Below are 61176 nucleotides of genomic sequence, written 5' to 3' on the forward strand. Positions count from 1 at the left end.
GTCAGACTAAGCAATTGTTGAACACGAAGTCATTTAAAAATTTACACATACATAAAAATACACCCATATACATAAACATTTATATTTTAAATACAATACAAGGTTAGAAATACCAATAAAAATAATGCGCAAATAAATAAAAAATTAAATAATTTTTTGTAAATGTAATAAAATATGACAATCAAATGATCAAAAAATGCACACAACTCCACTCACTCGAGATAGAGAAAGAAGAAATATTAAAAATGAAGATTTTTAATTTTGGGGCTACAAATTGTATGGAAAGCTGCACAAAGATAACTGCCAACTACACACATGTCCTGGGCACATGATTACATTACTACTCAGTTATCACTAATTATAAGAAAATGAGCAAATGACACCACCTAGGAGCATGATAAAACAGTCATCATTTTGTTTTAACAATGAATTACCATTGTTTCTTTCTTAAAATCGGCAATCTGACAAAGAGTTAGCTCTTGGGAATGTTGTTCAACAATCTGATGATAAAATTTTGATGAAATAAACTGACATCAACACAAATAACATAGCAACTATCATTTTTGACAGCACAAAAAGTTAATTTTACAACTACATCGAATTTAAGAAATAATTTGGCTAAAGGACACGAAACAAGTGAACAAAAAAGAAACAAAATGGGCGATAATCACGAGCAACCGCCACAATTTGAAAATTAGTGATTCAGGCTCTATGAAATTAGTGATTAATTAGGCGCGTGACGTACTTATGGATGCAGCTTATTGAGATTTATTCCGATTATTTCTCTCAACTAATCCTCAACTTATCAATATAAAAATGGCGTCATAACATTTCTAAATGAATTTTATTCGTGAAAAACAGCAAATTGTAAAAATGAAGTTTAACACACACAAACAACTAAATAAAAAACATGGCTTCCTCGACATACAGTGCTGTGCTATAACTATTTGATAATCCATGAAGCGCAACCTATTGATGAAAAATTACTGGTAGCTTATACTCCAAAAGAATTCTTTGCAATTCAAATTATACAAATATACGCGTGTTTTGCAGTTCAATTTAACAATGAATTTCAGTTTTTGAGTCTTATAATTGATAAATAGTGCCTGAATATACACATAAAATTGCCGTACAAACTTTTCATTTAATGATAATGTTGCACGTAATCAATTTCAAACAATAATAATTATTTGACAAATGTAAACTACTTTACATTCAATAGCTAATTAATTTTTTAAGGCCTAGTTCAATGAACACTTAAACTAAGGTTTGAAGACAAAATTATTTGATCGAATAAAATCACTAAAATTCGAAGAAAAATTATTTCATCTATCTTTTCAATTTTTAATTCATTTAATTATTGATGATTTATTTTTTCATTAAAATATCAAAATATAACTTTACCAAGAGATTAGGAGACAATCGAGTCAGCGAAGTCAATATCAAACAAGCTGATATAACTCTAAAACACGTGACTAAGTCTTCTACCAGTTTAATATATGATATAATTGTAAAACACGTGGTTAAATTTACTATCAGTTTGCCGGGCTATAAATTAAGCATATGAACGCCTTAATAGGTCAAACAAGCCTAGGCCAGCCATGTGGTGATCGTAAAATTGCCCAGAAGATACACGCGCATGCACGGCTTAGCTAATAATTATTCATAACCGATAATTATTCATAACTAATGACAATTAATAAATAATTATTTATAACTAATAATAAATTAGTTAAAATTATTAACTCATCGGTATTCCAAGCAACAGTTGAAAGTCGCATGCAAGCATCATAATGGGCCGGGAAAGATAAATCTAATTTATTTTTCTGTTGTTAAAATGCTCAAAGTGTATGTCTTAGTGTAAAAAAAATACCTTTTTAATAATTTTCAAAAGTAAAAATGCATTTTAGGATATACGATATGATAGAGTAGATAACTACTTAAATTAGCAAACAGGTAAGTGACATCGTAGCATCACACACGTGGTATCAACACGTGCTTCCAATGTGTTAGCCTGTATGTAGTTAACCACGTGTATCTACTATCCATCTACTGAAAGTATCAATCCTCTCTGGCGGCCCGCAATGCATTTTTTCAAAAAATCTCTACATTTTAACCAAAATGCGTATTTTATTGATGAATTTGCAAATGAATAAAGATGAACTAGATATAATAGTTTTGATTTTTTCAGAAAAACGATTATTAATTAGAAGGAATATTGCGTTTGTCATTATTACCTCCGTACACTATGCTTCCCACATGTTAATACATATCAATATTGTTTATTCGATCAATCCAGTCTTAGATTGCAAGTTTGGACAATTTCGCTTTTTAAAAAAATTTACAAATTGACAAATTCAATACTACAATCATTACGTAAAAATTTAACACAGTCGAATCTAGTTCTCAGATCAATTAGGTACCTCACATAAAATTAACGATCAGCGAAATTATTAATTCATTCAATCGTTCAGTCATCTATTTGTTCAGTCGAATGAAATTAAAAAAAAAAAACAAAATTTGAAATTACCTTTTTAAGTTTTCTCCCATTAGATTTATCCGGAACTCCCTTTCGGGCTCGAAAGCAGGACGTGAGATAGGCAGGCAATGGATCGAAGAGAATTTCGGGCTTCGGATTTGACATGGTTTCAGACAAAATCGACGAAATATGACGTACGACCGTATAAAACGGTATGCGAAACGCAAATCTACCGCTAAAAACAATATCTCCAAAACACAGAAGGCAAATCTACCTTAGGTAAGGTACAATTCCCTGAAGATGTTAGCCTAATATAGGTTGGCCATAAGCTGTTGCATAGTTTGAAGATTGTAAAAATTAATTTATTCATTTTTTACAACCAGCTATTTAGCTTGAGCTGCTATCGTTATGGACAGCCAGCATCGTTATCAAAATGGTCATCTTCATCATTATCATCATCACGATCATCATTATCATCATCAACAACAACAACAAAATCATCGCCATCCTCACGATAGTCATCATCACCACAATCAGCAATTAGCAACTGCATTAACACCAGCATCAACAGCTTCACTGCAGACACTACACTACACAGAATTAGAATCAACAACTACACGAGTACAACCACATCGACAAGTATATCAACTACAACAACTACAACAACATTTATTAACTACAACAGCAATAATACAACAACAACACAATACAGCAACAACACAACAATACAAAAACAACACCACAATACAGCAACAACAAAACATCAACAACTACACCACCAACCAACACAACAACAGACTCTGGCAGAACTGGAAGAAGAAATGCTACAAGGACAGAAGCTGCAAGGACCGATTACAGCTGGCAACATCTATTCCATACTTGAGAGGGAGAGTGAAGTGGAGAAGTGTGTTAAGGGTGATTGTGTGATAGTGGAGACTGTTGATGATGATGATAAGGATGATGATGATAAGGATGATGATGATAAGGATGATGATGATAAGGATGATGATGATAAGGATGATGATGATGATGATGATAAGGATGATGATGATGACGGTAATGGAGGCAAACATGTTGTTGATAATGATTATAATATTGTTGATAATGTACGGATGATGGGATGATATCAAGGCAGGGCCATCTTACTATTCCTCAATGTTAGTTCTTATCTTCCGTTATCCTGATTTAATTTTGTCTGCACACAAATCATATAAACTAGAGCCTGGATAACACTAAAGTTGCAATTCTTTTCTTGGATGTTATGAGTAATTTTGAGAAATTTTTAGGTCTATTGACGGTTGTCTCTCAAAAATGTCAATTTGTTGTTATATTTAAATTATTTTTTTTTTCACAGGAACATCATGGAGAAGTTTGTTTCATATTATCTTCTTTTTAAATTCTTAGTTCCAATATTTTTCTATTCATCTTGAAAAAACCCATTAAAATATTTATTACCCCATTGTTAAAGTCTTCAGGGCCAAAATTCATTAGTTTTTGTTTAGTCTAACAATGCAGAAATGTGTTGTAAGCTGGTCATTCAGACATTTCAAATAATTTTTCAAAAAGTCTATTCGATTGATTGTTTATATTATAAATAGTAAATAGAAATTAATATGGAGAAATTGCTCCACTTGAACAGAAATTTGCCCACACACACACACGCGCACGCACGTACGCACACACATGCACGGACGCACACGCACACACACACACACACACAGATTTCCGATCTTTCGTGCGGTTCACCTGACCATGATCAAGAAGATTCCGGTCAGTGAGTTCATGTTGTGCGTCCAGAACCACCCACAACATTCCATTCTGTAGGTGCCTCTGTGGGTGGTAGTGGTGGCGGGTGGATGGCTAGGTGGGTGGGTGAGGCTGGGACGGAAGGGGTGGAGAAATGTGGAGTTGAAGGGATCCATTTGAAATATCTCTCCATGAATTTGTTGATATTTTTTTGTAAATGATACAGTTAAAATGTTTAATTGAAATAAAGTTGAATGTAATGATTGTTTCGTTCATTAGGCTTCTTTCCAATGTTGAATCACTATAATTATTTAGATAATTAAAATTTTTAAACCCTCTTGGGTTGTTAAAAAACAGAAACTAATGATATTTCTTACACACATACACAACTATAAGCATGTATAATAAAGACATTGACTACAGCCGTGAGTTATTCAAACACAACTGTTGCTATTACTAATTTTATTAACGGTAAACTTTGGCTCTGAGTGTGTCAGATGTTACTGTGGCTGTTACTGTCGTGAATGTGGATGACTTTGAAGCTCATTAATTTTAATCACCTGCATGCTTCACGTTCATACTTTTTTCTAATCCATTTTATTCACAAAAAAAGTGGAAGAGTCAGCCTAGCAATCAATCAATCAATCAATCAATCAATCAATCAATCAATCAATCAATCAATCAATCAATCAATCAATCAATCAATCAATCAATCAATCAATCAATCAATCAATCAATCAATCAATCAATCAATCAATCAATCAATCAATCAATCAATCAATCAATCAATCAATCAATCAATCAATCAATCAATCAATCAATCAATCAATCAATCAATCAATCAATCAATCAATCAATCAATCAATCAATCAATCAATCAATCAATCAATCAATCAATCAATCAATCAATCAATCAATCAATCAATCAATCAATCAATCAATCAATCAATCAATCAATCAATCAATCAATCAATCAATCTTCGTTTAGCGTCCAGAGACCCAGTTTCCTGAGGTAGGACAATAAGGAAATGTTTAAATCTTTGGAACATCAATTTAAAAGTAGAAATATTAAAAAAACTTCTAAGCACTTAAGCGGACCTGAAGGTTGCTGCGGAAGCTGGCAGATGGAGGTGGATGGATGTCAATAAAGTCATGGAGGGTCGGACTGGACCGTGGTGGTGATGATTAATTTTAACCGACTAACGTTGTGGCTCATTTCTTTTATAAACTACAATTATTTTTTAATTGATTGTGTAACGTATATCCGTGATAGAAATTTTAACGCGCATTTTTCCTATCAAAAACAAAAAAGGAAAAAAAACTACGACCTACCAGCATAGAAAAACAAATTTCGTAGCTGTGAGTTGCAATGTGAATTACTGGAGAAATGAAGTGAGTAGTAATATGGTAGAAGTATAATAGTTTTCAAACTATTGACATTTAGATATAACCAATACTAAGCGTACGGAAGAGTTCAGTGTTGGCCTTCGACAATTTTAAGATGATAATTTTGTGCATCGTTTTGTGTTTGGCCTATGTGAATGTTGAAGAGTGGGTGATGGGAACAGGCGCCTGTCACGTAAACGAACGAGTTCGGCTGATAAAATTTTTATATTTCGAAATGTTCAGCTCATCATTCGGTGACTAATACAAAACTCGTGTTATTATTAAATGATTTTTTTTTATTGAATTCAACTTGAGAAGAGTACAAATAATAGATATTATATATGCCGAAGAAATTTATTGATCATTTATTAAAAATAACAAAATAAATGTTAAAATTTAAAACGTAGAAGCAAATTCTCGGAATAGAAAACTTGACAGGACAAACTACAACAGCAAACAGGGAACAAATTTACAAACTGAAAATTTGTAGGTATACATTGAGCAATTTCTCCAGATTTTACGGCAAAGTTGTAGTAACGTTTTGATACCTGCAGTACCAGATGCTTTGATAATGTCATTTGTGAATCCAGAGGGCCCTGCTGCCTTTCCATCCTTCATAGCTTTCAGAGCTTCTGTAAGCTCCTCTATAGTAATGTCTGGAATCGGACCTTCGATAGGTGGAGCGTCAAAGTTAACATTGATGGGATTTGTTTCGTTTAACAGACGGTTGAAGTATTCTCTCCACTGTAGCTTGATCTCATCTTGTTCAAAAACCATCTCATTTTTGTCATTTTTGATACATGAGGCACCAACTATGTCTTTTTTCGTACGCTTTGCTTGTTTTGCTATACGATACAGAGATTTCATTTGTTCACCTTTGCTTTTAGTGAGCCACTCTCTGCACTGATCTGTCCGAGCCAGTGCAACTTGACGTCTTGCATAGTTGTTCTTCTCACGGAAAATTTTATGGTCATCAACAGACTTTGATTTTTGCCATTGCTTGTATGCAACTTTCTTTTCAGCTATTGCATTTTGTACACTGTCATTCCACCAACAAGTGTCACGTTCATGCTGACGTTTTGTACCAGTTTTCCCAGAAACTGTAGTTGCAGCGTTTATCAAAACTGTTTTGTATGTACTCCAATCTGTACTGGCTTGCGATTGGTGGTCTAACTGTGTGGCGACAATCTGTTGAAATTTTTCTCGATGAATATTGCTTTTCAGCTTTCACGTTTTGATTCTCTGAGGCATTTGTTTAGACTTATGTTTTGACTGTTCAACAACCAGGTCTGCCACAAGAAGTCTATGTTGGGCGACACATGATTCGCCAGGTATAACTTTGACGTTTTTGAACAGCCTTCGGTGTGGTTGCTTGACAGCGAAGAAATCAATTTGCGTGGCTGATGGTCCACTTTTGTATGTTATGAGATGTTCCAACCTCTTTCTAAAATAAGTGTTCAGTAAACAAAACCCGTGACTTTCAGCAAACTCAAGGATGCGGTTGCCATCTTCATTCCGTTTTCCAAAGCCAAAACCGCCATGTACGTTGTCAAAACCATCTGTTTTCTCTCCAACGTGGCCATTGAGATCGCCTTCAATCAGGATTGTTTCAGATTTTGGTATTGTTGAGATGGTGTCAGAGAATGCAGCCCAGAAGTCAATTTTCATCTCTTCTGATTCGCCTGTCTGTGGTGCGTATGCAGAAAAAATAATCATTGTTTGCTTTTCTATGCGAAGCTTGATCCACATGAGACGTGAATTAATCCTTTTAATATCCAGTACTTCTTGGGCTAGCGGTTCTCTGACAAAAATTTCAACATCATTTTTGGCCGTCTTTTGACCATTCCAGAATAGTTTATATTTTTCTTTGTCTTAGTTGACAAGACAGACACCATTCGATTTCCATCGGGCTTCCTGAAGGCAGCAGATGTCAATCCTTCTACGCTCGAGCATTTCTGCGATTTTCATGCTGCGGCCAGTCAGTGATCCAACATTGAAACGTTTATCTGCTAAGCAATTTGTTAAAAATTGTCAATCTTACTTGTTTTTCAACATTTATTCTAGTTATATGTATCATACAGTATCTTATTGAACAAAGTAGTATCATAAAATGAACAAAGATACCTTTTTCAACTTTTCAAAAATTTAAAAAATTCTCAATTTGGTTTAATTGCGATATCGATGACAATGATTGTGACCTGACTAACAAAAAACCATCAAATAAAATTTATTAAATAGGATGGGTAATTCGTTGCGAAATCGTTGGAGGAAATGACGTCATGTTAACAGTAGTTATTTTACTGCACGGTAGTTAAGTTAATCAGCCGGTATAAAGCTTATATTCAATTCCTATTAAATAAATATGGCCAAATATCATACGCAGGCAGAACTAAATAAAGAAATAGATAGATAGATATATACACGTAGTTATAAAACATTTATAATGTTGTATTTACACATTCAAATTGTACAATTGAGTTATGGTGTAGTCTCAAATTAGTTTGAATTCTCTCAGAAAAATTTAAACTTTTACTATATACTAGTTACTTTTATCAACAATTTAAAAAAAAATTCAATTTGATTTCATCGCGATATCGATAATGATTTTTGTGACCTGACTGATAAAAAGCATCAAAGAAAATTTTTTAAATAGGATGGAGAATTTGTTATATTTGGATATTCGAATATAAAGCGAGCAAAATTTCAATATAAAAGCGCTTATACATCTACGCATATTGGCTCAGCATGGCTTGGCTCGGCATGGAATTGGATGTTAAGCAAGGTGTGGTCTCAAACTAATTTGAATTCTCCCAGAAAATTTGAAATGCGTGCGTACATATATAGCACTGATTACTGTTACTTTTATAATGAATTTATATATATATATATATATATATATGTATACAAATAATTCATAAGATTATATGTTTATGTAAAAAGCAATATAGCAGATTCAACCAGCCAATCAGAAAGCTTCGAAGGCGTTCGTTCGATGACGTCAATTTAGTACGGTTAGCATTGTGGTTAAGACTGTATAATAGTGTAGTACATACATTAAATAAGTTTTTTACTGATGTGAATGATTGAAATGATGAAAATGTATGGTTGAAACGAGTATAAATAGGAGCTGAAAAAACGTTGCAATCAGATCAGGCATTTCTTCCTCGCTCGAGTCGGAGTGCCTGATCTCATTTTTTTATATTTATTTTTTTAAAATTTATTTACTTTTATTTTATTTTATTTTATATAGAGTTATATAGAGTTATATAGAGTTATATAGAGTTATATAGAGTTATATAGAGTTATATAGAGTTATATAGAGTTATATAGAGTTTGCATGTCTGTGGTTGGTGTGTTTGTATGTTGTATTTTTTTATATTTTAGGTGGGTTCTTTAGCGGTTGCTCATACATACATACATACATACATCATGTTTGTTTGTGTGGTAGTATTTTATGTTCTGTTTTACTCCTTTTTCTCTTTCTTCATGAGACTTAAGTTAAGCTAATGAAACGTAGGTAGGTGAGATTGAGATTAATTTATTATATAGGTAGGCTAGGGCATAAGGTAATTTAGTTACATAGGTAGGTTAGGGACTTCTATTCATTTACTCTACTTGGTGGTGTGTTTTTTGTTGTGTTTTTTTTGTTTTGTTTCACACCATACATATAACAGGTACGCGGTGGTTCCTGGTTTTAGTGGGATTTTTTTGATTGAATGTGGTAGTATGCTTGGTTATATAGAGTTATATAGAGTTATATAGAGTTATATAGAGTTATATAGAGTTATATAGAGTTATATAGAGTTATATAGAGTTATATAGAGTTATATAGAGTTATATAGAGTTATATAGAGTTATATAGAGTTATATAGAGTTATATAGAGTTATATAGAGTTATATAGAGTTATATAGAGTTATATAGAGTTATATAGAGTTATATAGAGTTATATAGAGTTATATAGAGTTATATAGAGTTATATAGAGTTATATAGAGTTATATAGAGTTATATAGAGTTATATAGAGTTATATAGAGTTATATAGAGTTATATAGAGTTATATAGAGTTATATAGAGTTATATAGAGTTATATAGAGTTATATAGAGTTATATAGAGTTATATAGAGTTATATAGAGTTATATAGAGTTATATAGAGTTATATAGAGTTATATAGAGTTATATAGAGTTATATAGAGTTATATAGAGTTATATAGAGTTATATAGAGTTATATAGAGTTATATAGAGTTATATAGAGTTATATAGAGTTATATAGAGTTATATAGAGTTATATAGAGTTATATAGAGTTATATAGAGTTATATAGAGTTATATAGAGTTATATAGAGTTATATAGAGTTATATAGAGTTATATAGAGTTATATAGAGTTATATAGAGTTATATAGAGTTATATAGAGTTATATAGAGTTATATAGAGTTTCTTTTCTTTGCCGACCGGTCGGTTTCTTTGCGCTTCTTTTCATTCAAATTAATTGAATAAATAAGATTGTTCCATTCATTTAGGTTCATACAGGTTCCTTCATTCAGGTTGAAGCTTCCAGAAGAGTTTATCGTGGAAGATCAGAATGATTGTGGTGTCACGCTACGTTCATTCATTCAGTGACAAAGAATGCACGCCTGGCTGGGGTACGTTTTACGGTTTCTTAGCGGTTCATTTTTTGCCAGTTGGTTGGCTTTTTCGGCTGGCGGATTTCACTGCGGCTCGTTTCTCTATTTTTATTTAAATAAAATAAATAAATAAGATTTTTTCATTTTATTCATTTCATTCAGGTTGAAGCTTCCAGAGGAGTTCATCATGGAAGATGTCAGGCTACGTTCGTTCATTCAGTGGCAAAGAATACACGCCTGGCTGGGATACGTTTTATTCTTTTTTCTCTGTAATTTAACATTAAGTAAGAATGCTCTCTCATGCACACACACGCACACACAATTACATTAAGTAGCTATATAGGTAGGTTAGATAGGCATAATTTTAATTATAGGTAGGATAGATAGGAAGCATCCAACACTAATTTAGTTGAATAGGTAGGCAGCGTAAGTTTATCGCTTCTATTTTTTCTTGCACCCACATTACACGCATCAGCGTATTACAAACACACACACAAGTACATACATAAACACATGTGTTAGTATTTGAGCGTAATTTTATATTCATTACAGAATCTAATTTATTATCACTAAGGTTGAGAGTAATTTAATTTCATAGGTAGTTAAGGGCAATAATGTAATTTTAGGAACAATCTTGTAATGTAAAATAAAACGCTGTAAGTGTATCGATAGGTAGGTTAATTATTAAGTTTTATATTATTATTATGTTGGAGCCCAAGGCATTACGTAGGTGGTGGGGTGGGTGCCGAAAGGCCAATGAATTGGGCTCTTGAGTTTTGTAATTTTAGGTAAGCTAGGGCCATAATGTAATGAATAGGTAAGTTAAGGCTACGTTGTAACACATACTCATTAATAGATTTAGGGTTTAAGTTTTATATTATTATTACTAAGTTGGAGCCCAAGGCATTACGTAGGTGGTGGGGTGGGTGCCGAAAGGCCAATGAATTGGGCTCTTGAGTTTTGTAATTTTAGGTAAGCTAGGGCTTAATAGTAATGAATAGGTAAGTTAAGGGTACGATAGCCGATAGACTCTGAATTTCGAAGTCCCTTGTCAGAGGTAAGCCTTGGTGGCCAGTGGTGAACCGGCAATGGTTTACTATCCGGACGGCAATGGTTTACTATCTGCACGGTAATGATTTACTATGCGGTATGGCCATAGTCTACTACCCGCACGGCTTCCGGACGGCAAATGGTTTACTATCCGCACGGCAATAGTCTACTATCCGCACGGCAATGGTTTACTATCCGGTGCCCTGGCTGTCGGTGAGCCTCTGTGCAAGGAGGGAGAATGAAGGAGAACTTTCGACTATCGTGCCATTAACAATTTAATATAAATTAGCTAAGGTAATTGAATAGGTAGTTAGGATTATTTTTATTAAGCAATTTGAGATGCAGGCACCGCTAAGCTTTCTGATGAGAATCTACTCTTTCTCTATTTTTCTCCATCAACACGGGCTGTGTTTCAACAACAATCTCGAGGAGGACTGGCAACAGTTTTGGAGGACAACGTAGGAACCGATCCGCATTCAACATTCTGCCTTTGTCGAATGGACGACGGTAAGTTTTTTATACATTTTAATCACTTTATTATTTTAAAAAATTATTTATTTGCCATTGTTTCCTTTTTATAATTTTTTGCTTCTAAGATTCTAACATTCATTTAGTACTACGCTGGTAAAATTTTTGTCTACAGAATGATAGAGGTGGGCAGTGGTGGGAGTCAGCACGTTTCAGATGATTCATGTATGACGATGATGGTGTAGGAAGAATCAGCTCGTTGGCTGTTCGACTGACACTCTGAAGTTCGAATGACATCTTGTGTGCCGACCAGATGATGGTGGTCGGTGCAATGGAGTACAGTAACGACGATTTTCGAAGTAAAGTTTAATTTCGTTTTTTCATTTTTCTCATTCATTCATTCGTTCATTTTATTACTCGATCATTCAAAGTATTCTTACATTAATTGATTTGTTAATTCATTTTATTTATTCATTGAATCATTGATTGATTAATTCATTCATTCAACAAATCATTCAATTAATCATTTATTCGTTTGTTCCTTGATTTACTACTAAGCTAATAAAAATAACTTTTCTAGAGAATGATGAGAGGTGGGCTGTGGCGGGCGTCAGCACGTTTCAGATGGTGGTCTCATGATGATTTACGTATGATGATGATGGTGTAGAAAGAATCAGCGCGTTGGCTGTTCGACTGACAATCAGAAGTTCGGATGACATCTTGTGTGCCGGCCAGAAGGTGGTGGTCGGTGCAATGGATTACAGTAACGACGATTTTTGAAGTAAGGTTTAGTTTCGTTTTTTATTTTTTTCATTCGTTCATTCGTTTATTTTATCACTCAATTTTTAAAATTATTCTTCCATTAATTGATTCGTTAATTCATTCTATTCATTAATTGAATCATTGATTGATTTATCCATTCATTCATTCTCTCATTCATTCAACCAATTATTCAATCATTCAGTTGATCATTTATTCGTTTGTTCGTTCGTTCCTGTGTTCTTTGATTTACTACTATGCTAATAAAAAATGTGTCTACAGAATGATGAGAGGTGGGCTGTTGTGGGATGTTTCAGATGGTGTTCTCATGATGATCGTTCCGATGACTATTCTAAAATAATTTTAAAGGTAAATTTGTTTTTGTCCCATTGTACCTTTTAAAGTACTCAAATTTGAACAAAGGATTGAGTGCTATTTCAAAAAGATAAGTTGCATATTTTTTCCAATGGCTTGTTTTTTATTTTAATCAATTATTATTTTTTCTTCAATTTAGTGTTTTTGATATCCGATAAAATTCATTCCATCGATGCGTGTCAGCAGATGATGGTCGGCGCAATGGAGGTTCATCCGTAGTGAGTGAAGAAGTTTCTGGAGAGTACACGCCCGCACATTTACACACACACATAAATACAACACACGCATACACAACATCCATTCATTCGGTGTCGTTATGTTTCTCTTCAACTTTCTACTTTCTTTACCGGACTTAATTTAATTTAATTCATAGGTAAGTTAGGGATTGAGATGAGTTGAACAATCGTAGGTAGGCTAGGGCTTAACATTAGTTACAAAGTTTCAAGTAAAATAAAAACGCTAAAATATGTTAAATAAAATATCTGAAACATGTAAAATCCCTAAAACGTAGAAATACAAATTTGTAGGTAAGTGAGCTGAGTTAATGATTATAAGTAAGCTAGGGCCATGAGAGTAATTTAATTGTAGGTAGGTGACTGACTGCTATTCTTGTGACTTCTTACTAGTTTTTGTGATGTGTTTGTTTGTTTTCGCTTCACAACACCACACCAACAAAACAAACTACATTTTATTCTCGTCGTCGCCTTAAATTTTACCTTTTTGAACAATCTTTTTAATAATGTCAATATATTTATTTATTAAAAGTTGACTGGTTTCTGGTTTTTTTTTATTTGGCTATATAATTTTTGTTATTTCTTGATTTACTTTGTATATATGCATGTATAAAAAATTTCTGTTTGGTATGTTGATTTAGCCATTATGATAAGTTGTGAAATGTTTTTACAATCTTACCGAACGATTGTATGAATGAATGAACGAATAAAGGAAGAAAAAAATGAATGAATAAATTGATGAATAAATAACTGAATGAACAAACGAATGAAAAAATAAATGAACTTTCGAATCTATTGGTTGTGTGTTTGGTTGATCGATTGATTGTCTAGTTAATTGATAGTACAGTATTATTAAACAGTCTCTCACAGTACTGTATATATGCAAAAAAAAGAGTGATCATAGTCCAACCTATGGCTTCAGTAAGCCACTGTATTTCACCGAACAAAAACAAAAAAACCCATACAATTTCGTACGAAAGCCAATAAGCCAACCATCCAAGGAAGTCGAATAGCCCGACCCTATGTTGAACGCTTAACAAATTATACATACCTTCTCCTGTTTAAAAGTGCATTTAAGTTTAAATACGTTTTCGTTCGGATTTTTCTCATAAAAGTGTCGCTTTAATGAGTTTGAATGTTAATTTTTGATGAAATTTGTTTGATAAATTACTTTAATGTCGGCGGTTGCGAAGGAACGGTGGAAAATTTTAAAACAAGTAAGGGTCGTTTTTGAAATTAAATTATTTATTATTATTTGAAATTAAATATAATTAATTAAATTATTTTATTTTGAATTATTATTTTTTAATTTTCCATAAAAGGCACTAATCCATAAAAATATAAAAGTGAACACGCGCATATCTGTGAGGAGGTTTTTATCTTTTAATCTCTTTTTCTCGGAGCCAGTGCTGCTACTGGATGATAATGAAGGTGTTCATACTGTAGATTTATTTATAAATTTTATTAGAATTAGACTTAGAGAATAGAAATTATTTTTTTCAGTTTGCTCTCATTATTCAATATTTTTATTTATTTTTTGTCTATTTTTCAAAAAAATTGATTCCTTTTATATTTTAATCTTATTTTTTGTTTTGTTAATTTAAAATTAAATTAATAATATTAATACTATTATTTTATTGTTTTTGTCATTATTCAGACCCAAACAGCAAATGGTTCAATTATACTAGCTCTTACTTCAATGAACTTAGTTTATATTTGAGGTACATATGTCTGATCTAGTTTTATTATACCAATAAATAAATAACATAAAATAAATGAAGTTAGACATAACTAGCATTTAATTTATCTTTATTCATATAAAATAAATTAAGTTTAACTTAAATGATGTTCATTGTCCTAACTTAACACTAACAACTAACTCAAACTATTTTAGATTCAATTGAATGAGTCATGTTTGTATATGTGTGGTGTTAGTAAAGAATTATAACAGCATAATTTAAACAGAAAATAATGAGGAAAGAACTGCCATTCTTATGCCTCCAAAAAATTATACCCCTCAAATTAAAAGAATTATAGTAATGTCAAAAGATAATAATAATAATTAATAAATTAACTACATAAAAATAAACTACATTAAAATAACAGCAAATAAATAAAATTACATCTGTATAACTATAGAAGTAAGTGCATGAAGTCACGCTATACACAAATTATGCCGTTTAATTTATTTCCTGTTTAAATGTGAATTTACATTAATTATTAATTTAATAATTAATAATATTTATTAATTTAATTTAATCAGTTTTTTAGATTCTGATGTCATTATACAAAATATTTCTGGATTCAACAATACCGGGAATCTATGTGAGTTCTGCTGTATTTGTATTTTGGAAGTGTATGTCAATCAAATTTGTTTAAATGGTTTTTTTGTAGTTGATTTAAGTAGGTTTCTAATATTTGTTTGTTTATTTGGTTATTTATTTATTTATTTATTCATTCACTCATACATTCCTTTCATTCATTTGTTCTTTCATTCAATCTTTCTTTCATTTATTATTTAAAATATTTTTTAAATAAATAAAATATATTTTAAATAAAAATTATTTATTTATTCATTCACTCATTCATTCCTTTCATTCATTTGTTCGTTCATTCAATCTTTCTTTCATTTATTATTTAAAATATTTTTCTCATGGTTAGGTGTGTGGCCTTCTGAAGAAACTTTGTGCTATTACTGCCTCAAAAACAAAGACATTTTCAAGTAACAAACAAACAAACAAATAAATAAATGATAATAGATATAAATATTTAAATAGTTTTTAATAATTTTTTTGAATGTATATTTTTTCCTAAATTATGTAGAGACAAAAATGTATGTGAAATTGGAGGAGGAATGACTTGCTTTGCTGGATTAGGGGTTATTATACTTATTACTTTTCATCTTTTTTTTATTCAATTATACCGAATAATTATAATAATATTTATAATTATTGTGATAATAATTACGATTTTAATTATCTATAGTCATTGTAATTAATACTGAAATTTTAAAACATTTTTTTTTCAAGGTTGCTCAGATATGTCTAGCCAATGAAGTTTTACTGACAGATGGTAATGAGCTTTCCATAAAAAGTAATTCAAACAAATTTTCCTCTCATTTTTATTCTAATGTAATGATATTATCTATGAAAAAATTATTTTTTCACGAAATCAAAAATTACTTTAAAGTTCAATTTAAATAGTTTCAACCGCAAATAACTTCACATATGTGGAAGCCTTTTCTTATTGATAAATTGAACTGGCTATCATAGTAGCCTGTTGACAAATCTTAGCTAATTGTTCAACTGTTTTTAGCAAACTTTTTTTCTGGTTAAAATCGGTTTTATTGTTAAGTGTTATATTTATTGTTAGATGTAGAGAGAATATTGAAGATGAATGTGGACAATCTCGGTTGTAAATCAGTCTGCTCCAAGTTCTTACTTTTCATATAAATTTTCATGATTGTTTTTATTAATAGCTTAATTATTTTGTTTAATTTTTTATTTCTAACTATTGTAGATTTATAGTAAGAAATTATAAATAAATTCACTCGATCTTTCATTCATTCACGTATTCATTCATTAATTCGTTGCAAATTTTACATCAATTAATTATTTTATCATTTATGTTAATTATGAATTGTAATATATTTCCGTTTTTGACAAAGGTTGCTAAGATGGGACGAGATTGAAGATAGCCTAGATCTCTGCGAACGATTTCATTTTATTTTATCTGCTGATTGGTTGGCTGGCTGATCTAAAATTATTATTTAAACAATAAATTAATAAAAACAATAATTCAATTCAATATAATCATGTTATTTTAATTATATTAAACAAATAGATAAATATAAATATCGAAATTTTTAGTCACTAAGTTAAAAAATGAACAATTTAATAAATTCCACTGATCAATTTCTGATATTTTAATAGGTTTGATTCTAATTAATAATAATAATTATATCTAATTATTATTTATAAGAGAATTAATCATAATTTATAAATTGCTTTGTATATATTTTTTTTCTTACAGTTTATTTTTTGAAGAGAGCCACAATGATCTTCTCAATGCCTTACTGTATATGTTGCAACCTTCTGTTAGCCTTTTTTCTGCTATATTTCATATCGTTTTTTGAGGAGAGAGTGAGGAAGAGAGAGAGAAAAAGAGAGATACAAAAAGAAAGCCAAAAGCAACAGAAGGAGAATAATTTTATTGAATTAGCTCGTATATTAAGAGATAGAATTTTATTTTACTGGATTGGATATTAATTTGACTTAATATTTGAAATATTTTATTGCTTCAGATAAAGTTTTTCATAAAAAGTTGAATTTTATTACTAAAATTTTGAAGGGTAAGGCCATTGTATTCGCACCAAGGAGGAATAATTCGTTCGATAATTTCGCCAAGTTAGCTAGTAGTGTGATGAAAGTGAGTAGGGCTGATAACTACGACGAAACTGTCTGGAACACACACGTGCAGGTACCAGTTCCAGTTTCCTTTTCAGTCTGTTTGTTTTTGTTGTGTTTGTCTGTCTGTTTGGTTGTTTTTTTTATGTTTTTTCTCAACAATTGTTTTGAATTTGTTGTCAACTCCTCCGTTTTATCTGTTTCTGCTGTTCGATTTATGGTTAATTTGAGATTTTTTATTGAATCTACGTCTTTTCTTTAGATGTTTGCTAAGAGTTGTAGAACTTCATCATTTGAAGGCATCTATATTTTTTAAAGTTTTAATTTAATGAAAATTTTGTTGAAATTACTATTTAAATTTGCATTTCAGAACTTATCTTCTGATGATTCATACAATGAAGACATCCACTATCCTCTCCTAATGATACTAGAAAAAAAATGATACTCAATAAAAATGATACAAGCCTAAATAACTAATTAATTGATTGATTGAATTAATCAATCGATTAATTAATTAATTTCTTCTACACTTTGTTGCGTTGTGTTCATTCATTTAAGATGGCCTCCAAATTTTTTATACATATTTTTATTTCTCATTTTCACATTTATTTTAAATTTCTCATTTTCACATTTTTGTCAATTGTTTCTAAAGCAAACTATTGATTTATTGTTTTTATACGCGTTCCATTTGACATCATCACCATGTCGTTGCTACAGAAAGAGAAAACTTTACAACGTTCCATTATAGAGAATATTAGGTTTTTAGGAATTGGACTGATAGGATTTGTCTGATGACAATGTTTTTTCATTTACTAGCTTTAACTTTTAGGATCTTCAAAATGTAATAAGAAATTTTTTAATAAGGCAGATGTTGTTTTTTATATATATATGCACTATACGTACTGTGTGCGTACGTGTGTGTAAATTAGCCTCTAACATTTTTAAAACCCTCTATACTTTGCTATACTGTACTGTGTGAGGGTTTTAAAAATGTACTATTTTTACACTTTTCAAATTTTAAAAGTTTACAGATACATTCTTCTTTGATTTTTCTACCTATCACCTCAAATGAAGAAGAATAAACAATTTTTTTTGGTCTCATCATTGCCTGAGTATGGAAGATTTTCTTGCTGTTGATGATAATAAAATGATCATCGTTATTATTGTCTTATAATTATCATATAAATAATATAATTAATAATAATAATTATGATGATAAAAGTGATATTTATTGTTTCGTAGTGGTGATTATTCATTCATTTGCTTGCCTCACAAGATCATTGCTTATTATTTTAGCAATGGATGAAAAATAAATGATATATAGTATATTTGAAAATAATATGATGTAAGTATAAAATAATTAACTCTTATACCCAAACGAAAAAAACCCTTAAACATAATTATCATAGTATATGGAGTACTATTTTTCAAACAGTACAGAAAACTTATGGTGGTATTATACACACATGTAGCTGCATATATGCACACACAAAAAACACACGCACATATATATTTATATATATGTATGCAAATATATGTACTTGTGTATATGTGCATATTTTTTTGTTATAAACACTAGGTTGAAAATTCAATTAGTAGCAATGACAGATGAAGCAATTTTCTTAGCTGCCTCAGCTGTTTGCTTCAGTTTCTGTTTTTTAGTCAAGTAGGCTTCAGGCATGCCAGGATATAACTTATTCAAGACAAAGTTAAATCCTTTGACAGATTTCGTGACATTTTTTTTGAACCGTTCGATGCCGAATGTTTGTAGACAGTAGGAGAAGCCTTTCACTTTGCTGTTGACTGTCGCGTGTCTCTGGCAGACTGTCCAGCCCTCATTCTCCTCTGATGGCTTGTATGTGCATTCTTCTTCAACTGTCTGAGTGTTGGTTGGTAGGTACGTTGTGTTAAGTTGGTGGTGTTAGTGAAATCACAAATTCTCTTAATTTTAATTTAATTTTTTTACTTCTGTTACATGCTGCAAGTAGTACTAACATTAAGATATTAAATGAGAGAAAAGTGAAATCATTGAGACTTATATGACAATACATAATTTTTAAACATTTTAGAAATAAAAAACAAATAGAAATCTGCCAAATACAAAACATTATTACTACAATTACTGTGGAGGCAGCACAAACACACACATGTGCAGTGCATGCGCACACACACAACTCTACTAATGTAAAATAGACATACCATTATAGAGGTGTACCCTAAATTTCTAGTATATGTCTTCATGGTTTTTGTCTGGGGATCAACAATTGACTCCTCAAGTACACAGACATGTTTGGGCCCTGGAATAAACTTTTCACCCCACTTTGGTATGCTGTTCGTTTTAGTGATTAGGCGTTTAGTGAGCAGTGAACCACAGGATAGCACCCGCTGGTCTATTACATCTTCTGTCAGAACATGCATGCTGTTCATTGGGGATAAACATTTTGAGTTAAACACTAGATAATTAAACATTGGTCAATAATACTCATTTGTTTCGTTTTATTTTTTCATTAATTTTTTGAAAATTTCTCAAAATTGACACAAAATACAAATCTATTTGATAGAATTTAGAAAATATTATTACCAACCTGTAAGGATTTGGGTACCTAGACCAGAAACCCACGGCCACTTGATCCCATGAATATTTAAATATGGACAGAGTTGAATAAAATTTCATTTTATTCTAACCTTTGTAAAAAAAATAAGGTTAGCAAGTGAAACATATTTAATAATTATTTTTTATAAAAAAACTATACATATGAGAAGAGATTAAGAAAAATAAAAATAAATAAGTCATCTTTACTTCCTTATCTAATAATAATGAATGACAAATCACTAATTCATACTATACCATATAATGAACAATACACGCACAAACATGACTGAAAACATTTTAAATTCAAATTAATTTATTAATTAATTGATTTAAAATTTTAAAAATAGCAATAACAAATCAACATCTATAGTATATGAATATGTATATCACAACATATTAATGATGATGTCTTACACACAACATGTTTCTTCAATCAATCAATTAGCTTATAAAGCGCTATTTCCACAATGTTCAACAGCGCTCCTCAATGAATTTTGAAAACAGATGGGTCTTGAGATCCGCTCTGAACTTCGCAAGTGATGGAGAAGTAGTCAGAGAAGTAGGTAGAGAGTTCCAGAGAAAAGGACCAGAAAAAGCAAAAGCAGATTTGGCAAAAGAGTGTTTAGGTTCAATTAATATATCTGATAAATACTTAGAAAATAATTTAGATTGAGACTTATACATGAATGTGCAAATTTTAAAAATTATTCTATATTTTATAGGTAGCCAGTGCAAGAGAACAAGATATGGAGATATATGAAAAAAGAAAGGGGCATGAGCAACTAGACAAGCAGCAGAGTTAAAAGCTTTACTTAAAGGATAGAGTATAGAGTCAGGAAGACCATAGTAGAGCGAGTTACAATAATCAATCCTAGATAAGACTAACGAAGTAACAAGAAGAAGAGTAGGATCATCAAGAAAAGGCAAAAGTTTTTTTATTGTACGTAGATGAAAGTAAGAGCTTTTAGCAACACTATTAATCTGAGAAGAGAGAGACATAGTAGAATCAAAGATAAAACCTAGACTACGAAACTTATGAGAGACACCAAGAGTTTTAGAATCAGGTAAGATAATAGGAGGAATAGTAATAGAGTGTTTAGATTTATTAAAACAAATTAATTCAAACTTAGAAGGATTAAGTTTAAGACACATAGAGTCAGACCAAGCGATAATTGAAGAAAGACATAGAGATAAATTATGAAGAACACTATTGGGATTAGATGGAGGAAAAGAAGTATAAATGTAAGAATCATCAGCATATAGTTGACTAGAGAAAGAAAAGTTATTAATAATACGAGGTAGTTCAGAAGTATAGAGTATATATAGAAGAGGGCCAAGGATAGAACCCTGAGGTACCCCGAAAGTAAGAGTAGAGGAGTTAGAAGTAGAATTATTGAGAACAACAGAAGAAAAACGATTACAGAGATAAGAAGAAAACCAAGATAGACAAGAATCAGTAATATTAAAAGAAAGATGCAGCAGTGTCAAGAGAATAGTATGGTCAACAGTATCAAAAGCTGAGGAAAAGTCAAGAGCAAGAAGAAGAGTAAGATTACTATTGTCACTAGAGAGAAGGATATCATTGTGTATTTTAAGTAAAGAAGTTTCAGTACTGTGAGCAGATCTGAAACCAGATTGAGATACAGGTAGCAAAGAGCTAAAGTCTAAATAGGATGACAGTTGAGTAAAAACTACTTTTTCTATTATTTTAGAGATGAAAGTAATATTAGTTACAGGTCTATAATTAGATAAAGAGGTAGGATCTAGGGATGAGTTTTTAAGAATAGGAATAACAATAGAATTCTTATAAGAAGTAGGAAATTTAGAGGTGGAAAGAGATAAATTAACTAATTTGAGAATGATTGGATAAAATATTGAAGAAAATTCTTTAAGTAAATTAGAAGGAAGTAGATCTAGAGAACAGGTTGTAGACGACATAGAATTAATAATTTTAGTTTATTCTAAAAGATTTATTGGAGTAAATACAGAAAAAGATTCAGTAGTAAGTTTAGTAAAGTTATGAGAAGAAAAATTAGAATTAAATGTTCTAAAAGATGTAATTTTATTTACAAAAAAGTCATGAAACTGTTGAGCAGAAAATGATGAGTGAAAAGATTTTTTATGTAGAAGTTTAGATAGAACAGACCACCTATTTTTAGATGTTGAAGCAGATGTTATAGAATTTCTAAGAAAAGTAGAGTGTTTAGAGAATAGTAGATATTTATAATTAATCAATTCAAATTCATAGATAGAATAAAGAGAGTTAGATGGATTTAACCTATAGGCTTTCTCCAGTCTTCTAAGACTTTTCTTGGCTACTACACAAGCATAATCAAACCAAGGAGCCTTACGAGAATAGAGCCAATAAGTAAAAGATTTAAGAAGAATAAGCTTATCAAGAATAGAAGTAATGTAGATATTAAAAGCACAGACAAAATCATCAACATCAGAAAATAAGGTAGTATCAAAAATAGTTTCAGTAAGAGATTGAAGAAAAATATCTTTATTACGAGAAGACCAGCATCTTTTAGAAATAGACATAGATGAATTTGAAGGAAGAAAATCTAATGAAAAAACAGATCCAATAAGAAGGTGATCAGAAAAAGGAACAGAGCTAACAGAGATATTAATTGGCTTAGAAAAAGATAAAGTTATAATAAAATCAATAGTGTTATCAGAAGTATGGGTAGGAAAAGAACAATATTGAGTTAAGTTAAAAAGAGACAAAATATCATTAAATCTACGAGTGTAAGAACATGATAAATTATTGAAGTGCAAGTTGAAATCACCAGAGATGTAGAAAGGAATAGAAAAAGAGTAGAGAGATTCAGCGAGTGAGTAGAATTCATCCAAAAATAAAGTGATTAAAGAAGGAGGGCGATAGATTACAGCAATATAAAAAGATAGAGAAGAAGACTTAAGAGATACAGCAAGACATTCAAAAGAAGAAAAATTAAAGGAAGTATTAATGGAAGCAGTAAATAGAGATTTATAGAACAGACAGATACCCCCATAAGAAGAATGAGAAGATGATAGAAGATTTTTTGGAGGTCTAGAGAGTTCAAGGAAGCTGTAACCATCAGGAGTAGCAAGAATAAGAGAGGGAGTCCTCGTGCCAAGTTTCAGTAAGAGTAAAAAAATCAGGTAAGGAGGAAGAGATTATTTGATGGATATAGATAGACTATAGAGCGATTTTTTATTAATTGATCTTATGTTAATATTAAACAGTGAAAATGATACAAACTTTACAAAAACAACTTTTAAACATCGAAATCGCTCGAAAAGGTTATTTAAATTAATAAAAATGGTCGACGTGATAAATTATCACGAATTATGACGAAAAAAAGCGAAAATAAAACCTGAAATTAGCAAGCTGAGCTCAATCACTTAAGCTGCATAATTCGAGAAGGTTTTAAAACACTAAAAATATGGAAAGTTAAAATTTTCTTTGAATAAACTTTTGAAAAATAACAACTAATTTTATACTTCAAAATATAAGTTTTAATATAATTTTTATAAAATCTAATTATAATTAAAAAATTGTAATTTTGTGCACACAAGCAACGTTAAAATAGTTCAATCTTAATTAAATACAGCAACCATATGTGAATTTTTCACACTGAATTACACGCTAAAGTGATAATTTACATTAAATTCATGTTTTTAACAATAAAAAATGATAAAATTTTATAAAAATCTTATTTTAAAAACTTATAAATGCTTTTCGTTGTCTGTTAGTTCATTTAAATGGCTCTGGATATTAATCGAACCAGGTAGTATAAACAAAGGAGAATTGTTTCCTTGTTTATTTCTTGTGTTTTTTGAAAAGATGGTTTTAATTTAGTTTAAAATTTGTTTTTGCGAAATTAATTTTTATAATTCGTAAATATAAAATGGATGAAAGAGGTAATTAATTATTAATATTTTTTTGTTTAAAAATTAATTGTCATGATGTTTGTTGTTGATATGAAATGAATGAAAAAAATTTTAAAATTTGATTCACTAACCTAACCCAACAAATACTAACATTTTTTCTAGTTAGTGAGTGTAATTAAATGGGGTGGCAATGGTTGAAAATATTATTCTTTTTTCTTTCATTTTTTCATTCATTTGTCTCATTCATTCTTTCCATTCAATTAATTCTTTTGTTTGTTATATTTTTTTCAGATTGATTATTATAATGATTATCTCTTCTCTTTCTTATTATTTACAATTTGAAATTTGGGGACTCAAAGTTAACTATAAATAACAATAAATTAATTTGAATAATTGATAATTTATTAATAATGTCTACTTTATTTGAATTTGTAATTGCTTCAAAATGTTCATGAAACAAAACAACATCTGGTCACATGTTTATCTTTGTGTGTTTCTTTGTTTAAGTAGATTAGATATTTAATTAAATTCATATAGTTTACCATACTTGCATTCATGCATTATATAGTATACATGCAACATGCATTTGTATATATACATATTATATGAACATTCATATATACATATATACATCCATATATATATATATATATATATATATATATATATATATATATATATATATATATATACTATGACTTTATAATATATCCTATTTCATATACATTTCCTTTTATATAAATGAATAAAGTTTAATGTTTGTTGATGAGAAAAATAATTTTTTTTGGTATGTTATCTATATATGCTATTTAATTTGTAATATCTGAGATAAGTTATTTTATTTAAATAATAATATAAATTTCTTGATTTGTATCTTTTAAATTTTTCTATATTCATTCAATAAAGACTATTTATATAGATTGTAGTTATCACCAAATTAATATTCATTTTATTAAAACTACAGGTTGACAAGATTTATTAGCGAAAAAGGATCCCCAGTTCACCGACACGACGACATTAAAATCTTTTATCGCGATGTCATAGCCCTTGATATATACCTTAATACCCTATTGTTGTGATTAAAGTTAGTAAATAAATACGTAATACATCAACAAAAGCCACAACGCATCAACGACAGACACAACACATCAGCAACAATAAATACTCCACCACTTAACAATACCAAGATGTTTCTACTTTTAATATTCTGTGTACTGTTTGGCGTAGTACTCTGCTTATTTGTACAGTTCCTCATACTACGCTATTGGTTTGGTACTCTTCCTAGGGTTAGCCCAGACTGGAGATCTCAATCCGATCCGTTTGTTCTGCCAAAAGTAAAATTTTTTAGATTATTTTTTTTTTTTTGATAAGTTTAAAAGTTAAATACAACAAGATTGAAAGTGAAATTTCCTGATAAATTATTTTAAAAGGAACTTCAGGACTATTTGGACGAAAGTACCTGGCAAAATGTCAGAGAATCCTATAAGGGCCTCAATTTTATTTTTCAGTTTTTATTTCAAGAAATCAAAGATGCTGATTATGTCAGAAAGTTAGGGGATAATCGTTCGTTCGTTCGTTCATTCATTCATTCATTCATTCATTCATTCATTCATTCATTCATTCATTCATTCATTCATTCATTCATTCATTCATTCATTCATTCATTCACTTATTCATTCATTCATTTTTTTCTTTACCTACCTTCCTTTCTTTCTTTCTTTCTTTTCTTCTTTCTTTCTTTCTTCGTTTCTTTCTTTCTTTTTTCTTATAATTATTATTTGCTCAAACTTGAAATTTTTTATAATCAAAACATCAAATTGAGGTATGTAATTTTTATGTTAGGATTATGTATGCCTGGTTTTTTATTAATTTTTACAAGTTGTTTTTATTCTTATATTTTTTAATATTTTTTTATAATAATAATAATAATAATAATTATTATTATTATTGTCTTTAGAGTTTTAATTATAATTGTATTGTTAATAATGTTTTTATGAAGCTCTTCATGGTTTGGGTTAACAAGTACAAACTGTTTTGTTTGGTTTTGTTTGTTTGTTTGTTTGTGTGTGTGTATGTGGTTTGTATGTGTGTCTGTCTGTGTGTGTGTGTTTATACATGGGTGTGTATTGTTTGTCGTGTACGTGTGTATGTGATTGGTGATTGTTTGCTTACAGTTGCTCACATGTTATCACTTTTCTGTTTTTTATGTTTTCATATGTGCTGCTTTGGATATATGTTTTGATATTTGTTGCTTGTTTGTATGTGTGCATGGATGTGTGTATGTATGTTTGCATTATGTGTGTGCGTATGTATGATGTTGGCCTGTAGGTTTGTATGTTTTGCACATGTTGTCTAGGTTGATGTTTGTATGTACTGACTGACAAATATTGATTCTCCGATTGTTGTAAGTTTTTGAATGAATGCTTCTGTCTATCTCTGCATTGCTTTTCTCTCTCTCTCTCTCTCTCTCTCTTTACTTTCATTTTTTTATTCACCATTCATCGCTAGATTATGTTTCAATTTTTTAGTGCATACACACGCACACGCATTCATGCAAAATACACGCGCACGCACATAAGCATATTAAAAAATTCACACACACACACACGCACAGATGGGCAATGAAAAAACTAAAAGTAGAATTCACGGAACTTCTGCACTCGACGACGGGCAAACTCCTGGACGACATCCGCATCCGTGGCTTCAATCTCGGCCACACATTTCCGGTAATTTCGAACGTCAGCATCTCAAACATCACTTTGAACGAGGATAAACAGCTGGATGATGTAGCGCTTCAGTTTGATCTGTCCTACAACGGCCGGTTCCAGTTGGCCGTCGATGTTGATATGGTCTTTGGCAAAACTGCTTATCTCTCCGTCACTGTTACCAAACTGAAAGGGTGTGCTAGGCTGCGGCTGACCAATGTTCCCTATAGACATTGGTCTTTTGCCTTTGTTGAGGTCCGTCTGTCTAGTTGGCTGTCTGTTTTTTGAAAGAATATATGAATTGATGTATGAATTATGCATAGATCTATGTCGTGAGAATGAGTGATTGAGTAAACGAATGAATGAATGAATGAATGAATGAACAACCCACTCAACTACACAAACATTTTCAGGATCCGACACTGGAGTTTGATGTTGACTCCCATTTTGAAGGCAGGCCATTGAACCGGATTACATCCATTATCACTAACCAGGTAACTTAATCACCTGTACTATCATATTCATTATCGTCATTTTCGTCCTCATCGTCATTGACGTCATAACCTTCATCGTCACAACTCATCAATTCCAACCGTCCAATCAAATCACAACCCATCCCAACCGACCAATCAAATCGCATCACAACCCACTCATCCCAACCGACCAATCAGATCCGTCGATCCATTCGGAAGAAGCACACGCTACCCAATTACAAGATGCGGTACAAGCCGTTTTTCGTAATGCCAGTTGACAAAGCAACGACGCATGATGTATATTATAGTGGAATCAAATTAAGTGTCGGTCAATTGAGTGTTGTTGTCGTTGGCTGCACCAGGCTATTGGCCACTCCTGGCGATTCGTACATCATCTGTTCGCTAGCTCTAGGTTGTTGTTGTTGTTTTGGTCAGGTGACTGTTGTTGTTTACGTTGTTGGTTGGTTGATTCTTAGCACGTCATTTGCTCATAGGCTTTAGGTTTGTTATTGTTTACATTGTTTGTGTTTTGATGGTCACATGACTGTTGTTGTTTGTGTTGTTGTTTTGTTCTCACGCGACTGATCATTATCACCACCCCAACATCATCATCATCATCGCAAGACTCAATGCCATGCACTGTTGCTGTTGTTTATGTCGTCGTTTTCGTCATGTGACTGATCATCATCATCATCATCATCATCATCATTACCAACATCATCAGTATCACCATTACCAGCATCACTACTTTCATCATCATCCTTACCAACATCATCATTACCAACATCATCATCATCATCATCACCAACATCATCATCATCATCATCGATGGCAGACTCAATGCCCTGGACTGACCTTTTGAACTTTCGAAAGAAGCTGTGGGCTGCTTATGACGTTGAGATCACCAAGACCTCCCCCAACCTAGGAATCACTTTTGAAGACGTTAGCCATGATGATGATGATGATGATGATGAAGAAGAAGAGGATGATGATGATGACGAAGAAGAAGAAGAGGATGGCGATGATGATGACGAAGAAGAAGAAGAGGATGACGATGATGATTATCATCATCATCGTCATCATCACCACCATCATTATTATCAAGTATTACCATTGTTTTATTCTTTTTTCTTTTAAAAACAGGAGTTTCTGTTGGACAAGTATGAAGAGGCCGTCATCGTCAGCAGCGTTACTTCAGGGTTACCGGCATCCAGGCTCAACGTCCAAAAGGTTTGTTATTATTATTTGTTGTTGTTGTTGTTGTCGTTGTTGTTGTTGTCGTTGTTGTTGTTGTTGTCGTTGTTGTTGTTGTTGTCGTTGTTGTTGTTGTTGTTGTCGTTGTTGTTGTTGTTGTTGTCGTTGTTGTTGTTGTCGTTGTTGTTGTTGTTGTCGTTGTTGTTGTCGTTGTTGTTGTTGTCGTTGTTGTTGTCGTTTTTGTCGTTGTTGTCGTCGTCGTCGTTGTTATTATTGTTGTTGTCGTTGTTGGTATTATGATATTTGTGACGCTTAAGTTGATGATGGTATCGATGATGATGATGATGATAATAATAATTACAAAAAAGCTGATGATGGTGATTGTTGTGATGCTACTACGACTGCTGCTGCTGATGATGAGTAATTTTTCATGAGGAAAGAGTGAGAGAGAGAGAGAGAGAGAGAGAGAGAGAGAGAGAGAGAGAGAAAGAGAGGAAGATAATAATAATTAGATTTAATAACATGTACAGCTAACAATCAATTGAATCATTATTATAAAGGTAGGGTGAGTCGTTATTTATTTATTTATGATTACGGTTAATTTAGTGGTAGTAATAATAATAATTATAATTATTATTTTTAACAGTTTACCACGAATCTAACCTTTCTAAATTTAAGGAATATAAAACATCAAAATACTTTCAAAATCTTAATAACAATTTGATAGACGAATTGAAAAGCACAAATGTTATAATAAATTCATAATAAATTCATTTGAAATTTCCCCTCTAGGTTTTTTTATTAAATATTTAAAACTATCATTAACTAATTTTATGTGGCCTGACCCTTTTCATAGAAGTTTAATTAACTCCGTAGTATCGTCATCTTACGCAGTTTACTGTGATAGGAACACGATTTGAACGTAATTTAATGCTGACTCTATTTCTCTTTGTGTCCATTTAAATAGTACGGCGAGCGTTGTAGAATGTCTATACAATTTACATTATTTCTAACTTTATAATTACAATGTAGACTTTAAGATGAAAATAAAAGGATGTTGTTATCAATTATAGAAAGACATCATAATATCTATAAATGGGGCGAAGGTAACATCCTCCAAGCAGGCAGCCAGACTGATTAGGCAGTCCGGTGATAAGTTAGTGATGATGGTGACGATCTATTCTTTTACTCACTCATTCATCTATTCATTCATTTATCTTTTCATTCAACTTTTCATTCATTCATTCATTCATTCATTCATTCATTCATTCATTCATTCATTCATTCATCCATAGAATTCAGATGAGGATAGAGAGATCAGTTCAATCTGGCGAGAATAAGGTAATTGTATCATCATCATCATCATTCTCGTCATCATAACTATAACTGTTGTCGTCATTAAGTGTATATGTACATGTGTGTGTGTGATTGTGTGTGTGTGTGTGTGTGTGTGTGTGTGTGGTGTGTTTATGTGAGGTTTCGTGAATGTGTCATTTCATTATTATGTCGTAATTAAGGATGATGATGTTGTAAACATCGTAAACATTTTTAGAAACCTTTGTCATATACATGCTATTGCTATCGCAGAATATCGGGATTTTCTAAAGCAGATGGTTTCTCTTAATGTATTTTTAGATAGATAGATTGATCGATAGATATTTAATCGTCTATCTATCCATCTATATCTATCTCTTCATTTATAGATAAAGATAAACTAATTTATCTATATCTATGTATATTCATTCATTTATTTAACTTCTGTCCGTCTCTCTATCTATCTATCTGTGTGTCTGTCTATTTATCTCTCTGTCTGTCTGTTTATCTATCTAACTATCTATCTAGGTTATCTGCCTATCTTTCTATTCATCTATCCATCCATGCATCCATACATCCATGCATTCATCTATCTACCTATCTATTTATTATTAATGCGTTGTTGTATTAACGCAACTCATTAATAATAATGTTTCGTCAGAATAAAACGACAAGCACAAAAACCGCCTCGACCACATTAGCTACATCGACGACTACGGTCGCAACTGTTGAAGCTGCTAGCAGTGGTAAGCAAACTAAGCAGATCGGCAGCAACGTCACTGTTACGTCATCATCATCTACGTCGTCATCAGCAGCAGCAGCAGCAACAACAGCAGCAGCTAACGTCAACAGCAAACATCGCGACTACTCACCAACTGGTGACCAGTTCTTAGACCCATTCAACCCATTGTTAAGTAAATTAAGCCTCGACAAACAACAACTGCAACAGTGTTGCTGCAACGATGTTGACGCAACAACATCATCATTATCATCACCCACAACGACAGCATTATCATCATCATCATCAATACCCGACGCTATTCTTCATTCATCCTTTCCGTTAAAACTTTCCTTCAATCCGTCAGCGGATCTCAGTAGTGATCTCAAGACTGGACATAGTAAAGATAGTAGTAATTGGGCTCCAGTTGATGGCAACTCTAGATTTTCTAATAATGACTCTGTCAGCCAATCAGCCAATGTGAGGATATTGACATTTATTTCTCTCTCTCTCTCTCTCTTTCTCTCTCTCTCTCTCTTCTCCCTCTCTCTTTTTCTTCAAATAATGATGCTGATGGTAATGAGGATGGCGATGAAGGTGATGACGACGAAGATGACGATGACGAAGATGATAATGATGACGAAGATGATGATGACGAAGATGATGATGATGAGGATGATTAACACAATTAGATCAACCATCACACATCAGCGTTCACTAGTACCTCACATACGGGCAATTATATAAATTACCTAAATCTTCTTACACACCTGTGGTTGATCCCTTTACAATTCACAAATGATACCAGTAGCATTATGATATCATAATAACACAAGGCATGTAACACATTACATTGTTATTTCAGTAGCTCAGATGGTAGAAATGCTCGCTATATCTATTTATTTATTTATAAAGTTATTAAGAGATGGGGTTTGACTGCGACTACATTTTTTTCTCATCTGAATGCATTTTATGTTACTTGATTGGAAAGTGTCTTTGTTCATGGGTTACTGTTTATTTAAGAATGTTTTAAAAGGATGGATGGATGGATGGATGGATGGATGGATGGATGGATGGATGGATGGACGAGTACTCGAATTAATGAACGAATAATTGAATGATTGATTGAAGTAAATGGATGAATGAATCAATTAATGATTGAATGAATGAATGAATTATAATTTATTAAATTGAAAGAAATAATTAAATAAATAAATATTTATATATGATCCTAGATAACATTAGATAATGACAACAAAGAAACAAAATTTTCCTCATCATCGCCACCATCATCATTACCGACATCATCATCGTCGTCGTCTTCTTGCATGCAACAGACTAGAATGTCTAAATCTTCTCAAGTTAGTTTTTTGGGTTTGTTTGGGTCGATCGGCTGATCGATTTATTGATTGATTGAATGAATGAATAAATGAATGAATAAATAAATAAATATATGAATGAATGAATGAACAAATGAGTGAATGAATGATTGATTGGTTCGTTCGTTACTTGATTGACTGGCTGGTTTGTTAAAGAGTTAAACACTCAAATAAAATCAATCGATCTACCAATTACCCAGCAAATCATTCAATTAACATTCATTCATTCACTTATTCATTCATTTATTCAATCAATAAATTAGAATCCAGTCTTCAATCAAAAGTTCAACTTCGAGGTCAAGCCAGGTCACAATTATCTTAACGTCTGCGTCTGGTGCCGTGAAGTTGAGAAGGTTGACAAGCAACCAAAAGTTATAAAAAGTGAAAAAGACGTCTTGCTAGGACACGTTAGTTTGTTCTTTCTTTCATTCTTTCATTTATTCGCTCATTCATTCATTCATTCAGGTCAGTATATCCTTAATGGACATAGCATTAGAATGCAGTACGACACTTCAAGGAGATTTCACAAGTTCATTCAATCTCACACCGTCTAAGGCTAAACTGGGCAATGGGTTGGTTGATTAATTGGTTTGTTGGTGGATTGATTGGCTGATTGACTGATTAATTGGTTGGTTGATTGATTTATTGACGGACTGACTAATTGAATTAGTTTTTCAATCACAATATCACCCAACCACTTACCTACCAACCAACCGACTGGCTCACCGTGCAGTCGAATCCAGTACAGCGAGCACGCCAGCCATTCAGGTTTCGAGGAAAAACTCTGCCATGGCGATGTCTTACTGCGATTCCAATACCACAGAAATAGCGGTAACAGCAGCAGTTGTAGCGACTACAACAACTACATCGACGAAAGCAAGCTACAGCATCAGCAAAATTTCATCAACAATGACGTCATCGTCAACAACGACGATGATGGTGGATTGCTGTTGGCTGGTGTTAGCGTTAAAGCTAACCAGCTGAATGAGTTAGTGTAGGATGTTTGTTTATTATTATTTATTATTGTAATTATTGTTATTGTTATTATTATTCCCCCAAAACAGAAAACCCAGCCAGACAACACATAGCTTCCAGCCGATGCAGTTCCAATCAGCTGTCTATTGTAAATTTTGCTCAAAGAAAGTTCGATGATGATTCAATGATATGTTTATTCAGCAAAGCTATGACGATGACGATGACGTGATGATGACGATGATGATGACGACTGTGATAGCATTAATGATGACGATAACGATGACGATGACGACGAGGTGATGATGATGAAATTTAAAATAGATTTGGTTCAAGTCGGCGTTCATGTGTAAACTCTGCAAGATGGTCTGCCACAAGAAGTGCATTGAGAAGTGCCAGCAGCAGACGCTCTGCATCAAACCCGCCAAGCGCGATGAGAGTGCCGACGGTCGGTTTATTATTATTATTCTTATTGTTTATTATTATTATTATTTGTTATTATTATTATTTATTATCGGTTTAATTTATTAATTAACTGAATGATTGTTAGGCGAGAGGAAGAGACACAAGTCGGCGCCAGACGATAATAAAGATGTCAAGGACGTTTCCGCCATTTCCAATGATGTCGATGTGGCTGGCGTGGCTAGGAAGTCGTCTATTACGTCACTCACCGATCTAACTACTGCTGCTGCTGCCGCTGCTGAAGTTTGTGTTGTTGTTGTCGTTGATGGTGCCTAATATTTTTTCATTTAAATTCTACTCAACTATTCCTTATAAAAAAGAAACAGTCCAAAGCAGCATCAACAACGAAATCAAATCGACGGCCGTTGAAAGAGAAGAGCATGGAAGATAATGCAGATGAGAGGATTGTTACGGCCGCCAAGCTGGTTGGCAAGCAGTTGTACGTAGATCTGGAGGCCGAAGCTAGGAAGGAGAAGTTTGATGAAGTGGTAAGTTGGTTGGTTGGGTGGTTTGTTGGTTGGCTGAATATATGGTTGATTGGCTTGTAGACTGGCTGGCTGGCTGGCTGGCTGGTTGACTGACCCCTTAGTTTAGCTTACGTAACTGCATACATTCTTTCATCATTATTAACATTTTCATTATTTTATCGATCACACACACGTTCAAAATGGTAAGAATCTTCAATCGAACATTATAAACACAGCAACATTACAAAAAAACTCACCCAACAAAAAACAAACAAACATACAAAGAAACAAAGAAACAAACATCTAAACAAACAAACAGATCCTGAACACCCAACGAGAAATCGAGCGCGAGAACAGAAACCAAGCAGAACTGATGTGTCTGGACAAAAAGTCGACCGACAAACGAGCAAAAAAACTCCTACAAGACAAACTACAGAACAGCGAAGAGAAGTTGAAATCTCTACGAGTCCTCATGCTCCAGTACTGTGCCGGCCTGCAGAGTTGCCTAGACGAAGAGGAAGCTCTCAAACAAAAAATGCTGAAAGAAAATATCGCTAAAAATAACGAAATCAATAACGAGAAAAAGATTGCAGTCGACTCAGCTACTGCTATGGCTACAGCGGTTTCCAGTGGCGATAGAGAAAAGATTGAAAACGAAAATGGAAGAATGATAATGGCGGAAAATCACGACCTCACGATTAGAAGAAGTGGTGACTTGGTTATTATCGGTGCCGACGACGACGAGGAAGTCGATCTGGCAGACGACGCGCTACTGCTTAGTGAGATGAATGGCGGGAGATTGAGAGATAGTGAGGAGGTGTTCAGTGAGAGGAACAGAGAGAGCATGACGGATGTTGAGGGGAAAAAAATTAATAATGACGTCATCGTACCATCAACAAACTCTCGCCAGATTAATGACGCCGGTGATGACGATGATGACAACGGTGGCTGCAACGACACTGACGACAACATGTACAAAACGCCGGAGCTCCTAATGGTACGCTCGTTCACGCATGATAATTTCTATTCGTCACAGCTCGAGGACGATGATGACGGTCTTGGTGGTGATAATAGCAAGTTACCGATATCATCGTCGTTGTTGAACATGCCACGATCATCATCGACGTCTAGCGGCCTGTTCAGTTGCGACTCTGGCCACCAGAACGCCGGCACGAACAACAACGGCGATTCGAAAAATGGTGATAACATGAATAATGGCTATAATAATAATAATGATGATGACGACGACGACGAGTGTAAGATCATTGAATCACTCAAGCAGGTCGTAGCCGTAGTCAGCGCTAGTCAAGATTCCATCAATCGAGACGGCAATGATGATGACGACATTAATGATGGTGACAATGATGGTGGTGATGATGGTTCTAGTGACGATGATGATGTCAGTGGTGCTGATGATGATGTAGCAAAGGCTCAAGTCATCCACCAGTCTTTATCACTGCCAGAGCATTTGAGTACGATGAGTGATAATAATGATAAAGCGGATCATTTTGACCCTAATAGTTATAATAACAATCGTCGTCGTCCTAATAATGACGACGGCGATATTAAATACACTGCTGCTACGGTTGCTGCTACTACCGCTGCTACTACCAGTAGCGCTACTGCAGCTGCTGTTACTACTACTGCTACTACCGGTGATAATGGTAGTAATGGCAATAATGATAACAATAATGATGAAACATCTAAAAATAAAAATCTGTGATTACCATTATTATCACTGTTATTATTATTACTATTATCACTGTTGTTATTATTATTATCATTGTAATTATTATTATTATTATGCTGATTAATTATTCCAGCTACTTAACGAGAATCCAATCAATCAACAAATTTGCAAACACTCGACAAGAAGGCCACCGAAATTGAAGATGGTGACGATGACGACGGCATGTAACCGTTCAGATAAGAATCTATGTAATATAAGTAGACCTATCGAGATTGATACAATTGTTTTTGTTTGTCTTATATGAATACTGGTATATATATACATGTATATATATATGTGTGTGTGTATGTTTGTTCGTGTGTGTGTGTGTAGTTTATCGTTAACTGAAACCAATTCGTTCACCTTTTTATTGTTGTCAATGAATGATGCGTTAAAAACATGCAGTGTGCTGGTTTTGTAGTCGTAACAACGACAATAATGATAAACAAATAAGTGATAATATTCCTTATTTATTTACATATTTATTTTGTTATTCTTATAAAATTTTATATGAGATTCTTCAAGTATGTTTTGCATGCAAGAAAAAAAACTTTGATTTATTTATAAAATACAAATGTATCTATTTTACTAACAAACACATTCATGTATATAGATAATAACGACACACCCACACACACACACACACAGATATATATATATATATATATGTTGGTAATAGACCATAATTTTTACAATATTCTATAAATTCTATCGAATGTTTGGCGTTAATATGTTTGTAGTTCGTTTTTTCGATTTTTCTCACTAAAGTTTTATGGTGAACGTTTAGTTTATTAAAATTCAAAATAAACTTATTTTTCGAATTCATGCTGCAAATAAGGCCATATTTCGATTCCGAATGAATCATCATCAGTGCTCCTTGCTGTATATATAGGGAAATATTGACTTTGTCAGGATGAACTTTGACGTTGTAAAGTTCATCTTGTGTGTGTGTGCGTGCACAAGTGCATGTGCGTGCTAAGTATGTATGTGCGTGCAACATATATAATCTAGATGTATTGATTTATATTTTCGTTCTCAATATTTTAGATGAAGCATATATTCACATACTCACTTATTTTATTTAATCACTAACAATATATATAATTGTTTGTTGACACAACATTTTGTACGTATTTAATTTTAATATACACATTTGTGTGTATGTGTGTGATGCAGTCTTTAATTGCCATTTCATAAAACTAACGTGTTCTTAACTTTAATTATAAATGCGTCACAGACATATGTAATGAAAATAATTTAATTTAATGTTGATAAAAGAAATTTTATTTTTCAGTGTTTTTTTTGTAGAAATAATAAATAACAAAAATTCAGAAAGCTGTAAATATTTAAGAAATCACCAACCTGTAACACGACTATACCAAAAAAAACAACAATTTGCAACTTTTAAACCATTATAAACCGCAAGACAGCAAGCAATTTCACAACCAAACAATTTTTTAAATAAAAATAACCAAAGACTTAATAATTTTCAAAATTATCTTTAGCTACGGTGGGTAGTATCTCAATGATGTCCGAAGTGGTAGTCGATCTACCGTGCTTGGCGAATGCCTGATAAGAGCTGAGTTTTGTTAAGTAGGAACCACCGTAAGACGCCAGCAGGGACGGTCCCAGCTGTTTGAGCAGGGGACTGAAAAGTGAATTTAAATAATAATTAAGAAACATTCTGCCTCAAATGTAAAACAGATAAAATTACATGTAAGAGTTTTTCTACTATAAGAGTAGAAATGTGGAATGAACGAAAGACTAAATACGAAAAAGATCACTTCAATTACTCATCATAAGTGCTGCTGTATGCCCAGTGCGAGAAGGTCCCTATCAGACCTGCAAGCACATCACCCTGGCCCCCACATCTTCTCGGATTTGATTGGCTAACTTCACTTATCACGACTGAGTAAAAAAAATGTTATGAAAAATAGGTTTCACGTACATACTCTCACATAAGTAGACTAAGACATTCACTCGCGCACGCACACACACACACACACACACACATATATACACACACACACATACCTACAGGTTCTAACCTTGCACACCATCAGTGATAATATCCTGATAGCCCTTCCGAACTATCGTTACATTTCCTAGTAGATTGCTTAACTTCTTCACCGACTCCACAGGTTCATGGGCATCAGCATCGTTTAGTGTCGTGTTGGTCTGGTAAATGGAAAAAAAAACCACAATAACATCAACAACAACAAAGAAACAACATCAAAACATCAACAACAACAAAGAAACAAAATCTAAACATCAACAAAGAAACAAAATCAAAACATCAACAACAACAACAAAGAAACATCAACAACAAACAGACAACATCAACAACACTACAACATCAACAACAAGCTATTAACCAACGAACCAGAGATTTATAGAGCCGAGAGAATTCAACGAGATTAGGAGTTAGGACTGCCTTCTTATAATCCCTCAACACTTCTGAGTCTTCGACAACTATCCATAAAGCATCCTAGAAAGGAGAAAAATTATAAATAACAACAAAAATAATAATAACAACAACAATAATAATATTAATAGCAATAACAACAATATATCAACTATCATAATATAAATAATTACAATACAATAAAACAATAATTATATCAACTATAATTGTTATTATCAATTACACTAAATACATCCGTCATTAATTAATCAATTAATTAATTAATTAATCATAAATTAATTAATTGTACTCAACTGCATCCATAATGAGCGGCAAATTTTTGGCCCTCACATAAGAAACTATTTCCTGAAAAAGCCAAAAAAAAATTTTTTTTCAATTAAAATGTTATTCAGAAAGAACTTTTATTTAACATTAAAACACACACTACACACACGCACACACACTCACACACGCACACACACTCACGCACGCACACGCACACACACACTAACACACAAAAAGAAACACACATACACACAGAAAATACAACACACCTTCACGTTCTTCAATATTTCTCTGTTAGTCCCCAGACCAGGCCCCACGACAACTGCATGCATTTTGTCCAACCATGGCTTTATTCTTTCCATTACGTTCGGGCTATCTCTGACATTATTTACAATAATAACAAAGAATTCTTGAGAAAAAAATAATACATAGAACAAATAGTAAGGATACGTTAAAAAAGTATTACAAAAATAGCAAGAAACGAAATTAAAACATAAAAGAACAAAAAACAAAAGAAACAAAACATGAAACAATGAAAACAATTGACACAAAACAATAAGACAAAGAACAAAGAACAAAAATCAAAGAAAAAACTACAGACATCATTGGGTGAACGATTAACTCGGGACTGTACGATTTGATGATAGGCGACGAGTCATTGGTGCAGAACACATGCACCAAATCCGCACCCTAAATATTATTGGTTCATTTTATTTTTCATTCAAATAGACGAATGAATGAATGAATGAATGAATGAATGAATGAATGAATGAATGAATGAAAGAATAAATAAATGAATGGATGGATGCATGTTTTGTATAACCAGATAGATAGATGAGCAGAATGAATATTCATTCAAATAGATGAATGAATGAATGAATAAATGAATGAATGAATGAGTGAATGAATGAATAAATGAATGAATGAATGAATGAACAAACAAGTAAATGAATGATTAAATTGAAAAATGAGTGATTCAACGACCGAAGGATGGATGAATGACTAAGTAAAGGAATGAATGGATAAATCAATGAAATCAAATCCTTGCAAACCAACCATTTTTAAAGCACTAATTGCAGCAAAGTATGGAGCCCCTGTATATCTTGAAAAAAAAATTTACCTGATTAATCAATTTTTAAAAAGTTAATTAATTGACTACCAAATTTAGGCATATTTTCTATAATTAAAATTATTTATGAAATAAATAGATAATTGAATGAAAGGATAGCTGGATAATTTGATTAGTAAATAAATGAATAATTGGATAATTAAATAAATAAATATTCACAGTGAATGAATGAGTGATGAGTGACTGATTAACAGAATGATTGACAGATTGAAAGAAATGGAATGAACACTAACTCTTTAGACCCCCCAATAACAGCTATCTTACCAGCTTGGCCCTTGTAGAGTTTATTGCAGAGTGGGGGTATGATGCTGTTGATTAGTGTCACTAACTGTTTTTCGTGTAATTTAGTACAAATCATTTTGCAGTTATTGTTGTTAGAGTTATCAGGATCTGTTAGATCAGGTATTGTTGATGTAGTTAAGCAGCTTTGGAAATCTTGGAAAAAATTTTTCAATTTTCATTTGACATTTATTTAATTTCATAATTGTCTAATTGATAAATTCAAAATAAGCAAATTCAATAAAAAAAATATAATTAAAATTTAAAACTTAAAATAAAAGCTACTTTTATTTTTTATTGTATTTTTTTATAACTACAATAATAATGCTATTTTCAAGTATATATCTTAACTTATTTATTTAGCTAGCAATAATATTTTACTAATAAGTAAATTCAATTAAAAAAGCAATTAATTGTTAATTTATTAATAATTAAAACTGAATCATATTAAATAATATTTTTATTTTTTAAAACGTTATCTAAAATGAAAATTAATTAAAATAAAAAAAAAAACCTGAAGTTAATACATCATCCTGGTTAACAGATAATAAATGAAACGATGTTATTAAAATGGAATAAATTAAAAAATGACATTTGATCATTAAACTAACCAACTTTTATTAATTTTGTGAAATTTATAAATAATTTATTTATGTTAACATAGATAACAACTTCCATAGCAACGAAACAAAACAGTATAGAACTCCAAAACGTTTTATTTTATAAAAAATTAATGAAAATTGTCAAATTCATGAGAAATATTAAACATGATTATATATAAAATATATTTATTTATATTAACGTTCAAAAATGTAAGATAACATAAGTCTGGCAAGCATGAAGTTATGTGATTTACTCTGTAGAACAAGCCGCAGAAAGATTGGATTCTTTAACGTTGCTTATAATGTCTCATCAAAACCAATGATTAAACGATTTATGAGTTTCTGGCTTCTATTGTTAAAATCTTGAGATTATGAAATCAACGAAAATTATGGCTCAACAAAATAAAGCATGCTTTAGATCGTGAGAATGGGGAGTAAGATAATTAAGAAATATGACCCATAGTCTAGACGGGACACACATACACAACAAAATATCCTAAGTTAGATAAGCAAGATCAAATTAGTCAGACGCAATATGGCATAAATCAATTACTTTTCAAGTTATCACATAAACGCAAGCTAAATTTAACGATCGAACTTTATCTTTAAAATGTTCAATCGTTCAGATATGATATGTCTAAATGGAGTATTAAGATTGAAAACAAAAATTTTTATTTCTTAACAAATGGATAGGTAATCGTTACAAATTGGCAAATCAGTAACGCCATGTTCCTTCAAGTTCAGAATTCGTTTTGCGGCTTGATTTCGAAGTTGCTTCCCTACTCGTATTGCCACTAACTAATGATTTGTAATAATTTCTGTTTTTGATCGGTTCCTCGTTTATTTTTCCGAATATTTCTTTCTGACGCTCTCTGCTGGCCGGCTTGTATTCCGAAAGGTTGTACATGGTTTCATACTCATCGATCACACCTTTCGTCTGAAAAATAACAAATAAAGAAAATTCATCCACAAAGTAATGAAGTTTCGTGAAAAAAAAATTTAACACGGAAAATAAATTAAATCCATTAAGATACATTGTCACATGCATTTGACATTCATTCAATTCAACGAAAACACCATTCCAAAGCAAAATGAACAACTCACCGTATATTTTCATCACATACTCACCCAGACATAGAATGTCCCAGCTCCAGGACTCACTGTCTGAACCTTGCTGATGTCAACATCTTCAAGAATTTGATTCGATCTGGAGACAATTTCAGGATGGACTTTGGCCACGTCGAAAAGGATGATTTTGCGGTTGAGTCCGTTTGATCCTTGCGGATTGCACAATCTCTGGCACTCTCTCCACGACTTTGTCGTTATTTTTTATCAAAATTTGATTGAATAAATTAGCTCGGGTTTTTATCGTTAACTACTGATTTAATAATCGGAGACTATTTTAATGAGTATTGATAAAAATTTTATAAAAAGCAATGCTTATTTTATAATGAATATCAAGTTTTTGCACTATTATATCATCTGAGGAATCGTATAACGAGCATACCACACAACGTATCGTTTGACAAACCATTATTAAGGCACATTATAGCATCATTTTGAAGATGCAGAACCGTAAAATTAAAAAAAAATAAAACAAACTCACATCAGTTGTTTCTTCATCCTCGCCTAGCAACAAAAACGTCGACTGCATAATTTTGTGGAAAGTAGGCGGTGGATTCATGTACCTTCTAATCTCAGTCATCGTTTTTTTGTCCATATTTAAAATATTTTTGTTCGTGTTGTTTCTCTCAAGAGATTCTAAGAGATAGCCCGCCTCCCTACATTCGTTCTGGAGATAACGCTGAAGACCTTGCGAATAAATACCATCCAGCTCTTTTCTGATGGCCGATGGGTTTTTCGTCAAACATGCTGATTCTAAACCTGTGGAATATTTGGGTATTTGGGTATGATGAATTATTTTTCGCATATACATACGTGTACTAAAATAGCACTATATGAATGAGCGTAGCTGAATAATAATAATAATAATAATAGAAATATAAATAGATTACGTTGTCTGGCGTCGAATGTGTAGAGTTTCATTGTAGCCGTCCTGACTTCTTTGTGATCTTTCAGACCGTTCTCATGGCAACTATCAATGGAGGCCTTCAATAACGTCTTGTCCCTATGTCGGATGCATTCACGTAATCTTTCCAACGCTAAGTTACTACTCAGCTCTTATTTGTAATTTTTTAAAAACATATTTTGAATAATGTTAATCTAATAATGATTATTTTATATAATTTTAAAAAGGATGCTTTTGTGTCATAAAATTAAAAAAAAATACTTAATACCCATTTTTTTGGAATTTTTGTCATAGCATGAGAGTTTTTTGTGATTTGCACAATACTAACTCGGATGGTAGAGTTTCCAATCTTCAGTTCCCTCAATTTGATATGTCCTAAAATGCTGTCAGGTAGTTAGTTAGAAACAAGAAAATATATCTAGACTTTTTATTTAAAATGAGTTTATTTTAATTTAAAAAATTAACCAAACCTTCTCTCTGCCATCTAGTTCGGAATCCGTGCCGCGAGATGACGGTTCGGGTGAGAAAATAATCTTTCCCTTGCTATTATTGCCGCTGCCTCCGTAATAAGTACTAGAAGGATGCTTTTGTATCGTAAAATTAAAGAGAAATACTTAATTTCAATTGTAATATATCATGAAGATATCGAAACCAATGTGACAGTTTGATATCATGAAGATATTGAAATAGATATCCCAATCTACCTCCTTGTTGCCCGAATGACCATTTGCATTTCTTTTCGTCATTTTTTCCGTTTTGTCCATTGATTTTTGTCCGACTGTTTCCAATTCTTTTTCTTTCTGCTGCAATTTTTCTTCTTCCTCTTCATAGTACTTCTTGTTCTTGTTGTAGTTGTCGCGGGCTTTTATGTATTTTTCCTCTTTGTCTTTGTTAGCTTTCTTCATCAATCTCTCTTCATTTTCTTTTTGCTCTTCCATTTCTTTCAAGAACTCTTCTGTCTTTTTCTTTTCCGTCGCCACGCTTTGCTTCATCTCGTCGAGTTCGCTATTTTTTACAACCTGTAAGTAATGTTATAACGTTTCGGCTGTACAATTTTTGAAAGGTTTGTAATAACATATAGAGTAACCAATTTTAAAATTAAAAAAGTTTAAAAGGAAAATTTGAAGATAAAGTTGAAAAAATGACCTTGTATGTAAGAACATTAACAGGTCCTTTGTTAGATGTCACAACTTTCAAATTCAACGTTTGCTCATTCGTCGGAACAATAATTTCTTTCTCCCAGATGTCGCCACCGTTGTTCACTTTATTCAACGGCTGCCTGTATGTTTTTCCTTCGATGATGGCTTCTTTTGCATCCGGCAGAGTAAACATGAAATTTATTTTTTCACCAGCCTTCAAGTTGTACGATTTCGGTTCGTCGATGAAATAGTTGCTCTGCCATGCGCTTGTTCTCTCGGGGTAGGGAACTGCTTTGAAGTTCGGTTCTATGACGTTGATGAGATATTGATAAGCAATTTCTTTGTTGTGCAACAAATTCAATTTGTAGAAACCAACTTTTAAGAAATTCAAATAACATTTCACATCTCTGCCAGATTGATGGAGATATGCGTAGTTCGAACAATCTTCTGATTCGCTGTCCAAGAAATAATGTTTCTCTAGGTGTGCAGACATTTGAGAGAGGGTTTCGTAAGATTTCATCGTGAGGATCATCTCTTTATCCACTTCTATCGGGTCAATTATTGATTCCTTGTGACTGACCGGCTGCAGAACAGGGCTTTTGGTCAGTTGACTCATATCTCCTGTTTGACCGTGGCAGTTTTCAATGTCGGGGTAGAATGATAAATCGGAACAACCCTGGCTGCTCTCAATCAAATAATTGCATTCATTCACATACTGCCTCTCGCCTGGTTTTTTGCAACTGATTTCATGGATGTACCTACCTTGCTGCGGACATTTTATATAAAAATGCACTTCGTCGTCCTTTCTGTAATGTCGCACGCAATTTTTCAAATTTTCCTTTTTATTCTGAACATTTATCAGTTTGGAGCTGAACAGCAACATTTGTGATTTAGTTAACTTAAAGCCATAATTTATTTTTCCGTTATCTGTTTTTAAGATTCCACCTTTCAAGTTGATAGGTACCATCCCTATACTCTGAGTATCACCATTTTCACCCCACTCCGACCTCGTGTTCTGAGGTAAGGGCTCAAATTTCAAATCGGGCTCCGAGCAAATGATTGCATATTCACAGACGACTTCAAAACCCTTGTTTTCCTCAATGTTTTTACCGTACAATTCAAATTTGTACTTACCAATGATTGGAAAATAAATTTTAATGTCCAGTTGGTTTTTTGTTATCTCCATGAGAACGTACTGATCGATGTTGACGCCGTTGATAATGTTCGCTTTGGGGTCGTAAGAAGATTTGTACAGGCCGTAACAAAACAGACTGTATATTTTTGAGGAGAGGCCGAATTTAAGGTGCACGTTTCCGTTGTCTGAGTGAATAATGCATTTGGGATAATTTACGGTTGTCATCTCCAGATCGAAGAAAGCATCCTTAAGAAGCGCCATCTGCCAGAATTCATCCTCTGTAACTGGTCTGGCTAGCAGTTGGTTGGCAGTTTCACACGCCAGGTGCGTGTAAACTATAGCCTCTGGATCAGTCAGAAAATAAAAATCATCGCAAATTTGACCGACTTCAATTTCGTCGGCGTTTAAACTCTGTTTGTTCCTCTTGTCATCGTGCAAAACACTATCCCAATCATCGTCGTCGACTCTGTTGATGACGTACTGTGAGCCCCAGTGCGGATCAACGATCCTCCAATCATTATCTACAAATATCAAGCAGTAATCATTTGTTCCTTCCACTTTCTCTCCAAGTTTGTAGCTGCTACCTTTCACTTTGCCTTTGACAATTTTACAAGGAATTCCGGCACATCTTTGAAAGTTTTAAAATTTTTAGGTTGACAATTTTTAAATATTCTGAATAAAAATCTAAAAACACGTTGAGGCAAAGACAAATGTAATTAATCATCTAACTTGCACATCTTAGAAAAAATTTCCGAGTATCCATTGCCCCACTGCTTGACGAGGATGTGTAGGATGCTGTAGAGAGGACTTTTCGACGGTGGAAGTCTATCCCCCACGTAATCCATGATCTGCTGCAACCTTTGAGAGGCTATCCACACGAATATCGCCCTCGCCTTTCCGACATCGTTTTTAGCGGTTTTCACCAAATAGGAAACTAATTTTTCGTAACTATCGGAGGCCATTTCAAAAGGTGTCTACAACAAATTTATAAAAATTTATGATGAATGGATCAATTTTAACAAAGATCATGTTCAGATACCAGTTTAGCTCTTCTGTCTAAATGAAAATAATCTTGGATGTTGAAAATTTGAGATTTTCTGCATCGTGGCGGGTACGGGTCCGGCGCTCCGTCAAAATTTACTTTCTTATTTTTTTCTTTATTAGTGTTGTCGTTCTTATCTTTAGAGTAGTAATATCTTTGGTATTCCATTTGCGCCTCGGCCAACATGTCAGGCGTTGGAAAATCCTTGTAGTTGTACTGTTTTAGAGGAATTTTAAAAAAATATTTGGAAATCTTTACCTCAGAGGTGTGTTTATTAAAAGGCAATTGAGTGCTCGATTGATTAGAGAAAAATGAATGCAGGAGTGTCATAACTTAAAAAATTCTGCTTTTTGAATCGGTTTGATTTAGTTAATTAGTTGAAATTTTTGAAAAATTTCAACATAAATTTTAAAAATAATCAATAAAATCAAACTTTAGAATTATGAGAGCTACCACAACCCATCTTGCTTCGCTTCTTTTCTTATCTTTCTTTAGGTATCAACTAACAAATTAGCAGGTGGAAGAAAAGATATCGTGTTACATTACATGCTGCTCTGAGAAACTATACAGGAAATATAACTAAGGATATATTTATAGTAACGCGCAAGTAATATAGCTAAAGTTTGGCTTTCTGGTTTCCCTAGTTACGAGGTTTGTATTTATAGACGTTGTTAATGATATTTTTATGAACCCATGCCAAGTTAGCTAGTTATTTATTTACCTGTATAATTAGGCTGAAATCCTCTCTAATTATATGATGTGGTAAGGATTGTTTATTCATCTTGTGTGTGTGTGTGTGGGATTTTATGTGTGTGTTGTGTGTGTGTGTGTGTGTTTGTGCCTCTTTTTATATCCATCATTCTTTCTTCCTCTCTCGATTTCCTGACCCTCTTTATGTGCGTGTTGTACACATATATTTGTGTGTATGACTGTGTTTCTCTCATTCTCTCTTTATCTCTTCTTCTTTCGCTCTTTCTTTCTTTCTATCTGTGCGTGTTTGTGTGTGTGTGTGTGTGTGGTGTGCCTGTGTGGCACAATGACCTTCAAGAGATTTTTTTTAATCAGATGTGATCGAATTTTTGCAAAATGCTAAATTATTTCATCATACGATCGATATCATTAGCATTTTTTTGGTCTAGCAACACACACGCACATACAGGCACGCATACACGCACATACAGGCACGCACACACACACACATACACGCACACACACACATATATATTCCATATATCAAAGTATGTTATGAGGTGTTAGGTGTTTCATAGAAAGAAAAAAATTCCATCCATCATAGGCCAGACTCTAGACATGACATGACATTTAGTGATTATAAATCACTTTTCGTCCACTTATTATTTATGTACAATTTATAAATATTTATAATAATTTTACTAGTACTACTGCTGCTTTTACTATCATTGCTACTGCTACTACTACGCCAACAACTACTACTTCTACTACTGTTGCTCAACAAAAATTATATTACTACTGCCATTATTACTGCTACCACTATTAATTCTGTTTCTGCTGTAATTATAACTACATTAATGCCATTACTTCTACTACTGCAAATACATTTACCACTACTGCAATTTCTACATCAGCAATCGAACCATGATGTATAATATGATAAATTTCTATATGTTCATTTTGGCTACTGTATATATTTCTTTAAAAAAAAAGACACGTAGATACAGTTTAGTGTGTTTTAGATACGAGCTAATCATTTCTCATTATACTTATAATGAAATTGAAACGATAATAAAAAATTAATTTGAGCTCGAATTCAAATTTTAAAAATTTTACACTCACACACACACAAACACACATACGTACATTTAATATATAAAAATTATACTTTGTTAAATGACAATAATAATAATAACAATAATAATTGATTATTATTATTTGTTATTAGTTTAATTATATATTGCGGTAATGTTACAGGAGTTGAATAAGCATCAATCTTCAAAAACGGCAAAACGATGAGACAATTTGTAAAAACAAAATAATAAAATAATAATAATAATAAGCAATAATAATAACAACAACAACAAATAATTAATGATAATAATAATAATAATTTAGTTCTACCGCTTTGTTGCCCTATATGATTTCAGTTGGGGGACTGAAGGTTTTAAAACGATGAAAAAGTATTAAAATTTTTGTGGCCCCTGGAATTTATTATTGTTACCTTATATAATTATTATTTTTATCTTATATTATTGCCATTATTATTATTATTACTATTATTATTGTCCCCAAGACAACTGACCAACTGACCTAAATAACACTGACCCGCTATAAACTTTAACGGAGGCTGACAGAGGAAGGTTGAAAAAACAAAAAAAATCAGAAGATAAAATCTAAAATTGTCTAAATTCCATTATCACTGTAAAAAAAGGTACGAAGAGTTAGATAAAAAAAGGGGCAAATGGTTTATCTAGTTTTGGTTTACAGGGCCAACAAAAGGGCAAATCAACCAAGAGTGAAAATGGAGCTGAGCCCTTATTTACCTATCATTTGGCCTCTTAAAGAGAAATTAGGAGAAATTTTCGTAAAAAATGTATTTTTATTAAGATAAAAACATCTCCATTATCCCATTTGTGGGTGATCTAGGTTTCGGTATTGTGTAGACTTGAAGCCAAAATAGGCGTTCGACTGCCCTTTTTTGCTTAAATGAGGGTAATTTTTCGGTGTAATAAAATACGTTCTATAAAACATTGATCATCGATATTGTAAACGTTAATTATTTAATTATAAAATAATAATAGTTATTATTATTATTATTATTATTTAAGTAATTAACATTATTAGCAGTTCATCAAACTCAAAACGACAAGACTAGAAAATAAAATCTGAGTATTAAAAAAACTTAAAATAGAAAAGAAAAACACGAGAATCATATCAATAGCCGAGACGAAAATATGAATAAAATAATTGAAATAATAATTAAAATAACTAATAAATTAATTAATATGATTTAATTCAAATTAATTAAAAAATTATATTTTCAGCGTAGCATTTCTGTAGTAGAGATGGATGGGCGTATGCGTGTGGTTGGTGAGACTGCCTGCTCTTGAAAAACGTTCACCACTCGAATCTGAATTCATGGGTTTTTAAATTTATTTTGTTTGCTATTTAATTCGTTTATAATATTCATCTTCTCTTAAAAATTTTTCAGAAACATCAACAGCTTCACTCGCGCAGCGCTTGTAAATGATTTTTGCACGACCTTACAATACAAGTGCAAAACTAAAAAAATATTAACACCAGAGGAAAAGGAACAAATGAAAGAAAATAACTACCTGATGCTGAAGCCTGTTAAGACCACGAATCCACAATATTTGCCCTCTCTTACCCATGTCATCCATGCCTTCCTCGTAAGCAGACTGTTCCAGAAGTTCGATTTCTTTGGGGGAGGCAGCACCCAGAGCCAACTTGCGGGGTAGTCGACGAGTGGGTATCGTTGTTATCAGCTGATCGCAAGAATTGATATTGTTATTTTATTTTTTATTTTATTAATCTTGTAAAATTGATCTAAAGTTATATGGTAAGTGTGTTTACAGGATGTTAGAGACAAGTTTTTTTTATTACACTTGAGGTGAAGACAATGAATTTCTGGTGTAAAAACTTAAAAATATAAAAATAAAAAATATAAATATAATATAAATATAAAAACAAAAGTATTTTTATTAACGAATTTCATTTTTCGTCAATTACAAACTTCCCCAAAAAAATTTTTATGTAAATTTATTTCCGAGTTATTAACTAACCTGTCCCCAGACTAGTTCTCCGATGCCCAGAAACAAGCACCACACCCACTGCTCCAAACTCAGACCAACAGTAGCGAAGGCATAACTTCCGAATTGCACTATGATCACCTGGAAGTCAGTTTTTTAATAAAAATTATTTTTTTTGTTTCTTTGGTCATTGTTTGTTTGTTCACGTTTTATTATGCTAAATTCTGTAACTTGTAGGTTAAATTTTAAAGTAATTCACTAAACTTTCACATTAGTCATTAAGTTTCAAATTAGTTAGATATCCCCCAAAACCGACCTGAGCTATAAAGGTACCAATCCAGATGCAAATGAAGACAGGGTTCCTATTGAGACCCTCAAAAACATTTCTCTGTCCGTGAATCTTCCTGGCGTTGATCTCATTAAACAACGTCATCATGACGAAAGCGTTGAATATGATGGTGAAGTGTTGCGTTGGCTTCGCATTTGGTGGCTGCCACTTCCCGTCGTCAATGTCGAACAGTATGTGGCCTGCGTTCGGTTTTCAGAATGTTTCGTTCTCAGATATTCTTTTTTAAAATTGCATTTAGATTGTTTTGTTTTTATATTTTGTCTTGTTGCCCGCATAAGCACAACTACACACGCACACGCCCACATAACTAAGAAACAAAAGTAGTAAATGCATACACAAAGAGATTTATCTGAAGTTTAAAAAGTATTTCGGTGCTTATAATGTTGAGAAAACCTGATGACACCCTAAATATTTAAATTGGATAAATTACTAACAAGTAGATAACTTGTTAAGCTGTTTTGCCAGCAAAGGTGAGTAAGCGTGCAGAAAATCCGCTGAATTGGACAACGTAAAGCCATCCATCGAAAAATCAATTACAAATAAACATACGAACGAACGAACGAACGAACAAACAAAATGTCAAGTTAATTTGAACGTAGAAGCAATGAACATCTAACCAGCAAACAAGAGCACGAAAATGACAGTCAGTTGATAAACGGCATGTCCAATGATGTTCTTCATCATCGTCCTCGATATCAGTGGCTTTGTCCTACCGTACGGTCTCCTGTTCAACATCTCCTCGTTCGGAAGTTCCGTAGCCAGAGCAAGGGAAGCTAGGGTGTCCATAATTAGATTGACCCACAACATTTGGATGGCTTTGAGGGGCGAGTCCTGGCCAAACGGATATTATAACGCTGATGAAATTTTCTATTATAATTAGCGCTATACAAATCTCAACAAACACAATAATAATAATAATATCATTTTGCACTTTGTCACAGATTTCGCAAGATGTTTGGTTTTAGTATAGCAGTAATTGTGGTGCGGTTGTAGTTTGGCGATGAATCACATTGTTTCGTGTCAAAAATTTATCAAAGTTCAATTGGATTTTTCAAATTTAATGAAGAAATTTCTTAAAAATTATTATAATTTTGATGAAAATCTTCGCCGAAACTGTCCAAAACATTGAACGAGCAACCGACAACATCAGCACAACAGCAGCAGCAACCTTGATGACGCAGGCGCCGAGAAACGCGGCGATGACGGCTACAACGTTGACAGTGAGTTGGAATTGCAGAAATTTCGCAATGCTGTCGTAAACGTTTCTACCCCACATGACAGCTTTCACAATCGATGTGAAGTTATCATCAGTTAGGATGATGTCAGACGCTTCTTTTGCCACATCTGTGCCGGCTATGCCCTGTAGAATATGGGAAAATTTTAAATGCCTTTTCTGAAATATGTAAATTATTGTCCGAAAACTGTTAAGAAGTGAATTGGATGAATTGTGCGTAGTTTTTGGTTGAATATGTTGGCACATTTTTTCCCGTAGATAAATTACCAAAATGGAATAATTACCATATATAAATTACCAAAAATAAATACAAATTACCATAGCAAATCCGACGTCTGCTTTTTTCAGGGCCGGCCCATCGTTGGTACCGTCTCCCGTAACTGCCACAACCTCACGATTGGGGTTCAACTTACTGTCGATGATTCCCTTCACTAGGGTGTACTTGTCTTGAGGGGAGGAACGGGCCAGTACCCGCAGTTTCGGCCAAATTTTATCGATTAGTTCTTGGCTTGGCTGTTGAGCGTATATTGGTTAGATAAATTTCTTAAACAACCAATCAAACAAACAACAAATCAATTATTTTAAGAGATGATTTGTTAAAATTATTAAGAGATTTTACAAGAATTACGAAAATTAAGTTGAATTATTTAAAAACCTTGTGTGGCTAATGCTATATATCAACATTAATCACATTTTCATGTAATAACACAAAAGAGAGAAAAAAACACCAAATACAAAACAACACTTCGCACACAACAACTGCAGTACCATCCCATCAATACAATACAACACGATACAAAACAATACACATCAGCGATTACAAAACACTAAAAGGCGCTTTACAAAACCACATCTCGATATCAAACCGACCGGATCATCCAAAGTCCGTCTAATCCGACTATTAAAATCCGGTCCTTCCATGATAATAAAATCATCCGACGGTTTGATTATCCCACATTTCGTCGCGATGGATCTAGCTGTGTTTATGTTGTCACCTGTTACCATGCGGACTGTGATTCCGGCTCGCTGGCACTTCTTTATTGCTTCTGGGACCTTTAGTTTCGGGTAGTTTTAGATTTTTTTGATTTAATTTTAAGTTTTTGATTTAAAAATTTTGATTTTAAGTTGTTGGTTTCACGAATATTTTTAAGCTCTGAAAATGTCTCTTGTTCATTGAGTTCGTCAAAGTTTTATCCCAATGAGAATAATGTTTTCGTAACGAGTTAACGTAATCTTATATAATTGAAATTTATTACATTGTTGTACAACAAATATCAAATGTATAAATAGCGTGAAACATGTCAACGCATACACATACACACAAACCAAGACACACACACGTACACAAAACACAGACATACATACATACATATACACTCAGACACACAACACACACGTACAAAGAACACAGACATACATGCACACAGACACATACAGACAAACACACACAGACAGACACCTCAGGTCTGACAGGATCTTCAATGCCGACGAACAAGAGGCAGGTGAGATTCGAAACGATATCCGTCTCGTTTTCCCAATCCGGTTCTTTCGATATCACTACGTCGTTTGGCTGGCCACTTCCTTGGTTGTCAAATTCCAAAAATTATTATTATTATTTTTTTTATTATTATTAACTTATTATTATTATTAACTTATTATTATAAATACTACTACTATTACTACTACTGTTGTTGTTATTACTATTAACTTATTACTGTTTATTATTATCATCGGTTATGGCGTAACTGAATAAGTTATATGATATTACGAAAAATAAATGAATAAATAACGTATAATAACGTATGGATGAATGAATGGATGGACGAGCAAATAGATGAATGAAGCAACAAACAAACAAACAAACAAACAAACAAACAAACAAACATAGAAAAAGACTACCGTAAACATAATTTTTGTAGGCCACCCCAATGGTACGAAGACCATCTGACGCCATGGGCTCTATGACCCTTTTAATGATATTTTCTTGATCTGATACCCCAAAAGGCCGCGGTTGACCCTGCCCATCTAAGATCCATGTGCATCTGTGTGTGTGTGTGTGTGTGTGTGTGTGTGTGTGTGTGTGTGTGTGTGTGAGTATTTATCGAATGTATGTGTTTGACCGTCTCTTTCTTTCTCTTTATTTCTGTCTCTCTTTTTGTGTGCGTATGTGTGTGTCTGTTACACTTTATCTTTCCTTCCCTCTTTTTCTTTTTTTCTCTCTTTCTCTCTTTTTCTCTCTCTTCTGGAAACTTTTATGCGTGGATGTGTAGTGTGTTTATTGTTAATAAAATTACCGTTGCAGTTATTGTTGTTAATATTATTGTTGTTATCATTGCCTTTATGGTTATTGTTGATAACGGTGACAATATACTGTTTATTGGTAGATTTCATTAAATTTTCAAGTGAAAATGATCGGCGAAACGTCAAAGTTTCAATTTCACCGTTTTGCATATAAGTTTGAAAGTATCGCCGATTTTATAGATTCATTATTAACTACCTCTCCATCATAAAACGAAATTAGATCTCTATTCATCCGTCTCTATCATAAAACGAAATTAAATAGAAACCCATCCATTTCTATCATAAAATGAAATCAGATCGATGTTTAACAATTCCTATTATAAAATGAAATTAGATAGATGTCAGTTACTTACTTCTTCATGACGATCTCAGAGGCACCCTTAGTGAAGAGTGTATACCCATTCTCTCTCGGTATAACGGTGCTCATTGATTTCCTGACAGAATTGAAGGTATAGACCTTGTGTATTTTCTCTTCAGGCATGTTCTCCCTGGCTGTTTCGTAGTTTTGTTCCAGGTCAACCAGGAAGCCCAACAGCGCACATTCCGTTTTGTTTCCGACTTGCTTCGGCAGCTCGTTTTTGTTCTCGGACGGCTGTGTTTGTGTTTGTGTGCGTGTGTCTGTGTTTATGTGTATGTGCGTGTGTCTGTGTTTATGTGTATGTGCGTGTATGTGTATGTAGTAGTATTAGTAGTAGTAACAGTAGTAGTATTAGTATTTTTATTTTTAGTAGTAGTAGTTGTAGTACTATCGAAGAAAATATAGAAAAATTGCGCTCTGATGTATTGATTTTAAATGTTTGCCTGGGTGTTTTTGCATGTGTGTCTGTGTAAGTATGTGCGTGTGTGTGCGTGTGTATGTGCGTATGTGTGTGATAGGCGGGAATCTGTTTGCGTTTGAACAAAGTCACTGTACCAGCAAAGCCATGTACCTCAACCATTAAACCATCTCGTCACTGGTCAATTTTACACTAACCATAATTCTCGATGTGTATCCGCTATTTATCGCTATGGATTCGATGATCAGTGGCTGGATGTTGGCCGAGAATTCTGTAAACTTCGGGATTTTTTTGTGGTGAACATCTGAGGAGGCATATTTTATATAATTAAAATTAATTATGAAATGTATGAATGAATGAATGAATGAATGAGTGAATGAGTGAGTGAGTGAATGAATGAATGAATGATTGAATGAATGAATAAAATGAAAATAAAAAAATGAATAAAATAAAATTTTGCTCGGATAGGAATTTTTAACAATTTAATTATTAACTGAATCAAATTAAAATTTAATTTAAGAACAATTTTTTGGAATTAGTTAATAAAGAAATAAATAAAATAAAATAATCGCGAGGACGTTTGCAACTGTTGACGCTATAGCTACGTCTGAATGAATGAGTATTCATATGTAATGCGTGTCTGTGCGTGTCTGTGCAAAGAATGCACACGTTTTTCTTTTTCCCACAACACTTTTTAGGTTTAAGGGGTATACCACGACGATATTCTGATTACCCGGACGCCTTTATAATATGAAATGTTATTTCATCAATTGGATCTACTATGTCTATAGTATCCCTAATTCTATTTATTTATATACTATGAGAAGCATTTGCTTCACAACGAATACTAGTAACATCCTCACACATATCCTCATCTATAGAGTGAGTGGACTACATTTCTCCACTACCTTTCCATAATCCAGATGAAACAGGAATTGTCACTACCCCATTAAGTGAAAGCAACGTCTGAATGAATGAGTATTCATATGTAATGCGTGTCTGTGCGTGTCTGTGCGTGTGTGTGTCTGTGTGGTGGTTTGTGTGTCTCTGTGGTGTATGGTTGTGTGTGTGCGTGTCTGTGCGTATGCGTTGCTGTGTGTTGTCAAAATTAATCAACTTTTTAAAGAAAAAAATTCACCTCCGATGTAGCTCTGAACGACCGTCATCCGGTTTGTGGTCAGTGTTCCAGTTTTGTCGGAGCAGATGGCAGTAGCGTTGCCCATGGTCTCACATGCGTCCAGGTGCCTCACCAAATTGTTGTCTAACATCATTTTCTGAATTCATTTTCAAGGGTTTAACTTCAAACAAAGGGATTTGATGAAAGAAATGTCTGATCTGACATGAATGAATGAACGAACGAATAAATGAATCAATGAATCAATAAATGAGTGAATGAATCAATGAATGAACAAACGATTAAGTGAACAAAAAAAAAACAAAAAACCAAAAAATCCACACCCAACCTTAACAGAATAAGCCAAAGCGAGCGTAACGGCCAAAGGCAGGCCTTCAGGGACTGCCACGACGAGAACGGTGACACCGATGATGAAAAATTTAACGTACTGTTGGAGGTAATCGTTACTCCAGGGTTTTTTTTGTACCACAAAAGTAGTAATTGAGAAGTTTAGGATGAGTATTATTACTGTTAGTAAGGCTACGATGGTTCCTGCGTGTGTGTAGTATATGCGATGTAAAACAATTTATTCATTCAGTCATTCAATCGTTTGTTCATTCATTCATTCATTCAATCGTTCGTTCATTCATTCATTCATTCACTCTTTCATTCATACACTCATACTTAATTCATTTATTTATTTTTCAGTGCCAATGAATCCTATTTAAATAGCCAGTTTTAAAGGTTTAGCTTGTTGAACAGATTTATCATTCATTCACTCCTCAATCAATCTATCTATTATCCATTTAATTTATCCATTTATCTATACATCCGTCTATCAATCCATTCATTCATTCATCCAGTAATTTTATCATTCGTTCATCACTTAGTACCAATGTATCCAATTTGAATGGCTAGCTTTGTGAGTTTGGCTTGCAGCACTGACTTCTCCTTCCTACCTCGAGACTGCTTGTCGGCTTGGTCGCTCTCCTCCTGGCCACATAATTATTTATATTTAATATATAATGATAATATTGTTGTTGTTGTTGTTTTAGTTGTTGTTTTATTTGTTGTTGCTTACATTGTTAAGTTTTATTTTATTTCATATTGCAGTTTACACTACCGATAGCATTTTGGTTAGTTGCCAATGAGCTAATTAGCTATATAAATTTTATTATCATCATCATTTCATTATTGTTAAAATAATAATAATAATAATAATAATAATAATAATAATAATAATAATAATAATGATAATAATAACAACAACAATAATAATAATAATAACAACAACAACAATAATAATAATAATAACAACAACAATAATAATAATAATAACAACAACAATAATAATAATAATAATAATAATAATGATAACAATAATAACAATAATGACCGTTTTCTTTTTATCTTGAGTAGAATCGATGAGAGCTATATCTTCGAGTTCAGCTAGCGGAGCGCCAGTTGCGCCTTTAGTCTTAGCTGTAGCTGAGTCAGTAGCGTCTTTAGTTGTTTCTAAAAGAATGTTTATTAATATTATTATTATTTTTATTATTATTATTATCCTTATCATCATCGTGCTTGCGTTGATGTGTTTCATGCTATGAGAAAAAGAACAGTAAACAGCAGAGATATGATCGTCACATTAAACCTATCTAGCATTGGTTCAACCAAAGTTGGAGTACAGTGTTTAGCTTTAGAATCCAGATATACTAGGAGACGTGCACAGGCCCATGAATATTCAAAGGATGGCAACGAGAATGTTGAAGGTGTGCCGTGTGAAGACAGATTAAAGGTTTGTGGATTGACGACATTAGAAAAAAGAAGAACAAAAAAAGACTCGATTCAAGCATACAAAATCATCACTATGAAGAAAAATTTGGAATCAGCAAAACTTTTGAGCTTAAGATGAACAGTAAAACAAGGGGGTATAAATATAAGATCTTTAAAAAAAGCCTGGGCTCGATAAAGCAAAAATTTTTCAGCTGCAGAGTTGTCAACGAGTGGAACAAACTGGGAGATGAAATAATATGCGCAGAAACAACTAATAACTTTAAAGCAAACTTAGCAAAAGTAGGATATTAAAAAAAAATCTCAAAAGTGGTTCTGTCACAGACTCAGTCTTCTTGGATCACTTTAAAAAATCTTTGTTAGGTTTTGTTATGTTATGCTATGTTATTTGTCTACATCTAGTAAAAAAAGGAAAGTATAATAATTATATAACTAATAATAACAATAATAAATAATAATAATATAAAAATATAATTAATTAGAATAACAATAATAAAAATAATATTTTTTACCTTTAGCCTTTTCTTGTGTAGCTCCCAATAACGTGAATATGATCCCTGATTGTGAGTTCACGCCAACCGCTACGATCAACATTTTGCCGCTGCCTTCCATCACGTGCGTTCCTTGGCAATTCATAATTCATAATTCATTATTATAATTCACTTCACTATTATTATTATTATAACTAAATTCATTATTATTGTTGTTTATTAGTAATTCATATCGTGTATCTATCGGTGATGATCACCATTGTTTGTTTATGGCACTCTGGTGGTGTATTATTATGCTGTGAAATATTATCAAGTTAGTGAAGAATTTTTCGTAAATTTCGACTTAAATACAAAAAAAAAGAAAGAGAGAGAAAGTAAGAGTAAGAACAAATCAATAAATGAACATTTAAAAGACATTACACATTATATCAAAATGAATGTAAAATAATAATTAGAACAAATTAGGCTTCTTTTTACCGGAGAGTAACATTGGGTCGCCATTTTCGGACTTTTTTACGTGGTCGGATTCGCCGGTCAGCGAACTCTCGTCAATTTTCAGGTCATTACTTTGGATTATTATTCCGTCGGCAGGGAGTAGGTCACCTTACAGAAATAGAAAGAAGTATGTGTGAATGTTTTCAAGTTTGTAGATATTGAATTTGTTAATTTTCACACAAAAATTTAAATCTAACTCTAATCTACACTACACTTAACTTAGCAAGTGTCATCGCCAATAGGATCGGCCACAATTCTTTCTCTTTCTCTCTTTTGCTTTCACTCTCTTTTTCTCTTTCCGTCTGTCTTACTTGTTCTATCCCTTTTCAACATTCTTCCACTCATAACTCTTAATTTCAATTTAAATCTAAAAAAAAATGCAAGAATACCAAAAAACCAACTGACCATACTTGACCTGGCAGACGTCACCGACGACAAGATCAGCCACACCAATCTGCAGTACCTCGCCATTCCTGAGTGTCGAAAATTTGTGTTCATGTTCGATTTTGCTCTGCAGCCCTCTGAACTGCCTCTCCTTCTGCCAGTCGTTGAACGCGGTGACCAGCACGACCACCAGGACGGCCCCCAAGATCGCCACCCCTTCAATCCAACCGGCCGATGATTCCGTCTCGTCGGATCCTGAAGTTTGGAAGGGGAAGTTGGGAATGGAAAATGGGAAAATGAGATAAAAAAAAGAGATAAAGAAAACAAGAGAAAAAGAGAAAAGTGCGAAAGAGAAAAAGAAACAAAAGAAAAAAGACAGTGAGAGAGAATGAAAAGAGAGAAAATACAAAACGGAAAGAGAGGCAGAGAGCAAGAGATAACAAATAGATGGGGTTTTTATGATTTATAAACTATACACAATATTAATATTTTACGACGTTCTTATCAGGTCTTTGTAGTGTTGATGTTTGTTCAGTTAAAGGTTATTTATAATTTATGGTGCCATGTCAAATGAGTTAGACTGCTTGCAATATAGGGCTAGACATCATTTACAGATCAGTTTTAGCACATAAAAGTCTGTAAAACTATCTAACATTCAACTTCGCTTAAAAGTCAGCGTCTCAGTTTAAAATTGCGAAGACACTGCCTGAATTTGAACCAAGCAACTACGTAACTATGTAGCCCTCAGAAAATTGAGGCATGGCGCTCTTACTAGCTTTTAAACCAATCATTCAATCAATCAATCAATTAATTAATTAATTAACCAATGGAACGTGTTCATTGCATACATTTGAAAATATTTCAAATTTTAACATTTTTACATTGTTAGGCATCGTAATTTGATTTATTTATTTTTCAAACATTACTGAACACACTCACTAACAAATGAAGATACTGAATAAATAGCAACAATAAAGAATTGATTGAGAAGTTACAAGCTGCTTTAGCGACTCACCCAGATGATCCTCATCACTAAGTGGTGGGTGGTAGAAGGACAGCCCTAACGATATGATTGCAGCGATGATGAGGATGATGAGTGTGACGTCCTGAAGGGCCTCCCAAGCCAACCGCCAAAAAGATTTGGCTGGTTTTGGCGGAATGAAGTTTGAACCGTATACCGATATTCGGATTTTTTTATCCTCCTCTGAACCGCTCAACCCTGAAATTGTTTTCAAAAAATATTCATTTACAATGACGTCATTTATAGGAAGCCGTGGCAGTTGGTGTGAGATTTTTTTTCAAAGAATTGTCTGTTTAATGTTACAAAAATTGAGTTCCCTTTTGAAGTAATGAATAAAAAATGAAGAATTAATTAAGAGGCTACTACGTATGCTTAAATTCTTATTAAAACGCGATGCTAACTATCTAAACAATTTCGCTTGTTACCTTAACTTGCACAATTATATCTAAAATAATAAAATATATTAATGCAAAAAGACATAATTAAACTAAACAGCATTTCAAGTATTTAAAAAATGTTTTTTTTTTTAATTAAAACAACGTGAAATAATATACACTATTATATACCCTACAATCTACAAACATGTATAAAACACATAAACACACACACACGCATCCACACACCACATACACACACATCCACACACACACTCACACACACACACAACAAACACACATAACTATCCAAATTATCCAAACAAACCTTCAGTCGGCGAAGTTTTTAATTTTTTGCACAATTCCAGAGCACTTCCATACCTCTGTTGTAAGACTAGGTGCCCATTCTTACCCCTACATTGCATCAAATCTTGCAACTCCTTTATCGTACAGCCAAAGCCATATGTTTTCGGATCGGCCATCGTTGGCGAATAGTTGTACCTCCAATTTTTTTTTAAATTTGTTGATGAGAGAATGTTTCTTTTGTTGTTTTATTCTTCACTGGCTCATTGTTTCAAATGTTTAGTAAGGCGTGAAACTTCGCCAGAGAAAGAAAATTTCGAATGTTTTCCTACGTAGCAAAAAGTTTTGCTTTGAGATTTTTTTAACAATAATTAAATTGAATATATCCAATTTTTGTATTATCCATTTGAAATTTATAATCCAAAGAGCGAGGCAAGATTAGCTATATTAAAACTTCATTACCAATCAATATGTGTTTACAAAAAAACTTTGCAACACGAACTAGAAATTGAAATCGAGATAAATCACCTAAAAGACAAACGAAAAAACAAGCTAAACAAGACCAACAACTTATCAGTACAACAACACTAACCCGGTCAAAATTATTATCAACAGTAACCAACAAACTATGAATTCGACAGACCAAAACTAAAACAAAATCACCAGCAACCATCAAATCAACAACAATATCCAAACTAACAAACAAACAAATCAACCAACCAACATAAGAAAAATCTTACTTAAGCATCGGCTGTGCTGAAAACTACAGCTTATTCCAGTTCGTTAATGTTAAAATACTAATCATATTACGTTCCATACATATATACATACATACATATATACATACATACATACATACATACATACATACATACATACATACATACATACATACATACATACATACATACATACATACATACATACATACATACATACATACATACATTCATTCATTCATACATACATACATTCATACATACATTCATACATACATACATACATGCATACATACATACATACATACATACATACATACATACATACATACATACATACATACATACATACATACATACATACATACATACATACATACATACATACATTCACATTCGGATGCTCTTTACGTATGAGATACATCTGTACGAGTGTATATATTTATATTTTAAATGTTAAATGAAATTTATACAAAAAAATTTGTTTTGACTGCAAACAAACAGATCTGAGATTTCAAATTTCTGGTTAAAAGTTGAAATGAAAAATTTTTGAAATGATGAAAATTATACGAATGTCTGTCTGTCTGTCTGTATGTATGTACGTACGTACGTACGTATGTATGTATCT

At 32.7% G+C, this 61176-nt stretch overlaps 6 protein-coding genes across 6 annotated transcripts; 1 reads left to right on the top strand and 5 right to left on the bottom strand.

Moving 5' to 3' along the window:
- Window positions 1–7180: 7180 nt before the first annotated feature.
- HELRODRAFT_152506 (hypothetical protein) lies at window positions 7181–7579 on the bottom strand (the record flags this gene model as incomplete). The annotated part of the gene is given in 2 exon segments (XM_009020278.1): window positions 7181–7482; window positions 7498–7579. Coding segments are annotated over 2 exon segments (384 nt in total), but the record flags the coding sequence as incomplete, so codon positions are not given.
- Window positions 7580–8356: 777 nt separating this feature from the next.
- HELRODRAFT_173670 (hypothetical protein) lies at window positions 8357–15847 on the top strand (the record flags this gene model as incomplete). The annotated part of the gene is made up of 5 exons (XM_009020279.1): window positions 8357–8393; window positions 11716–11793; window positions 13028–13106; window positions 15385–15446; window positions 15783–15847. 5 exons carry the CDS (start codon window positions 8357–8359, stop codon window positions 15845–15847), a joined length of 321 nt encoding a protein of 106 aa, XP_009018527.1.
- Window positions 15848–18310: 2463 nt separating this feature from the next.
- On the bottom strand, window positions 18311–23505 carry HELRODRAFT_187087 (hypothetical protein). The gene is made up of 5 exons (XM_009020280.1): window positions 23355–23505; window positions 20113–20212; window positions 19727–19946; window positions 18476–19406; window positions 18311–18426 (listed from the first exon to the last, which is right to left on the bottom strand). The coding sequence occupies exons 2-4, from the start codon at window positions 20199–20201 to the stop codon at window positions 19116–19118; spliced, it is 600 nt and encodes a 199-aa protein (XP_009018528.1). The 5' UTR covers window positions 20202–20212; window positions 23355–23505; the 3' UTR covers window positions 18311–18426; window positions 18476–19115.
- An 11526-nt stretch (window positions 23506–35031) lies between these two features.
- On the bottom strand, window positions 35032–40181 carry HELRODRAFT_185644 (hypothetical protein). The gene is made up of 12 exons (XM_009020281.1): window positions 40021–40181; window positions 39461–39662; window positions 39155–39200; window positions 38700–38788; window positions 38368–38476; window positions 38129–38179; window positions 37793–37897; window positions 37458–37587; window positions 37203–37317; window positions 36351–37057; window positions 35101–36056; window positions 35032–35079 (listed from the first exon to the last, which is right to left on the bottom strand). Exons 1-10 carry the CDS (start codon window positions 40106–40108, stop codon window positions 36889–36891), a joined length of 1104 nt encoding a protein of 367 aa, XP_009018529.1. The 5' UTR covers window positions 40109–40181; the 3' UTR covers window positions 35032–35079; window positions 35101–36056; window positions 36351–36888.
- Window positions 40182–40823: 642 nt separating this feature from the next.
- HELRODRAFT_173674 (hypothetical protein) lies at window positions 40824–45916 on the bottom strand (the record flags this gene model as incomplete). Its single annotated transcript, XM_009020282.1, has 11 exons — window positions 40824–41045; window positions 41237–41422; window positions 41715–41992; window positions 42124–42288; window positions 42466–42520; window positions 42608–42721; window positions 42842–43156; window positions 43284–45039; window positions 45141–45385; window positions 45451–45669; window positions 45887–45916. The coding sequence occupies 11 exons, from the start codon at window positions 45914–45916 to the stop codon at window positions 40824–40826; spliced, it is 3585 nt and encodes a 1194-aa protein (XP_009018530.1).
- Window positions 45917–47337: 1421 nt separating this feature from the next.
- HELRODRAFT_187088 (hypothetical protein) lies at window positions 47338–60008 on the bottom strand (the record flags this gene model as incomplete). Its single annotated transcript, XM_009020283.1, has 21 exons — window positions 47338–48556; window positions 48762–48932; window positions 49230–49337; window positions 49513–49724; window positions 50163–50376; window positions 50714–50905; window positions 51098–51292; window positions 51650–51832; window positions 52239–52360; window positions 52679–52821; window positions 53434–53672; window positions 54054–54160; window positions 54995–55130; window positions 55320–55522; window positions 55864–55963; window positions 56367–56485; window positions 57274–57384; window positions 57730–57855; window positions 58153–58386; window positions 59147–59350; window positions 59855–60008. The coding sequence occupies 21 exons, from the start codon at window positions 60006–60008 to the stop codon at window positions 48467–48469; spliced, it is 3363 nt and encodes a 1120-aa protein (XP_009018531.1). The 3' UTR covers window positions 47338–48466.
- Window positions 60009–61176: the final 1168 nt, after the last annotated feature.

The sequence above is a fragment of the Helobdella robusta genome (assembly GCF_000326865.2).
Source record: "Helobdella robusta unplaced genomic scaffold HELROscaffold_27, whole genome shotgun sequence".
Lineage (NCBI taxonomy): Eukaryota > Metazoa > Annelida > Clitellata > Rhynchobdellida > Glossiphoniidae > Helobdella > Helobdella robusta.

Excerpts from the sequence above, each read along its gene's own strand:
- HELRODRAFT_187087 (XM_009020280.1), bottom strand. The coding sequence starts at position 20,201 with ATGAAATTTTATTCAACTCTGTCCATATTTAAATATTCATGGGATCAA. Across the intron at positions 19,947-20,112 it reads AGGTACCCAAATCCTTACAG|CATGCATGTTCTGACAGAAG; the intron begins GTTGGTAATAAT and ends CCCAATGAACAG. Across the intron at positions 19,407-19,726 it reads TAGGGTACACCTCTATAATG|ACAGTTGAAGAAGAATGCAC; the intron begins GTATGTCTATTT and ends ACCAACACTCAG.
- HELRODRAFT_185644 (XM_009020281.1), bottom strand. The coding sequence starts at position 40,108 with ATGATCAAATGTCATTTTTTAATTTATTCCATTTTAATAACATCGTTT. Across the intron at positions 39,201-39,460 it reads GTTATTGGGGGGTCTAAAGA|ATATACAGGGGCTCCATACT; the intron begins GTTAGTGTTCAT and ends TTTTTTTTCAAG. Across the intron at positions 37,898-38,128 it reads TGCCGCTCATTATGGATGCA|GATGCTTTATGGATAGTTGT; the intron begins GTTGAGTACAAT and ends TCTCCTTTCTAG.